Source organism: Larus michahellis, unplaced genomic scaffold (assembly GCF_964199755.1).
Source record: "Larus michahellis unplaced genomic scaffold, bLarMic1.1 SCAFFOLD_101, whole genome shotgun sequence".
Lineage (NCBI taxonomy): Eukaryota > Metazoa > Chordata > Aves > Charadriiformes > Laridae > Larus > Larus michahellis.
Genome location: NW_027436039.1, coordinates 196147 through 268235, shown reverse-complemented (window position 1 = coordinate 268235; position 72089 = coordinate 196147).

The window sequence follows — 72089 nt, the reverse complement described above, 5'->3', positions numbered from 1 at the left end:
ACGTGGAGAAGGCACCCACACTGAAAGTGCCTGGAGGGAACATTGGGGCTTCTTCTCAGTGTCTCTGACATAGGGTTTCACTGTCCCGGGAAAGTCTCTGCTAACACGCTGCAGAGCGCTGTGCCCAATATACAGAAACGTCTTGCGGTATCTCCTACAGGGAAAGTGCCAGCAGGGAATTGCGGAGCTTGTTCTCAGTGTCTCTGAGAATTGCTCTGATTATCTGTGTGACCTCTTTGCTAAGACTCTCCAGAGAGCCGTCCTCAAAACCAACACACATCTTGACATATCTCCCACATTGATCGCAGTGTCTCCAGAAACGGCATTCAAGGAGCCAGGACCTTTTCTCCCTACACTGTCCATTGAGTTGTCCTCAAAACCAATATACATCCTGCTATATCTCCCACATGGAAAGTGCCAGGAGGGAGAAGTGGGAATTATGTTTAGACTTTCTCGGAACTGCTTCAAATCAACTAGATATCTTTGTGCTGTAAATCTCCCAACAGCCAAACGCAAAAGCAGCAAACATCTCGCTGTATGTCCCACATCCAAAGTGCCAAGAGAGAGCTTGCTCTCCCTGTCTTTGAGTACTGTTTTCACTGTCCCGGTTACCTCTTTGCTAACATTCTCTTCAGAGCTGCAGTGAAACCAGGAACCACGTGGAGAAGGCAGCCACACTGAAAGTGCCTGGAGGGAACATTGGGGCTTCTTCTCAGTGTCTCTGCCATAGGGTTTCACTGTCCCGGGAAAGTCTCTGCTAACACCGTGCAGAGCGCTGTGCCCAATATACAGAAACGTCTTGCGGTATCTCCTACAGGGAAAGTGCCAGGAGGGAATTGCGGAGCTTGTTCTCAGTGTCTCTGAGAATTGCTCTGATTATCTGTGTGACCTCTTTGCTAAGACTCTCCAGAGAGCCGTCCTCAAAACCAACACACATCTTGACATATCTCCCACATTGATCGCAGTGTCTCCAGAAACGGCATTCAAGGAGCCAGGACCTTTTCTCCCTACACTGTCCATTGAGTTGTCCTCAAAACCAATATACATCCTGCTATATCTCCCACATGGAAAGTGCCAGGAGGGAGAAGTGGGGATTATGTTTAGACTTTCTCGGAACTGCTTCAAATCAACTAGATATCTTTGTGCTGTAAATCTCCCAACAGCCAAACGCAAAAGCAGCAAACATCTCGCTGTATGTCCCACATCCAAAGTGCCAAGAGAGAGCTTGCTCTCCCTGTCTTTGAGTACTGTTTTCACTGTCCCGGTTACCTCTTTGCTAACATTCTCTTCAGAGCTGCAGTGAAACCAGGAACCACGTGGAGAAGGCAGCCACACTGGAAGTGCCTGGAGGGAACATTGGGGCTTCTTCTCAGTGTCTCTGCCATAGGGTTTCACTGTCCCGGGAAAGTCTCTGCTAACACCGTGCAGAGCGCTGTGCCCAATATACAGAAACGTCTTGCGGTATCTCCTACAGGGAAAGTGCCAGGAGGGAATTGCGGAGCTTGTTCTCAGTGTCTCTGAGAATTGCTCTGATTATCTGTGTGACCTCTTTGCTAAGACTCTCCAGAGAGCCGTCCTCAAAACCAACACACATCTTGACATATCTCCCACATTGATCGCAGTGTCTCCAGAAACGGCATTCAAGGAGCCAGGACCTTTTCTCCCTACACTGTCCATTGAGTTGTCCTCAAAACCAATATACATCCTGCTATATCTCCCACATGGAAAGTGCCAGGAGGGAGAAGTGGGGATTATGTTTAGACTTTCTCGGAACTGCTTCAAATCAACTAGATATCTTTGTGCTGTAAATCTCCCAACAGCCAAACGCAAAAGCAGCAAACATCTCGCTGTATGTCCCACATCCAAAGTGCCAAGAGAGAGCTTGCTCTCCCTGTCTTTGAGTACTGTTTTCACTGTCCCGGTTACCTCTTTGCTAACATTCTCTTCAGAGCTGCAGTGAAACCAGGAACCACGTGGAGAAGGCACCCACACTGAAAGTGCCTGGAGGGAACATTGGGGCTTCTTCTCAGTGTCTCTGCCATAGGGTTTCACTGTCCCGGGAAAGTCTCTGCTAACACGCTGCAGAGCGCTGTGCCCAATATACAGAAACGTCTTGCGGTATCTCCTACAGGGAAAGTGCCAGGAGGGAATTGCGGAGCTTGTTCTCAGTGTCTCTGAGAATTGCTCTGATTATCTGTGTGACCTCTTTGCTAAGACTCTCCAGAGAGCCGTCCTCAAAACCAACACACATCTTGACATATCTCCCACATTGATCGCAGTGTCTCCAGAAACGGCATTCAAGGAGCCAGGACCTTTTCTCCCTACACTGTCCATTGAGTTGTCCTCAAAACCAATATACATCCTGCTATATCTCCCACATGGAAAGTGCCAGGAGGGAGAAGTGGGGATTATGTTTAGACTTTCTCGGAACTGCTTCAAATCAACTAGATATCTTTGTGCTGTAAATCTCCCAACAGCCAAACGCAAAAGCAGCAAACATCTCGCTGTATGTCCCACATCCAAAGTGCCAAGAGAGAGCTTGCTCTCCCTGTCTTTGAGTACTGTTTTCACTGTCCCGGTTACCTCTTTGCTAACATTCTCTTCAGAGCTGCAGTGAAACCAGGAACCACGTGGAGAAGGCAGCCACACTGAAAGTGCCTGGAGGGAACATTGGGGCTTCTTCTCAGTGTCTCTGCCATAGGGTTTCACTGTCCCGGGAAAGTCTCTGCTAACACGCTGCAGAGCGCTGTGCCCAATATACAGAAACGTCTTGCGGTATCTCCTACAGGGAAAGTGCCAGGAGGGAATTGCGGAGCTTGTTCTCAGTGTCTCTGAGAATTGCTCTGATTATCTGTGTGACCTCTTTGCTAAGACTCTCCAGAGAGCCGTCCTCAAAACCAACACACATCTTGACATATCTCCCACATTGATCGCAGTGTCTCCAGAAACGGCATTCAAGGAGCCAGGACCTTTTCTCCCTACACTGTCCATTGAGTTGTCCTCAAAACCAATATACATCCTGCTATATCTCCCACATGGAAAGTGCCAGGAGGGAGAAGTGGGGATTATGTTTAGACTTTCTCGGAACTGCTTCAAATCAACTAGATATCTTTGTGCTGTAAATCTCCCAACAGCCAAACGCAAAAGCAGCAAACATCTCGCTGTATGTCCCACATCCAAAGTGCCAAGAGAGAGCTTGCTCTCCCTGTCTTTGAGTACTGTTTTCACTGTCCCGGTTACCTCTTTGCTAACATTCTCTTCAGAGCTGCAGTGAAACCAGGAACCACGTGGAGAAGGCACCCACACTGAAAGTGCCTGGAGGGAACATTGGGGCTTCTTCTCAGTGTCTCTGCCATAGGGTTTCACTGTCCCGGGAAAGTCTCTGCTAACACGCTGCAGAGCGCTGTGCCCAATGTACAGAAACGTCTTGCGGTATCTCCTACAGGGAAAGTGCCAGGAGGGAATTGCGGAGCTTGTTCTCAGTGTCTCTGAGAATTGCTCTGATTATCTGTGTGACCTCTTTGCTAAGACTCTCCAGAGAGCCGTCCTCAAAACCAACACACATCTTGACATATCTCCCACATTGATCGCAGTGTCTCCAGAAACGGCATTCAAGGAGCCAGGACCTTTTCTCCCTACACTGTCCATTGAGTTGTCCTCAAAACCAATATACATCCTGCTATATCTCCCACATGGAAAGTGCCAGGAGGGAGAAGTGGGGATTATGTTTAGACTTTCTCGGAACTGCTTCAAATCAACTAGATATCTTTGTGCTGTAAATCTCCCAACAGCCAAACGCAAAAGCAGCAAACATCTCGCTGTATGTCCCACATCCAAAGTGCCAAGAGAGAGCTTGCTCTCCCTGTCTTTGAGTACTGTTTTCACTGTCCCGGTTACCTCTTTGCTAACATTCTCTTCAGAGCTGCAGTGAAACCAGGAACCACGTGGAGAAGGCACCCACACTGAAAGTGCCTGGAGGGAACATTGGGGCTTCTTCTCAGTGTCTCTGCCATAGGGTTTCACTGTCCCGGGAAAGTCTCTGCTAACACCGTGCAGAGCGCTGTGCCCAATATACAGAAACGTCTTGCGGTATCTCCTACAGGGAAAGTGCCAGGAGGGAATTGCGGAGCTTGTTCTCAGTGTCTCTGAGAATTGCTCTGATTATCTGTGTGACCTCTTTGCTAAGACTCTCCAGAGAGCCGTCCTCAAAACCAACACACATCTTGACATATCTCCCACATTGATCGCAGTGTCTCCAGAAACGGCATTCAAGGAGCCAGGACCTTTTCTCCCTACACTGTCCATTGAGTTGTCCTCAAAACCAATATACATCCTGCTATATCTCCCACATGGAAAGTGCCAGGAGGGAGAAGTGGGGATTATGTTTAGACTTTCTCGGAACTGCTTCAAATCAACTAGATATCTTTGTGCTGTAAATCTCCCAACAGCCAAACGCAAAAGCAGCAAACATCTCGCTGTATGTCCCACATCCAAAGTGCCAAGAGAGAGCTTGCTCTCCCTCTCTTTGAGTACTGTTTTCACTGTCCCGGTTACCTCTTTGCTAACATTCTCTTCAGAGCTGCAGTGAAACCAGGAACCACGTGGAGAAGGCACCCACACTGAAAGTGCCTGGAGGGAACATTGGGGCTTCTTCTCAGTGTCTCTGACATAGGGTTTCACTGTCCCGGGAAAGTCTCTGCTAACACCGTGCAGAGCGCTGTGCCCAATATACAGAAACGTCTTGCGGTATCTCCTACAGGGAAAGTGCCAGCAGGGAATTGCGGAGCTTGTTCTCAGTGTCTCTGAGAATTGCTCTGATTATCTGTGTGACCTCTTTGCTAAGACTCTCCAGAGAGCCGTCCTCAAAACCAACACACATCTTGACATATCTCCCACATTGATCGCAGTGTCTCCAGAAACGGCATTCAAGGAGCCAGGACCTTTTCTCCCTACACTGTCCATTGAGTTGTCCTCAAAACCAATATACATCCTGCTATATCTCCCACATGGAAAGTGCCAGGAGGGAGAAGTGGGAATTATGTTTAGACTTTCTCGGAACTGCTTCAAATCAACTAGATATCTTTGTGCTGTAAATCTCCCAACAGCCAAACGCAAAAGCAGCAAACATCTCGCTGTATGTCCCACATCCAAAGTGCCAAGAGAGAGCTTGCTCTCCCTGTCTTTGAGTACTGTTTTCACTGTCCCGGTTACCTCTTTGCTAACATTCTCTTCAGAGCTGCAGTGAAACCAGGAACCACGTGGAGAAGGCAGCCACACTGAAAGTGCCTGGAGGGAACATTGGGGCTTCTTCTCAGTGTCTCTGACATAGGGTTTCACTGTCCCGGGAAAGTCTCTGCTAACACCGTGCAGAGCGCTGTGCCCAATATACAGAAACGTCTTGCGGTATCTCCTACAGGGAAAGTGCCAGGAGGGAATTGCGGAGCTTGTTCTCAGTGTCTCTGAGAATTGCTCTGATTATCTGTGTGACCTCTTTGCTAAGACTCTCCAGAGAGCCGTCCTCAAAACCAACACACATCTTGACATATCTCCCACATTGATCGCAGTGTCTCCAGAAACGGCATTCAAGGAGCCAGGACCTTTTCTCCCTACACTGTCCATTGAGTTGTCCTCAAAACCAATATACATCCTGCTATATCTCCCACATGGAAAGTGCCAGGAGGGAGAAGTGGGGATTATGTTTAGACTTTCTCGGAACTGCTTCAAATCAACTAGATATCTTTGTGCTGTAAATCTCCCAACAGCCAAACGCAAAAGCAGCAAACATCTCGCTGTATGTCCCACATCCAAAGTGCCAAGAGAGAGCTTGCTCTCCCTGTCTTTGAGTACTGTTTTCACTGTCCCGGTTACCTCTTTGCTAACATTCTCTTCAGAGCTGCAGTGAAACCAGGAACCACGTGGAGAAGGCAGCCACACTGGAAGTGCCTGGAGGGAACATTGGGGCTTCTTCTCAGTGTCTCTGCCATAGGGTTTCACTGTCCCGGGAAAGTCTCTGCTAACACCGTGCAGAGCGCTGTGCCCAATATACAGAAACGTCTTGCGGTATCTCCTACAGGGAAAGTGCCAGGAGGGAATTGCGGAGCTTGTTCTCAGTGTCTCTGAGAATTGCTCTGATTATCTGTGTGACCTCTTTGCTAAGACTCTCCAGAGAGCCGTCCTCAAAACCAACACACATCTTGACATATCTCCCACATTGATCGCAGTGTCTCCAGAAACGGCATTCAAGGAGCCAGGACCTTTTCTCCCTACACTGTCCATTGAGTTGTCCTCAAAACCAATATACATCCTGCTATATCTCCCACATGGAAAGTGCCAGGAGGGAGAAGTGGGGATTATGTTTAGACTTTCTCGGAACTGCTTCAAATCAACTAGATATCTTTGTGCTGTAAATCTCCCAACAGCCAAACGCAAAAGCAGCAAACATCTCGCTGTATGTCCCACATCCAAAGTGCCAAGAGAGAGCTTGCTCTCCCTGTCTTTGAGTACTGTTTTCACTGTCCCGGTTACCTCTTTGCTAACATTCTCTTCAGAGCTGCAGTGAAACCAGGAACCACGTGGAGAAGGCAGCCACACTGGAAGTGCCTGGAGGGAACATTGGGGCTTCTTCTCAGTGTCTCTGACATAGGGTTTCACTGTCCCGGGAAAGTCTCTGCTAACACCGTGCAGAGCGCTGTGCCCAATATACAGAAACGTCTTGCGGTATCTCCTACAGGGAAAGTGCCAGGAGGGAATTGCGGAGCTTGTTCTCAGTGTCTCTGAGAATTGCTCTGATTATCTGTGTGACCTCTTTGCTAAGACTCTCCAGAGAGCCGTCCTCAAAACCAACACACATCTTGACATATCTCCCACATTGATCGCAGTGTCTCCAGAAACGGCATTCAAGGAGCCAGGACCTTTTCTCCCTACACTGTCCGTTGAGTTGTCCTCAAAACCAATATACATCCTGCTATATCTCCCACATGGAAAGTGCCAGGAGGGAGAAGTGGGGATTATGTTTAGACTTTCTCGGAACTGCTTCAAATCAACTAGATATCTTTGTGCTGTAAATCTCCCAACAGCCAAACGCAAAAGCAGCAAACATCTCGCTGTATGTCCCACATCCAAAGTGCCAAGAGAGAGCTTGCTCTCCCTGTCTTTGAGTACTGTTTTCACTGTCCCGGTTACCTCTTTGCTAACATTCTCTTCAGAGCTGCAGTGAAACCAGGAACCACGTGGAGAAAGCACCCACACTGAAAGTGCCTGGAGGGAACATTGGGGCTTCTTCTCAGTGTCTCTGACATAGGGTTTCACTGTCCCGGGAAAGTCTCTGCTAACACCGTGCAGAGCGCTGTGCCCAATATACAGAAACGTCTTGCGGTATCTCCTACAGGGAAAGTGCCAGGAGGGAATTGTGGAGCTTGTTCTCAGTGTCTCTGAGAATTGCTCTGATTATCTGTGTGACCTCTTTGCTAAGACTCTCCAGAGAGCCGTCCTCAAAACCAACACACATCTTGACATATCTCCCACATTGATCGCAGTGTCTCCAGAAACGGCATTCAAGGAGCCAGGACCTTTTCTCCCTACACTGTCCATTGAGTTGTCCTCAAAACCAATATACATCCTGCTATATCTCCCACATGGAAAGTGCCAGGAGGGAGAAGTGGGGATTATGTTTAGACTTTCTCGGAACTGCTTCAAATCAACTAGATATCTTTGTGCTGTAAATCTCCCAACAGCCAAACGCAAAAGCAGCAAACATCTCGCTGTATGTCCCACATCCAAAGTGCCAAGAGAGAGCTTGCTCTCCCTGTCTTTGAGTACTGTTTTCACTGTCCCGGTTACCTCTTTGCTAACATTCTCTTCAGAGCTGCAGTGAAACCAGGAACCACGTGGAGAAGGCACCCACACTGAAAGTGCCTGGAGGGAACATTGGGGCTTCTTCTCAGTGTCTCTGACATAGGGTTTCACTGTCCCGGGAAAGTCTCTGCTAACACCGTGCAGAGCGCTGTGCCCAATATACAGAAACGTCTTGCGGTATCTCCTACAGGGAAAGTGCCAGGAGGGAATTGCGGAGCTTGTTCTCAGTGTCTCTGAGAATTGCTCTGATTATCTGTGTGACCTCTTTGCTAAGACTCTCCAGAGAGCCGTCCTCAAAACCAACACACATCTTGACATATCTCCCACATTGATCGCAGTGTCTCCAGAAACGGCATTCAAGGAGCCAGGACCTTTTCTCCCTACACTGTCCATTGAGTTGTCCTCAAAACCAATATACATCCTGCTATATCTCCCACATGGAAAGTGCCAGGAGGGAGAAGTGGGGATTATGTTTAGACTTTCTCGGAACTGCTTCAAATCAACTAGATATCTTTGTGCTGTAAATCTCCCAACAGCCAAACGCAAAAGCAGCAAACATCTCGCTGTATGTCCCACATCCAAAGTGCCAAGAGAGAGCTTGCTCTCCCTGTCTTTGAGTACTGTTTTCACTGTCCCGGTTACCTCTTTGCTAACATTCTCTTCAGAGCTGCAGTGAAACCAGGAACCACGTGGAGAAGGCACCCACACTGAAAGTGCCTGGAGGGAACATTGGGGCTTCTTCTCAGTGTCTCTGCCATAGGGTTTCACTGTGCCGGGAAAGTCTCTGCTAACACCGTGCAGAGCGCTGTGCCCAATATACAGAAACGTCTTGCGGTATCTCCTACAGGGAAAGTGCCAGGAGGGAATTGCGGAGCTTGTTCTCAGTGTCTCTGAGAATTGCTCTGATTATCTGTGTGACCTCTTTGCTAAGACTCTCCAGAGAGCCGTCCTCAAAACCAACACACATCTTGACATATCTCCCACATTGATCGCAGTGTCTCCAGAAACGGCATTCAAGGAGCCAGGACCTTTTCTCCCTACACTGTCCATTGAATTGTCCTCAAAACCAATATACATCCTGCTATATCTCCCACATGGAAAGTGCCAGGAGGGAGAAGTGGGGATTATGTTTAGACTTTCTCGGAACTGCTTCAAATCAACTAGATATCTTTGTGCTGTAAATCTCCCAACAGCCAAACGCAAAAGCAGCAAACATCTCGCTGTATGTCCCACATCCAAAGTGCCAAGAGAGAGCTTGCTCTCCCTGTCTTTGAGTACTGTTTTCACTGTCCCGGTTACCTCTTTGCTAACATTCTCTTCAGAGCTGCAGTGAAACCAGGAACCACGTGGAGAAGGCACCCACACTGAAAGTGCCTGGAGGGAACATTGGGGCTTCTTCTCAGTGTCTCTGACATAGGGTTTCACTGTCCCGGGAAAGTCTCTGCTAACACCGTGCAGAGCGCTGTGCCCAATATACAGAAACGTCTTGCGGTATCTCCTACAGGGAAAGTGCCAGCAGGGAATTGCGGAGCTTGTTCTCAGTGTCTCTGAGAATTGCTCTGATTATCTGTGTGACCTCTTTGCTAAGACTCTCCAGAGAGCCGTCCTCAAAACCAACACACATCTTGACATATCTCCCACATTGATCGCAGTGTCTCCAGAAACGGCATTCAAGGAGACAGGACCTTTTCTCCCTACACTGTCCATTGAGTTGTCCTCAAAACCAATATACATCCTGCTATATCTCCCACATGGAAAGTGCCAGGAGGGAGAAGTGGGGATTATGTTTAGACTTTCTCAGAACTGCTTCAAATCAACTAGATATCTTTGTGCTGTAAATCTCCCAACAGCCAAACGCAAAAGCAGCAAACATCTCGCTGTATGTCCCACATCCAAAGTGCCAAGAGAGAGCTTGCTCTCCCTGTCTTTGAGTACTGTTTTCACTGTCCCGGTTACCTCTTTGCTAACATTCTCTTCAGAGCTGCAGTGAAACCAGGAACCACGTGGAGAAGGCACCCACACTGAAAGTGCCTGGAGGGAACATTGGGGCTTCTTCTCAGTGTCTCTGCCATAGGGTTTCACTGTCCCGGGAAAGTCTCTGCTAACACGCTGCAGAGCGCTGTGCCCAATGTACAGAAACGTCTTGCGGTATCTCCTACAGGGAAAGTGCCAGGAGGGAATTGCGGAGCTTGTTCTCAGTGTCTCTGAGAATTGCTCTGATTATCTGTGTGACCTCTTTGCTAAGACTCTCCAGAGAGCCGTCCTCAAAACCAACACACATCTTGACATATCTCCCACATTGATCGCAGTGTCTCCAGAAACGGCATTCAAGGAGCCAGGACCTTTTCTCCCTACACTGTCCATTGAGTTGTCCTCAAAACCAATATACATCCTGCTATATCTCCCACATGGAAAGTGCCAGGAGGGAGAAGTGGGGATTATGTTTAGACTTTCTCGGAACTGCTTCAAATCAACTAGATATCTTTGTGCTGTAAATCTCCCAACAGCCAAACGCAAAAGCAGCAAACATCTCGCTGTATGTCCCACATCCAAAGTGCCAAGAGAGAGCTTGCTCTCCCTGTCTTTGAGTACTGTTTTCACTGTCCCGGTTACCTCTTTGCTAACATTCTCTTCAGAGCTGCAGTGAAACCAGGAACCACGTGGAGAAGGCACCCACACTGAAAGTGCCTGGAGGGAACATTGGGGCTTCTTCTCAGTGTCTCTGACATAGGGTTTCACTGTCCCGGGAAAGTCTCTGCTAACACCGTGCAGAGCGCTGTGCCCAATATACAGAAACGTCTTGCGGTATCTCCTACAGGGAAAGTGCCAGGAGGGAATTGCGGAGCTTGTTCTCAGTGTCTCTGAGAATTGCTCTGATTATCTGTGTGACCTCTTTGCTAAGACTCTCCAGAGAGCCGTCCTCAAAACCAACACACATCTTGACATATCTCCCACATTGATCGCAGTGTCTCCAGAAACGGCATTCAAGGAGCCAGGACCTTTTCTCCCTACACTGTCCATTGAGTTGTCCTCAAAACCAATATACATCCTGCTATATCTCCCACATGGAAAGTGCCAGGAGGGAGAAGTGGGGATTATGTTTAGACTTTCTCGGAACTGCTTCAAATCAACTAGATATCTTTGTGCTGTAAATCTCCCAACAGCCAAACGCAAAAGCAGCAAACATCTCGCTGTATGTCCCACATCCAAAGTGCCAAGAGAGAGCTTGCTCTCCCTGTCTTTGAGTACTGTTTTCACTGTCCCGGTTACCTCTTTGCTAACATTCTCTTCAGAGCTGCAGTGAAACCAGGAACCACGTGGAGAAGGCACCCACACTGAAAGTGCCTGGAGGGAACATTGGGGCTTCTTCTCAGTGTCTCTGACATAGGGTTTCACTGTGCCGGGAAAGTCTCTGCTAACACCGTGCAGAGCGCTGTGCCCAATATACAGAAACGTCTTGCGGTATCTCCTACAGGGAAAGTGCCAGCAGGGAATTGCGGAGCTTGTTCTCAGTGTCTCTGAGAATTGCTCTGATTATCTGTGTGACCTCTTTGCTAAGACTCTCCAGAGAGCCGTCCTCAAAACCAACACACATCTTGACATATCTCCCACATTGATCGCAGTGTCTCCAGAAACGGCATTCAAGGAGCCAGGACCTTTTCTCCCTACACTGTCCATTGAGTTGTCCTCAAAACCAATATACATCCTGCTATATCTCCCACATGGAAAGTGCCAGGAGGGAGAAGTGGGGATTATGTTTAGACTTTCTCGGAACTGCTTCAAATCAACTAGATATCTTTGTGCTGTAAATCTCCCAACAGCCAAACGCAAAAGCAGCAAACATCTCGCTGTATGTCCCACATCCAAAGTGCCAAGAGAGAGCTTGCTCTCCCTGTCTTTGAGTACTGTTTTCACTGTCCCGGTTACCTCTTTGCTAACATTCTCTTCAGAGCTGCAGTGAAACCAGGAACCACGTGGAGAAGGCAGCCACACTGAAAGTGCCTGGAGGGAACATTGGGGCTTCTTCTCAGTGTCTCTGACATAGGGTTTCACTGTGCCGGGAAAGTCTCTGCTAACACCGTGCAGAGCGCTGTGCCCAATATACAGAAACGTCTTGCGGTATCTCCTACAGGGAAAGTGCCAGGAGGGAATTGCGGAGCTTGTTCTCAGTGTCTCTGAGAATTGCTCTGATTATCTGTGTGACCTCTTTGCTAAGACTCTCCAGAGAGCCGTCCTCAAAACCAACACACATCTTGACATATCTCCCACATTGATCGCAGTGTCTCCAGAAACGGCATTCAAGGAGCCAGGACCTTTTCTCCCTACACTGTCCATTGAGTTGTCCTCAAAACCAATATACAGCCTGCTATATCTCCCACATGGAAAGTGCCAGGAGGGAGAAGTGGGGATTATGTTTAGACTTTCTCGGAACTGCTTCAAATCAACTAGATATCTTTGTGCTGTAAATCTCCCAACAGCCAAACGCAAAAGCAGCAAACATCTCGCTGTATGTCCCACATCCAAAGTGCCAAGAGAGAGCTTGCTCTCCCTGTCTTTGAGTACTGTTTTCACTGTCCCGGTTACCTCTTTGCTAACATTCTCTTCAGAGCTGCAGTGAAACCAGGAACCACGTGGAGAAGGCACCCACACTGAAAGTGCCTGGAGGGAACATTGGGGCTTCTTCTCAGTGTCTCTGACATAGGGTTTCACTGTCCCGGGAAAGTCTCTGCTAACACCGTGCAGAGCGCTGTGCCCAATATACAGAAACGTCTTGCGGTATCTCCTACAGGGAAAGTGCCAGGAGGGAATTGCGGAGCTTGTTCTCAGTGTCTCTGAGAATTGCTCTGATTATCTGTGTGACCTCTTTGCTAAGACTCTCCAGAGAGCCGTCCTCAAAACCAACACACATCTTGACATATCTCCCACATTGATCGCAGTGTCTCCAGAAACGGCATTCAAGGAGCCAGGACCTTTTCTCCCTACACTGTCCATTGAGTTGTCCTCAAAACCAATATACATCCTGCTATATCTCCCACATGGAAAGTGCCAGGAGGGAGAAGTGGGGATTATGTTTAGACTTTCTCGGAACTGCTTCAAATCAACTAGATATCTTTGTGCTGTAAATCTCCCAACAGCCAAACGCAAAAGCAGCAAACATCTCGCTGTATGTCCCACATCCAAAGTGCCAAGAGAGAGCTTGCTCTCCCTGTCTTTGAGTACTGTTTTCACTGTCCCGGTTACCTCTTTGCTAACATTCTCTTCAGAGCTGCAGTGAAACCAGGAACCACGTGGAGAAGGCACCCACACTGAAAGTGCCTGGAGGGAACATTGGGGCTTCTTCTCAGTGTCTCTGCCATAGGGTTTCACTGTGCCGGGAAAGTCTCTGCTAACACCGTGCAGAGCGCTGTGCCCAATATACAGAAACGTCTTGCGGTATCTCCTACAGGGAAAGTGCCAGCAGGGAATTGCGGAGCTTGTTCTCAGTGTCTCTGAGAATTGCTCTGATTATCTGTGTGACCTCTTTGCTAAGACTCTCCAGAGAGCCGTCCTCAAAACCAACACACATCTTGACATATCTCCCACATTGATCGCAGTGTCTCCAGAAACGGCATTCAAGGAGCCAGGACCTTTTCTCCCTACACTGTCCATTGAATTGTCCTCAAAACCAATATACATCCTGCTATATCTCCCACATGGAAAGTGCCAGGAGGGAGAAGTGGGGATTATGTTTAGACTTTCTCGGAACTGCTTCAAATCAACTAGATATCTTTGTGCTGTAAATCTCCCAACAGCCAAACGCAAAAGCAGCAAACATCTCGCTGTATGTCCCACATCCAAAGTGCCAAGAGAGAGCTTGCTCTCCCTGTCTTTGAGTACTGTTTTCACTGTCCCGGTTACCTCTTTGCTAACATTCTCTTCAGAGCTGCAGTGAAACCAGGAACCACGTGGAGAAGGCACCCACACTGAAAGTGCCTGGAGGGAACATTGGGACTTCTTCTCAGTGTCTCTGCCATAGGGTTTCACTGTGCCGGGAAAGTCTCTGCTAACACCGTGCAGAGCGCTGTGCCCAATATACAGAAACGTCTTGCGGTATCTCCTACAGGGAAAGTGCCAGGAGGGAATTGCGGAGCTTGTTCTCAGTGTCTCTGAGAATTGCTCTGATTATCTGTGTGACCTCTTTGCTAAGACTCTCCAGAGAGCCGTCCTCAAAACCAACACACATCTTGACATATCTCCCACATTGATCGCAGTGTCTCCAGAAACGGCATTCAAGGAGACAGGACCTTTTCTCCCTACACTGTCCATTGAGTTGTCCTCAAAACCAATATACATCCTGCTATATCTCCCACATGGAAAGTGCCAGGAGGGAGAAGTGGGGATTATGTTTAGACTTTCTCGGAACTGCTTCAAATCAACTAGATATCTTTGTGCTGTAAATCTCCCAACAGCCAAACGCAAAAGCAGCAAACATCTCGCTGTATGTCCCACATCCAAAGTGCCAAGAGAGAGCTTGCTCTCCCTGTCTTTGAGTACTGTTTTCACTGTCCCGGTTACCTCTTTGCTAACATTCTCTTCAGAGCTGCAGTGAAACCAGGAACCACGTGGAGAAGGCACCCACACTGAAAGTGCCTGGAGGGAACATTGGGGCTTCTTCTCAGTGTCTCTGCCATAGGGTTTCACTGTCCCGGGAAAGTCTCTGCTAACACCGTGCAGAGCGCTGTGCCCAATATACAGAAACGTCTTGCGGTATCTCCTACAGGGAAAGTGCCAGGAGGGAATTGTGGAGCTTGTTCTCAGTGTCTCTGAGAATTGCTCTGATTATCTGTGTGACCTCTTTGCTAAGACTCTCCAGAGAGCCGTCCTCAAAACCAACACACATCTTGACATATCTCCCACATTGATCGCAGTGTCTCCAGAAACGGCATTCAAGGAGCCAGGACCTTTTCTCCCTACACTGTCCATTGAGTTGTCCTCAAAACCAATATACATCCTGCTATATCTCCCACATGGAAAGTGCCAGGAGGGAGAAGTGGGGATTATGTTTAGACTTTCTCGGAACTGCTTCAAATCAACTAGATATCTTTGTGCTGTAAATCTCCCAACAGCCAAACGCAAAAGCAGCAAACATCTCGCTGTATGTCCCACATCCAAAGTGCCAAGAGAGAGCTTGCTCTCCCTGTCTTTGAGTACTGTTTTCACTGTCCCGGTTACCTCTTTGCTAACATTCTCTTCAGAGCTGCAGTGAAACCAGGAACCACGTGGAGAAGGCACCCACACTGAAAGTGCCTGGAGGGAACATTGGGGCTTCTTCTCAGTGTCTCTGACATAGGGTTTCACTGTCCCGGGAAAGTCTCTGCTAACACCGTGCAGAGCGCTGTGCCCAATATACAGAAACGTCTTGCGGTATCTCCTACAGGGAAAGTGCCAGGAGGGAATTGCGGAGCTTGTTCTCAGTGTCTCTGAGAATTGCTCTGATTATCTGTGTGACCTCTTTGCTAAGACTCTCCAGAGAGCCGTCCTCAAAACCAACACACATCTTGACATATCTCCCACATTGATCGCAGTGTCTCCAGAAACGGCATTCAAGGAGCCAGGACCTTTTCTCCCTACACTGTCCATTGAGTTGTCCTCAAAACCAATATACATCCTGCTATATCTCCCACATGGAAAGTGCCAGGAGGGAGAAGTGGGGATTATGTTTAGACTTTCTCGGAACTGCTTCAAATCAACTAGATATCTTTGTGCTGTAAATCTCCCAACAGCCAAACGCAAAAGCAGCAAACATCTCGCTGTATGTCCCACATCCAAAGTGCCAAGAGAGAGCTTGCTCTCCCTGTCTTTGAGTACTGTTTTCACTGTCCCGGTTACCTCTTTGCTAACATTCTCTTCAGAGCTGCAGTGAAACCAGGAACCACGTGGAGAAGGCACCCACACTGAAAGTGCCTGGAGGGAACATTGGGGCTTCTTCTCAGTGTCTCTGCCATAGGGTTTCACTGTGCCGGGAAAGTCTCTGCTAACACCGTGCAGAGCGCTGTGCCCAATATACAGAAACGTCTTGCGGTATCTCCTACAGGGAAAGTGCCAGCAGGGAATTGCGGAGCTTGTTCTCAGTGTCTCTGAGAATTGCTCTGATTATCTGTGTGACCTCTTTGCTAAGACTCTCCAGAGAGCCGTCCTCAAAACCAACACACATCTTGACATATCTCCCACATTGATCGCAGTGTCTCCAGAAACGGCATTCAAGGAGCCAGGACCTTTTCTCCCTACACTGTCCATTGAATTGTCCTCAAAACCAATATACATCCTGCTATATCTCCCACATGGAAAGTGCCAGGAGGGAGAAGTGGGGATTATGTTTAGACTTTCTCGGAACTGCTTCAAATCAACTAGATATCTTTGTGCTGTAAATCTCCCAACAGCCAAACGCAAAAGCAGCAAACATCTCGCTGTATGTCCCACATCCAAAGTGCCAAGAGAGAGCTTGCTCTCCCTGTCTTTGAGTACTGTTTTCACTGTCCCGGTTACCTCTTTGCTAACATTCTCTTCAGAGCTGCAGTGAAACCAGGAACCACGTGGAGAAGGCACCCACACTGAAAGTGCCTGGAGGGAACATTGGGACTTCTTCTCAGTGTCTCTGCCATAGGGTTTCACTGTGCCGGGAAAGTCTCTGCTAACACCGTGCAGAGCGCTGTGCCCAATATACAGAAACGTCTTGCGGTATCTCCTACAGGGAAAGTGCCAGCAGGGAATTGCGGAGCTTGTTCTCAGTGTCTCTGAGAATTGCTCTGATTATCTGTGTGACCTCTTTGCTAAGACTCTCCAGAGAGCCGTCCTCAAAACCAACACACATCTTGACATATCTCCCACATTGATCGCAGTGTCTCCAGAAACGGCATTCAAGGAGCCAGGACCTTTTCTCCCTACACTGTCCATTGAGTTGTCCTCAAAACCAATATACATCCTGCTATATCTCCCACATGGAAAGTGCCAGGAGGGAGAAGTGGGGATTATGTTTAGACTTTCTCAGAACTGCTTCAAATCAACTAGATATCTTTGTGCTGTAAATCTCCCAACAGCCAAACGCAAAAGCAGCAAACATCTCGCTGTATGTCCCACATCCAAAGTGCCAAGAGAGAGCTTGCTCTCCCTGTCTTTGAGTACTGTTTTCACTGTCCCGGTTACCTCTTTGCTAACATTCTCTTCAGAGCTGCAGTGAAACCAGGAACCACGTGGAGAAGGCACCCACACTGAAAGTGCCTGGAGGGAACATTGGGGCTTCTTCTCAGTGTCTCTGACATAGGGTTTCACTGTCCCGGGAAAGTCTCTGCTAACACCGTGCAGAGCGCTGTGCCCAATATACAGAAACGTCTTGTGGTATCTCCTACAGGGAAAGTGCCAGGAGGGAATTGCGGAGCTTGTTCTCAGTGTCTCTGAGAATTGCTCTGATTATCTGTGTGACCTCTTTGCTAAGACTCTCCAGAGAGCCGTCCTCAAAACCAACACACATCTTGACATATCTCCCACATTGATCGCAGTGTCTCCAGAAACGGCATTCAAGGAGCCAGGACCTTTTCTCCCTACACTGTCCATTGAGTTGTCCTCAAAACCAATATACATCCTGCTATATCTCCCACATGGAAAGTGCCAGGAGGGAGAAGTGGGGATTATGTTTAGACTTTCTCGGAACTGCTTCAAATCAACTAGATATCTTTGTGCTGTAAATCTCCCAACAGCCAAACGCAAAAGCAGCAAACATCTCGCTGTATGTCCCACATCCAAAGTGCCAAGAGAGAGCTTGCTCTCCCTGTCTTTGAGTACTGTTTTCACTGTCCCGGTTACCTCTTTGCTAACATTCTCTTCAGAGCTGCAGTGAAACCAGGAACCACGTGGAGAAGGCAGCCACACTGAAAGTGCCTGGAGGGAACATTGGGGCTTCTTCTCAGTGTCTCTGCCATAGGGTTTCACTGTCCCGGGAAAGTCTCTGCTAACACCGTGCAGAGCGCTGTGCCCAATATACAGAAACGTCTTGCGGTATCTCCTACAGGGAAAGAGCCAGGAGGGAATTGCGGAGCTTGTTCTCAGTGTCTCTGAGAATTGCTCTGATTATCTGTGTGACCTCTTTGCTAAGACTCTCCAGAGAGCCGTCCTCAAAACCAACACACATCTTGACATATCTCCCACATTGATCGCAGTGTCTCCAGAAACGGCATTCAAGGAGCCAGGACCTTTTCTCCCTACACTGTCCATTGAGTTGTCCTCAAAACCAATATACATCCTGCTATATCTCCCACATGGAAAGTGCCAGGAGGGAGAAGTGGGGATTATGTTTAGACTTTCTCGGAACTGCTTCAAATCAACTAGATATCTTTGTGCTGTAAATCTCCCAACAGCCAAACGCAAAAGCAGCAAACATCTCGCTGTATGTCCCACATCCAAAGTGCCAAGAGAGAGCTTGCTCTCCCTGTCTTTGAGTACTGTTTTCACTGTCCCGGTTACCTCTTTGCTAACATTCTCTTCAGAGCTGCAGTGCAACCAGGAACCACGTGGAGAAAGCACCCACACTGAAAGTGCCTGGAGGGAACATTGGGGCTTCTTCTCAGTGTCTCTGCCATAGGGTTTCACTGTCCCGGGAAAGTCTCTGCTAACACCGTGCAGAGCGCTGTGCCCAATATACAGAAACGTCTTGCGGTATCTCCTACAGGGAAAGAGCCAGGAGGGAATTGCGGAGCTTGTTCTCAGTGTCTCTGAGAATTGCTCTGATTATCTGTGTGACCTCTTTGCTAAGACTCTCCAGAGAGCCGTCCTCAAAACAAACACACATCTTGACATATCTCCCACATTGATCGCAGTGTCTCCAGAAACGGCATTCAAGGAGCCAGGACCTTTTCTCCCTACACTGTCCATTGAGTTGTCCTCAAAACCAATATACATCCTGCTATATCTCCCACATGGAAAGTGCCAGGAGGGAGAAGTGGGGATTATGTTTAGACTTTCTCAGAACTGCTTCAAATCAACTAGATATCTTTGTGCTGTAAATCTCCCAACAGCCAAACGCAAAAGCAGCAAACATCTCGCTGTATGTCCCACATCCAAAGTGCCAAGAGAGAGCTTGCTCTCCCTGTCTTTGAGTACTGTTTTCACTGTCCCGGTTACCTCTTTGCTAACATTCTCTTCAGAGCTGCAGTGAAACCAGGAACCACGTGGAGAAGGCACCCACACTGAAAGTGCCTGGAGGGAACATTGGGGCTTCTTCTCAGTGTCTCTGACATAGGGTTTCACTGTCCCGGGAAAGTCTCTGCTAACACCGTGCAGAGCGCTGTGCCCAATATACAGAAACGTCTTGTGGTATCTCCTACAGGGAAAGTGCCAGGAGGGAATTGCGGAGCTTGTTCTCAGTGTCTCTGAGAATTGCTCTGATTATCTGTGTGACCTCTTTGCTAAGACTCTCCAGAGAGCCGTCCTCAAAACCAACACACATCTTGACATATCTCCCACATTGATCGCAGTGTCTCCAGAAACGGCATTCAAGGAGCCAGGACCTTTTCTCCCTACACTGTCCATTGAGTTGTCCTCAAAACCAATATACATCCTGCTATATCTCCCACATGGAAAGTGCCAGGAGGGAGAAGTGGGGATTATGTTTAGACTTTCTCGGAACTGCTTCAAATCGACTAGATATCTTTGTGCTGTAAATCTCCCAACAGCCAAACGCAAAAGCAGCAAACATCTCGCTGTATGTCCCACATCCAAAGTGCCAAGAGAGAGCTTGCTCTCCCTGTCTTTGAGTACTGTTTTCACTGTCCCGGTTACCTCTTTGCTAACATTCTCTTCAGAGCTGCAGTGAAACCAGGAACCACGTGGAGAAGGCAGCCACACTGAAAGTGCCTGGAGGGAACATTGGGGCTTCTTCTCAGTGTCTCTGACATAGGGTTTCACTGTCCCGGGAAAGTCTCTGCTAACACCGTGCAGAGCGCTGTGCCCAATATACAGAAACGTCTTGCGGTATCTCCTACAGGGAAAGTGCCAGGAGGGAATTGCGGAGCTTGTTCTCAGTGTCTCTGAGAATTGCTCTGATTATCTGTGTGACCTCTTTGCTAAGACTCTCCAGAGAGCCGTCCTCAAAACCAACACACATCTTGACATATCTCCCACATTGATCGCAGTGTCTCCAGAAACGGCATTCAAGGAGCCAGGACCTTTTCTCCCTACACTGTCCATTGAGTTGTCCTCAAAACCAATATACATCCTGCTATATCTCCCACATGGAAAGTGCCAGGAGGGAGAAGTGGGGATTATGTTTAGACTTTCTCAGAACTGCTTCAAATCAACTAGATATCTTTGTGCTGTAAATCTCCCAACAGCCAAACGCAAAAGCAGCAAACATCTCGCTGTATGTCCCACATCCAAAGTGCCAAGAGAGAGCTTGCTCTCCCTGTCTTTGAGTACTGTTTTCACTGTCCCGGTTACCTCTTTGCTAACATTCTCTTCAGAGCTGCAGTGAAACCAGGAACCACGTGGAGAAGGCACCCACACTGAAAGTGCCTGGAGGGAACATTGGGGCTTCTTCTCAGTGTCTCTGACATAGGGTTTCACTGTCCCGGGAAAGTCTCTGCTAACACCGTGCAGAGCGCTGTGCCCAATATACAGAAACGTCTTGTGGTATCTCCTACAGGGAAAGTGCCAGGAGGGAATTGCGGAGCTTGTTCTCAGTGTCTCTGAGAATTGCTCTGATTATCTGTGTGACCTCTTTGCTAAGACTCTCCAGAGAGCCGTCCTCAAAACCAACACACATCTTGACATATCTCCCACATTGATCGCAGTGTCTCCAGAAACGGCATTCAAGGAGCCAGGACCTTTTCTCCCTACACTGTCCATTGAGTTGTCCTCAAAACCAATATACATCCTGCTATATCTCCCACATGGAAAGTGCCAGGAGGGAGAAGTGGGGATTATGTTTAGACTTTCTCGGAACTGCTTCAAATCAACTAGATATCTTTGTGCTGTAAATCTCCCAACAGCCAAACGCAAAAGCAGCAAACATCTCGCTGTATGTCCCACATCCAAAGTGCCAAGAGAGAGCTTGCTCTCCCTGTCTTTGAGTACTGTTTTCACTGTCCCGGTTACCTCTTTGCTAACATTCTCTTCAGAGCTGCAGTGAAACCAGGAACCACGTGGAGAAGGCAGCCACACTGAAAGTGCCTGGAGGGAACATTGGGGCTTCTTCTCAGTGTCTCTGCCATAGGGTTTCACTGTCCCGGGAAAGTCTCTGCTAACACCGTGCAGAGCGCTGTGCCCAATATACAGAAACGTCTTGCGGTATCTCCTACAGGGAAAGAGCCAGGAGGGAATTGCGGAGCTTGTTCTCAGTGTCTCTGAGAATTGCTCTGATTATCTGTGTGACCTCTTTGCTAAGACTCTCCAGAGAGCCGTCCTCAAAACCAACACACATCTTGACATATCTCCCACATTGATCGCAGTGTCTCCAGAAACGGCATTCAAGGAGCCAGGACCTTTTCTCCCTACACTGTCCATTGAGTTGTCCTCAAAACCAATATACATCCTGCTATATCTCCCACATGGAAAGTGCCAGGAGGGAGAAGTGGGGATTATGTTTAGACTTTCTCGGAACTGCTTCAAATCAACTAGATATCTTTGTGCTGTAAATCTCCCAACAGCCAAACGCAAAAGCAGCAAACATCTCGCTGTATGTCCCACATCCAAAGTGCCAAGAGAGAGCTTGCTCTCCCTGTCTTTGAGTACTGTTTTCACTGTCCCGGTTACCTCTTTGCTAACATTCTCTTCAGAGCTGCAGTGCAACCAGGAACCACGTGGAGAAAGCACCCACACTGAAAGTGCCTGGAGGGAACATTGGGGCTTCTTCTCAGTGTCTCTGCCATAGGGTTTCACTGTCCCGGGAAAGTCTCTGCTAACACCGTGCAGAGCGCTGTGCCCAATATACAGAAACGTCTTGCGGTATCTCCTACAGGGAAAGAGCCAGGAGGGAATTGCGGAGCTTGTTCTCAGTGTCTCTGAGAATTGCTCTGATTATCTGTGTGACCTCTTTGCTAAGACTCTCCAGAGAGCCGTCCTCAAAACAAACACACATCTTGACATATCTCCCACATTGATCGCAGTGTCTCCAGAAACGGCATTCAAGGAGCCAGGACCTTTTCTCCCTACACTGTCCATTGAGTTGTCCTCAAAACCAATATACATCCTGCTATATCTCCCACATGGAAAGTGCCAGGAGGGAGAAGTGGGGATTATGTTTAGACTTTCTCAGAACTGCTTCAAATCAACTAGATATCTTTGTGCTGTAAATCTCCCAACAGCCAAACGCAAAAGCAGCAAACATCTCGCTGTATGTCCCACATCCAAAGTGCCAAGAGAGAGCTTGCTCTCCCTGTCTTTGAGTACTGTTTTCACTGTCCCGGTTACCTCTTTGCTAACATTCTCTTCAGAGCTGCAGTGAAACCAGGAACCACGTGGAGAAGGCACCCACACTGAAAGTGCCTGGAGGGAACATTGGGGCTTCTTCTCAGTGTCTCTGACATAGGGTTTCACTGTCCCGGGAAAGTCTCTGCTAACACCGTGCAGAGCGCTGTGCCCAATATACAGAAACGTCTTGTGGTATCTCCTACAGGGAAAGTGCCAGGAGGGAATTGCGGAGCTTGTTCTCAGTGTCTCTGAGAATTGCTCTGATTATCTGTGTGACCTCTTTGCTAAGACTCTCCAGAGAGCCGTCCTCAAAACCAACACACATCTTGACATATCTCCCACATTGATCGCAGTGTCTCCAGAAACGGCATTCAAGGAGCCAGGACCTTTTCTCCCTACACTGTCCATTGAGTTGTCCTCAAAACCAATATACATCCTGCTATATCTCCCACATGGAAAGTGCCAGGAGGGAGAAGTGGGGATTATGTTTAGACTTTCTCGGAACTGCTTCAAATCGACTAGATATCTTTGTGCTGTAAATCTCCCAACAGCCAAACGCAAAAGCAGCAAACATCTCGCTGTATGTCCCACATCCAAAGTGCCAAGAGAGAGCTTGCTCTCCCTGTCTTTGAGTACTGTTTTCACTGTCCCGGTTACCTCTTTGCTAACATTCTCTTCAGAGCTGCAGTGAAACCAGGAACCACGTGGAGAAGGCAGCCACACTGAAAGTGCCTGGAGGGAACATTGGGGCTTCTTCTCAGTGTCTCTGACATAGGGTTTCACTGTCCCGGGAAAGTCTCTGCTAACACCGTGCAGAGCGCTGTGCCCAATATACAGAAACGTCTTGCGGTATCTCCTACAGGGAAAGTGCCAGGAGGGAATTGCGGAGCTTGTTCTCAGTGTCTCTGAGAATTGCTCTGATTATCTGTGTGACCTCTTTGCTAAGACTCTCCAGAGAGCCGTCCTCAAAACCAACACACATCTTGACATATCTCCCACATTGATCGCAGTGTCTCCAGAAACGGCATTCAAGGAGCCAGGACCTTTTCTCCCTACACTGTCCATTGAGTTGTCCTCAAAACCAATATACATCCTGCTATATCTCCCACATGGAAAGTGCCAGGAGGGAGAAGTGGGGATTATGTTTAGACTTTCTCAGAACTGCTTCAAATCAACTAGATATCTTTGTGCTGTAAATCTCCCAACAGCCAAACGCAAAAGCAGCAAACATCTCGCTGTATGTCCCACATCCAAAGTGCCAAGAGAGAGCTTGCTCTCCCTGTCTTTGAGTACTGTTTTCACTGTCCCGGTTACCTCTTTGCTAACATTCTCTTCAGAGCTGCAGTGAAACCAGGAACCACGTGGAGAAGGCACCCACACTGAAAGTGCCTGGAGGGAACATTGGGGCTTCTTCTCAGTGTCTCTGACATAGGGTTTCACTGTCCCGGGAAAGTCTCTGCTAACACCGTGCAGAGCGCTGTGCCCAATATACAGAAACGTCTTGTGGTATCTCCTACAGGGAAAGTGCCAGGAGGGAATTGCGGAGCTTGTTCTCAGTGTCTCTGAGAATTGCTCTGATTATCTGTGTGACCTCTTTGCTAAGACTCTCCAGAGAGCCGTCCTCAAAACCAACACACATCTTGACATATCTCCCACATTGATCGCAGTGTCTCCAGAAACGGCATTCAAGGAGCCAGGACCTTTTCTCCCTACACTGTCCATTGAGTTGTCCTCAAAACCAATATACATCCTGCTATATCTCCCACATGGAAAGTGCCAGGAGGGAGAAGTGGGGATTATGTTTAGACTTTCTCGGAACTGCTTCAAATCAACTAGATATCTTTGTGCTGTAAATCTCCCAACAGCCAAACGCAAAAGCAGCAAACATCTCGCTGTATGTCCCACATCCAAAGTGCCAAGAGAGAGCTTGCTCTCCCTGTCTTTGAGTACTGTTTTCACTGTCCCGGTTACCTCTTTGCTAACATTCTCTTCAGAGCTGCAGTGAAACCAGGAACCACGTGGAGAAAGCACCCACACTGAAAGTGCCTGGAGGGAACATTGGGGCTTCTTCTCAGTGTCTCTGCCATAGGGTTTCACTGTCCCGGGAAAGTCTCTGCTAACACCGTGCAGAGCTCTGTGCCCAATATACAGAAACGTCTTGCGGTATCTCCTACAGGGAAAGTGCCAGGAGGGAATTGCGGAGCTTGTTCTCAGTGTCTCTGAGAATTGCTCTGATTATCTGTGTGACCTCTTTGCTAAGACTCTCCAGAGAGCCGTCCTCAAAACAAACACACATCTTGACATATCTCCCACATTGATCGCAGTGTCTCCAGAAACGGCATTCAAGGAGCCAGGACCTTTTCTCCCTACACTGTCCATTGAGTTGTCCTCAAAACCAATATACATCCTGCTATATCTCCCACATGGAAAGTGCCAGGAGGGAGAAGTGGGGATTATGTTTAGACTTTCTCGGAACTGCTTCAAATCAACTAGATATCTTTGTGCTGTAAATCTCCCAACAGCCAAACGCAAAAGCAGCAAACATCTCGCTGTATGTCCCACATCCAAAGTGCCAAGAGAGAGCTTGCTCTCCCTGTCTTTGAGTACTGTTTTCACTGTCCCGGTTACCTCTTTGCTAACATTCTCTTCAGAGCTGCAGTGAAACCAGGAACCACGTGGAGAAGGCACCCACACTGAAAGTGCCTGGAGGGAACATTGGGGCTTCTTCTCAGTGTCTCTGCCATAGGGTTTCACTGTCCCGGGAAAGTCTCTGCTAACACCGTGCAGAGCGCTGTGCCCAATATACAGAAACGTCTTGCGGTATCTCCTACAGGGAAAGTGCCAGGAGGGAATTGCGGAGCTTGTTCTCAGTGTCTCTGAGAATTGCTCTGATTATCTGTGTGACCTCTTTGCTAAGACTCTCCAGAGAGCCGTCCTCAAAACCAACACACATCTTGACATATCTCCCACATTGATCGCAGTGTCTCCAGAAACGGCATTCAAGGAGCCAGGACCTTTTCTCCCTACACTGTCCATTGAGTTGTCCTCAAAACCAATATACATCCTGCTATATCTCCCACATGGAAAGTGCCAGGAGGGAGAAGTGGGGATTATGTTTAGACTTTCTCGGAACTGCTTCAAATCAACTAGATATCTTTGTGCTGTAAATCTCCCAACAGCCAAACGCAAAAGCAGCAAACATCTCGCTGTATGTCCCACATCCAAAGTGCCAAGAGAGAGCTTGCTCTCCCTGTCTTTGAGTACTGTTTTCACTGTCCCGGTTACCTCTTTGCTAACATTCTCTTCAGAGCTGCAGTGAAACCAGGAACCACGTGGAGAAGGCACCCACACTGAAAGTGCCTGGAGGGAACATTGGGGCTTCTTCTCAGTGTCTCTGACATAGGGTTTCACTGTCCCGGGAAAGTCTCTGCTAACACCCTGCAGAGCGCTGTGCCCAATATACAGAAACGTCTTGCGGTATCTCCTACAGGGAAAGTGCCAGGAGGGAATTGCGGAGCTTGTTCTCAGTGTCTCTGAGAATTGCTCTGATTATCTGTGTGACCTCTTTGCTAAGACTCTCCAGAGAGCCGTCCTCAAAACAAACACACATCTTGACATATCTCCCACATTGATCGCAGTGTCTCCAGAAACGGCATTCAAGGAGCCAGGACCTTTTCTCCCTACACTGTCCATTGAGTTGTCCTCAAAACCAATATACATCCTGCTATATCTCCCACATGGAAAGTGCCAGGAGGGAGAAGTGGGGATTATGTTTAGACTTTCTCGGAACTGCTTCAAATCAACTAGATATCTTTGTGCTGTAAATCTCCCAACAGCCAAACGCAAAAGCAGCAAACATCTCGCTGTATGTCCCACATCCAAAGTGCCAAGAGAGAGCTTGCTCTCCCTGTCTTTGAGTACTGTTTTCACTGTCCCGGTTACCTCTTTGCTAACATTCTCTTCAGAGCCGCAGTGAAACCAGGAACCACGTGGAGAAGGCAGCCACACTGAAAGTGCCTGGAGGGAACATTGGGGCTTCTTCTCAGTGTCTCTGACATAGGGTTTCACTGTCCCGGGAAAGTCTCTGCTAACACCGTGCAGAGCGCTGTGCCCAATATACAGAAACGTCTTGCGGTATCTCCTACAGGGAAAGTGCCAGGAGGGAATTGCGGAGCTTGTTCTCAGTGTCTCTGAGAATTGCTCTGATTATCTGTGTGACCTCTTTGCTAAGACTCTCCAGAGAGCCGTCCTCAAAACCAACACACATCTTGACATATCTCCCACATTGATCGCAGTGTCTCCAGAAACGGCATTCAAGGAGCCAGGAGGTTTTCTCCCTACACTGTCCATTGAGTTGTCCTCAAAACCAATATACATCCTGCTATATCTCCCACATGGAAAGTGCCAGGAGGGAGAAGTGGGGATTATGTTTAGACTTTCTCGGAACTGCTTCAAATCAACTAGATATCTTTGTGCTGTAAATCTCCCAACAGCCAAACGCAAAAGCAGCAAACATCTCGCTGTATGTCCCACATCCAAAGTGCCAAGAGAGAGCTTGCTCTCCCTGTCTTCGAGTACTGTTTTCACTGTCCCGGTTACCTCTTTGCTAACATTCTCTTCAGAGCTGCAGTGAAACCAGGAACCACGTGGAGAAGGCACCCACACTGAAAGTGCCTGGAGGGAACATTGGGGCTTCTTCTCAGTGTCTCTGCCATAGGGTTTCACTGTCCCGGGAAAGTCTCTGCTAACACCGTGCAGAGCGCTGTGCCCAATATACAGAAACGTCTTGCGGTATCTCCTACAGGGAAAGTGCCAGGAGGGAATTGCAGAGCTTGTTCTCAGTGTCTCTGAGAATTGCTCTGATTATCTGTGTGACCTCTTTGCTAAGACTCTCCAGAGAGCCGTCCTCAAAACCAACACACATCTTGACATATCTCCCACATTGATCGCAGTGTCTCCAGAAACGGCATTCAAGGAGCCAGGACCTTTTCTCCCTACACTGTCCATTGAGTTGTCCTCAAAACCAATATACATCCTGCTATATCTCCCACATGGAAAGTGCCAGGAGGGAGAAGTGGGGATTATGTTTAGACTTTCTCGGAACTGCTTCAAATCAACTAGATATCTTTGTGCTGTAAATCTCCCAACAGCCAAACGCAAAAGCAGCAAACATCTCGCTGTATGTCCCACATCCAAAGTGCCAAGAGAGAGCTTGCTCTCCCTGTCTTCGAGTACTGTTTTCACTGTCCCGGTTACCTCTTTGCTAACATTCTCTTCAGAGCTGCAGTGAAACCAGGAACCACGTGGAGAAAGCACCCACACTGAAAGTGCCTGGAGGGAACATTGGGGCTTCTTCTCAGTGTCTCTGCCATAGGGTTTCACTGTCCCGGGAAGTCTCTGCTAACACCGTGCAGAGCGCTGTGCCCAATATACAGAAACGTCTTGCGGTATCTCCTACAGGGAAAGTGCCAGGAGGGAATTGCGGAGCTTGTTCTCAGTGTCTCTGAGAATTGCTCTGATTATCTGTGTGACCTCTTTGCTAAGACTCTCCAGAGAGCCGTCCTCAAAACCAACACACATCTTGACATATCTCCCACATTGATCGCAGTGTCTCCAGAAATGGCATTCAAGGAGCCAGGACCTTTTCTCCCTACACTGTCCATTGAGTTGTCCTCAAAACCAATATACATCCTGCTATATCTCCCACATGGAAAGTGCCAGGAGGGAGAAGTGGGGATTATGTTTAGACTTTCTCGGAACTGCTTCAAATCAACTAGATATCTTTGTGCTGTAAATCTCCCAACAGCCAAACGCAAAAGCAGCAAACATCTCGCTGTATGTCCCACATCCAAAGTGCCAAGAGAGAGCTTGCTCTCCCTGTCTTTGAGTACTGTTTTCACTGTCCCGGTTACCTCTTTGCTAACATTCTCTTCAGAGCTGCAGTGAAACCAGGAACCACGTGGAGAAAGCACCCACACTGAAAGTGCCTGGAGGGAACATTGGGGCTTCTTCTCAGTGTCTCTGCCATAGGGTTTCACTGTCCCGGGAAAGTCTCTGCTAACACGCTGCAGAGCGCTGTGCCCAATATACAGAAACGTCTTGCGGTATCTCCTACAGGGAAAGTGCCAGGAGGGAATTGCGGAGCTTGTTCTCAGTGTCTCTGAGAATTGCTCTGATTATCTGTGTGACCTCTTTGCTAAGACTCTCCAGAGAGCCGTCCTCAAAACAAACACACATCTTGACATATCTCCCACATTGATCGCAGTGTCTCCAGAAACGGCATTCAAGGAGCCAGGACCTTTTCTCCCTACACTGTCCATTGAGTTGTCCTCAAAACCAATATACATCCTGCTATATCTCCCACATGGAAAGTGCCAGGAGGGAGAAGTGGGGATTATGTTTAGACTTTCTCGGAACTGCTTCAAATCAACTAGATATCTTTGTGCTGTAAATCTCCCAACAGCCAAACGCAAAAGCAGCAAACATCTCGCTGTATGTCCCACATCCAAAGTGCCAAGAGAGAGCTTGCTCTCCCTGTCTTTGAGTACTGTTTTCACTGTCCCGGTTACCTCTTTGCTAACATTCTCTTCAGAGCTGCAGTGAAACCAGGAACCACGTGGAGAAGGCACCCACACTGAAAGTGCCTGGAGGGAACATTGGGGCTTCTTCTCAGTGTCTCTGACATAGGGTTTCACTGTCCCGGGAAGTCTCTGCTAACACGCTGCAGAGCGCTGTGCCCAATATACAGAAACGTCTTGCGGTATCTCCTACAGGGAAAGTGCCAGGAGGGAATTGCGGAGCTTGTTCTCAGTGTCTCTGAGAATTGCTCTGATTATCTGTGTGACCTCTTTGCTAAGACTCTCCAGAGAGCCGTCCTCAAAACAAACACACATCTTGACATATCTCCCACATTGATCGCAGTGTCTCCAGAAACGGCATTCAAGGAGCCAGGACCTTTTCTCCCTACACTGTCCATTGAGTTGTCCTCAAAACCAATATACATCCTGCTATATCTCCCACATGGAAAGTGCCAGGAGGGAGAAGTGGGGATTATGTTTAGACTTTCTCGGAACTGCTTCAAATCAACTAGATATCTTTGTGCTGTAAATCTCCCAACAGCCAAACGCAAAAGCAGCAAACATCTCGCTGTATGTCCCACATCCAAAGTGCCAAGCGAGAGCTTGCTCTCCCTGTCTTTGAGTACTGTTTTCACTGTCCCGGTTACCTCTTTGCTAACATTCTCTTCAGAGCTGCAGTGAAACCAGGAACCACGTGGAGAAGGCACCCACACTGAAAGTGCCTGGAGGGAACATTGGGGCTTCTTCTCAGTGTCTCTGACATAGGGTTTCACTGTCCCGGGAAAGTCTCTGCTAACACCGTGCAGAGCGCTGTGCCCAATATACAGAAACGTCTTGCGGTATCTCCTACAGGGAAAGTGCCAGGAGGGAATTGCGGAGCTTGTTCTCAGTGTCTCTGAGAATTGCTCTGATTATCTGTGTGACCTCTTTGCTAAGACTCTCCAGAGAGCCGTCCTCAAAACCAACACACATCTTGACATATCTCCCACATTGATCGCAGTGTCTCCAGAAACGGCATTCAAGGAGCCAGGACCTTTTCTCCCTACACTGTCCATTGAGTTGTCCTCAAAACCAATATACATCCTGCTATATCTCCCACATGGAAAGTGCCAGGAGGGAGAAGTGGGGATTATGTTTAGACTTTCTCGGAACTGCTTCAAATCAACTAGATATCTTTGTGCTGTAAATCTCCCAACAGCCAAACGCAAAAGCAGCAAACATCTCGCTGTATGTCCCACATCCAAAGTGCCAAGCGAGAGCTTGCTCTCCCTGTCTTTGAGTACTGTTTTCACTGTCCCGGTTACCTCTTTGCTAACATTCTCTTCAGAGCTGCAGTGAAACCAGGAACCACGTGGAGAAGGCACCCACACTGAAAGTGCCTGGAGGGAACATTGGGGCTTCTTCTCAGTGTCTCTGACATAGGGTTTCACTGTCCCGGGAAAGTCTCTGCTAACACCGTGCAGAGCGCTGTGCCCAATATACAGAAACGTCTTGCGGTATCTCCTACAGGGAAAGTGCCAGGAGGGAATTGCGGAGCTTGTTCTCAGTGTCTCTGAGAATTGCTCTGATTATCTGTGTGACCTCTTTGCTAAGACTCTCCAGAGAGCCGTCCTCAAAACAAACACACATCTTGACATATCTCCCACATTGATCGCAGTGTCTCCAGAAACGGCATTCAAGGAGCCAGGACCTTTTCTCCCTACACTGTCCATTGAGTTGTCCTCAAAACCAATATACATCCTGCTATATCTCCCACATGGAAAGTGCCAGGAGGGAGAAGTGGGGATTATGTTTAGACTTTCTCGGAACTGCTTCAAATCAACTAGATATCTTTGTGCTGTAAATCTCCCAACAGCCAAACGCAAAAGCAGCAAACATCTCGCTGTATGTCCCACATCCAAAGTGCCAAGAGAGAGCTTGCTCTCCCTGTCTTTGAGTACTGTTTTCACTGTCCCGGTTACCTCTTTGCTAACATTCTCTTCAGAGCTGCAGTGAAACCAGGAACCACGTGGAGAAGGCACCCACACTGAAAGTGCCTGGAGGGAACATTGGGGCTTCTTCTCAGTGTCTCTGCCATAGGGTTTCACTGTCCCGGGAAAGTCTCTGCTAACACCGTGCAGAGCGCTGTGCCCAATATACAGAAACGTCTTGCGGTATCTCCTACAGGGAAAGTGCCAGGAGGGAATTGCGGAGCTTGTTCTCAGTGTCTCTGAGAATTGCTCTGATTATCTGTGTGACCTCTTTGCTAAGACTCTCCAGAGAGCCGTCCTCAAAACAAACACACATCTTGACATATCTCCCACATTGATCGCAGTGTCTCCAGAAACGGCATTCAAGGAGCCAGGACCTTTTCTCCCTACACTGTCCATTGAGTTGTCCTCAAAACCAATATACATCCTGCTATATCTCCCACATGGAAAGTGCCAGGAGGGAGAAGTGGGGATTATGTTTAGACTTTCTCGGAACTGCTTCAAATCAACTAGATATCTTTGTGCTGTAAATCTCCCAACAGCCAAACGCAAAAGCAGCAAACATCTCGCTGTATGTCCCACATCCAAAGTGCCAAGAGAGAGCTTGCTCTCCCTGTCTTTGAGTACTGTTTTCACTGTCCCGGTTACCTCTTTGCTAACATTCTCTTCAGAGCTGCAGTGAAACCAGGAACCACGTGGAGAAGGCACCCACACTGAAAGTGCCTGGAGGGAACATTGGGGCTTCTTCTCAGTGTCTCTGCCATAGGGTTTCAATGTCCCGGGAAGTCTCTGCTAACACCGTGCAGAGCGCTGTGCCCAATATACAGAAACGTCTTGCGGTATCTCCTACAGGGAAAGTGCCAGGAGGGAATTGCGGAGCTTGTTCTCAGTGTCTCTGAGAATTGCTCTGATTATCTGTGTGACCTCTTTGCTAAGACTCTCCAGAGAGCCGTCCTCAAAACAAACACACATCTTGACATATCTCCCACATTGATCGCAGTGTCTCCAGAAACGGCATTCAAGGAGCCAGGACCTTTTCTCCCTACACTGTCCATTGAGTTGTCCTCAAAACCAATATACATCCTGCTATATCTCCCACATGGAAAGTGCCAGGAGGGAGAAGTGGGGATTATGTTTAGACTTTCTCGGAACTGCTTCAAATCAACTAGATATCTTTGTGCTGTAAATCTCCCAACAGCCAAACGCAAAAGCAGCAAACATCTCGCTGTATGTCCCACATCCAAAGTGCCAAGAGAGAGCTTGCTCTCCCTGTCTTTGAGTACTGTTTTCACTGTCCCGGTTACCTCTTTGCTAACATTCTCTTCAGAGCTGCAGTGAAACCAGGAACCACGTGGAGAAGGCACCCACACTGAAAGTGCCTGGAGGGAACATTGGGGCTTCTTCTCAGTGTCTCTGACATAGGGTTTCACTGTCCCGGGAAAGTCTCTGCTAACACCCTGCAGAGCGCTGTGCCCAATATACAGAAACGTCTTGCGGTATCTCCTACAGGGAAAGTGCCAGGAGGGAATTGCGGAGCTTGTTCTCAGTGTCTCTGAGAATTGCTCTGATTATCTGTGTGACCTCTTTGCTAAGACTCTCCAGAGAGCCGTCCTCAAAACAAACACACATCTTGACATATCTCCCACATTGATCGCAGTGTCTCCAGAAACGGCATTCAAGGAGCCAGGAGGTTTTCTCCCTACACTGTCCATTGAGTTGTCCTCAAAACCAATATACATCCTGCTATATCTCCCACATGGAAAGTGCCAGGAGGGAGAAGTGGGGATTATGTTTAGACTTTCTCGGAACTGCTTCAAATCAACTAGATATCTTTGTGCTGTAAATCTCCCAACAGCCAAACGCAAAAGCAGCAAACATCTCGCTGTATGTCCCACATCCAAAGTGCCAAGAGAGAGCTTGCTCTCCCTGTCTTTGAGTACTGTTTTCACTGTCCCGGTTACCTCTTTGCTAACATTCTCTTCAGAGCTGCAGTGAAACCAGGAACCACGTGGAGAAGGCACCCACACTGAAAGTGCCTGGAGGGAACATTGGGGCTTCTTCTCAGTGTCTCTGCCATAGGGTTTCACTGTCCCGGGAAAGTCTCTGCTAACACCGTGCAGAGCGCTGTGCCCAATATACAGAAACGTCTTGCGGTATCTCCTACAGGGAAAGTGCCAGGAGGGAATTGCGGAGCTTGTTCTCAGTGTCTCTGAGAATTGCTCTGATTATCTGTGTGACCTCTTTGCTAAGACTCTCCAGAGAGCCGTCCTCAAAACCAACACACATCTTGACATATCTCCCACATTGATCGCAGTGTCTCCAGAAACGGCATTCAAGGAGCCAGGACCTTTTCTCCCTACACTGTCCATTGAGTTGTCCTCAAAACCAATATACATCCTGCTATATCTCCCACATGGAAAGTGCCAGGAGGGAGAAGTGGGGATTATGTTTAGACTTTCTCGGAACTGCTTCAAATCAACTAGATATCTTTGTGCTGTAAATCTCCCAACAGCCAAACGCAAAAGCAGCAAACATCTCGCTGTATGTCCCACATCCAAAGTGCCAAGAGAGAGCTTGCTCTCCCTGTCTTTGAGTACTGTTTTCACTGTCCCGGTTACCTCTTTGCTAACATTCTCTTCAGAGCTGCAGTGAAACCAGGAACCACGTGGAGAAGGCACCCACACTGAAAGTGCCTGGAGGGAACATTGGGGCTTCTTCTCAGTGTCTCTGACATAGGGTTTCACTGTCCCGGGAAAGTCTCTGCTAACACCCTGCAGAGCGCTGTGCCCAATATACAGAAACGTCTTGCGGTATCTCCTACAGGGAAAGTGCCAGGAGGGAATTGCGGAGCTTGTTCTCAGTGTCTCTGAGAATTGCTCTGATTATCTGTGTGACCTCTTTGCTAAGACTCTCCAGAGAGCCGTCCTCAAAACCAACACACATCTTGACATATCTCCCACATTGATCGCAGTGTCTCCAGAAACGGCATTCAAGGAGCCAGGACCTTTTCTCCCTACACTGTCCATTGAGTTGTCCTCAAAACCAATATACATCCTGCTATATCTCCCACATGGAAAGTGCCAGGAGGGAGAAGTGGGGATTATGTTTAGACTTTCTCGGAACTGCTTCAAATCAACTAGATATCTTTGTGCTGTAAATCTCCCAACAGCCAAACGCAAAAGCAGCAAACATCTCGCTGTATGTCCCACATCCAAAGTGCCAAGAGAGAGCTTGCTCTCCCTGTCTTTGAGTACTGTTTTCACTGTCCCGGTTACCTCTTTGCTAACATTCTCTTCAGAGCTGCAGTGAAACCAGGAACCACGTGGAGAAGGCACCCACACTGAAAGTGCCTGGAGGGAACATTGGGGCTTCTTCTCAGTGTCTCTGCCATAGGGTTTCACTGTGCCGGGAAAGTCTCTGCTAACACCGTGCAGAGCGCTGTGCCCAATATACAGAAACGTCTTGCGGTATCTCCTACAGGGAAAGTGCCAGGAGGGAATTGCGGAGCTTGTTCTCAGTGTCTCTGAGAATTGCTCTGATTATCTGTGTGACCTCTTTGCTAAGACTCTCCAGAGAGCCGTCCTCAAAACAAACACACATCTTGACATATCTCCCACATTGATCGCAGTGTCTCCAGAAACGGCATTCAAGGAGCCAGGAGGTTTTCTCCCTACACTGTCCATTGAGTTGTCCTCAAAACCAATATACATCCTGCTATATCTCCCACATGGAAAGTACCAGGAGGGAGAAGTGGGGATTATGTTTAGACTTTCTCGGAACTGCTTCAAATCAACTAGATATCTTTGTGCTGTAAATCTCCCAACAGCCAAACGCAAAAGCAGCAAACATCTCGCTGTATGTCCCACATCCAAAGTGCCAAGAGAGAGCTTGCTCTCCCTGTCTTTGAGTACTGTTTTCACTGTCCCGGTTACCTCTTTGCTAACATTCTCTTCAGAGCTGCAGTGAAACCAGGAACCACGTGGAGAAGGCACCCACACTGAAAGTGCCTGGAGGGAACATTGGGGCTTCTTCTCAGTGTCTCTGACATAGGGTTTCACTGTCCCGGGAAAGTCTCTGCTAACACCGTGCAGAGCGCTGTGCCCAATATACAGAAACGTCTTGCGGTATCTCCTACAGGGAAAGTGCCAGGAGGGAATTGCGGAGCTTGTTCTCAGTGTCTCTGAGAATTGCTCTGCTTATCTGTGTGACCTCTTTGCTAAGACTCTCCAGAGAGCCGTCCTCAAAACAAACACACATCTTGACATATCTCCCACATTGATCGCAGTGTCTCCAGAAACGGCATTCAAGGAGCCAGGAGGTTTTCTCCCTACACTGTCCATTGAGTTGTCCTCAAAACCAATATACATCCTGCTATATCTCCCACATGGAAAGTGCCAGGAGGGAGAAGTGGGGATTATGTTTAGACTTTCTCGGAACTGCTTCAAATCAACTAGATATCTTTGTGCTGTAAATCTCCCAACAGCCAAACGCAAAAGCAGCAAACATCTCGCTGTATGTCCCACATCCAAAGTGCCAAGAGAGAGCTTGCTCTCCCTGTCTTTGAGTACTGTTTTCACTGTCCCGGTTACCTCTTTGCTAACATTCTCTTCAGAGCCGCAGTGAAACCAGGAACCACGTGGAGAAGGCACCCACACTGAAAGTGCCTGGAGGGAACATTGGGGCTTCTTCTCAGTGTCTCTGCCATAGGGTTTCACTGTCCCGGGAAAGTCTCTGCTAACACCGTGCAGAGCGCTGTGCCCAATATACAGAAACGTCTTGCGGTATCTCCTACAGGGAAAGTGCCAGGAGGGAATTGTGGAGCTTGTTCTCAGTGTCTCTGAGAATTGCTCTGATTATCTGTGTGACCTCTTTGCTAAGACTCTCCAGAGAGCCGTCCTCAAAACCAACACACAACTTGACATATCTCCCACATTGATCGCAGTGTCTCCAGAAACGGCATTCAAGGAGCCAGGACCTTTTCTCCCTACACTGTCCATTGAGTTGTCCTCAAAACCAATATACATCCTGCTATATCTCCCACATGGAAAGTGCCAGGAGGGAGAAGTGGGGATTATGTTTAGACTTTCTCGGAACTGCTTCAAATCAACTAGATATCTTTGTGCTGTAAATCTCCCAACAGCCAAACGCAAAAGCAGCAAACATCTCGCTGTATGTCCCACATCCAAAGTGCCAAGAGAGAGCTTGCTCTCCCTGTCTTTGAGTACTGTTTTCACTGTCCCGGTTACCTCTTTGCTAACATTCTCTTCAGAGCCGCAGTGAAACCAGGAACCACGTGGAGAAGGCACCCACACTGAAAGTGCCTGGAGGGAACATTGGGGCTTCTTCTCAGTGTCTCTGCCATAGGGTTTCACTGTGCCGGGAAAGTCTCTGCTAACACCCTGCAGAGCGCTGTGCCCAATATACAGAAACGTCTTGCGGTATCTCCTACAGGGAAAGTGTCAGGAGGGAATTGCGGAGCTTGTTCTCAGTGTCTCTGAGAATTGCTCTGATTATCTGTGTGACCTCTTTGCTAAGACTCTCCAGAGAGCCGTCCTCAAAACAAACACACATCTTGACATATCTCCCACATTGATCGCAGTGTCTCCAGAAACGGCATTCAAGGAGCCAGGAGGTTTTCTCCCTACACTGTCCATTGAGTTGTCCTCAAAACCAATATACATCCTGCTATATCTCCCACATGGAAAGTGCCAGGAGGGAGAAGTGGGGATTATGTTTAGACTTTCTCGGAACTGCTTCAAATCAACTAGATATCTTTGTGCTGTAAATCTCCCAACAGCCAAACGCAAAAGCAGCAAACATCTCGCTGTATGTCCCACATCCAAAGTGCCAAGAGAGAGCTTGCTCTCCCTGTCTTTGAGTACTGTTTTCACTGTCCCGGTTACCTCTTTGCTAACATTCTCTTCAGAGCTGCAGTGAAACCAGGAACCACGTGGAGAAGGCACCCACACTGAAAGTGCCTGGAGGGAACATTGGGGCTTCTTCTCAGTGTCTCTGACATAGGGTTTCACTGTCCCGGGAAAGTCTCTGCTAACACCGTGCAGAGCGCTGTGCCCAATATACAGAAACGTCTTGCGGTATCTCCTACAGGGAAAGTGCCAGGAGGGAATTGCGGAGCTTGTTCTCAGTGTCTCTGAGAATTGCTCTGATTATCTGTGTGACCTCTTTGCTAAGACTCTCCAGAGAGCCGTCCTCAAAACCAACACACATCTTGACATATCTCCCACATTGATCGCAGTGTCTCCAGAAACGGCATTCAAGGAGCCAGGACCTTTTCTCCCTACACTGTCCATTGAGTTGTCCTCAAAACCAATATACATCCTGCTATATCTCCCACATGGAAAGTGCCAGGAGGGAGAAGTGGGGATTATGTTTAGACTTTCTCGGAACTGCTTCAAATCAACTAGATATCTTTGTGCTGTAAATCTCCCAACAGCCAAACGCAAAAGCAGCAAACATCTCGCTGTATGTCCCACATCCAAAGTGCCAAGAGAGAGCTTGCTCTCCCTGTCTTCGAGTACTGTTTTCACTGTCCCGGTTACCTCTTTGCTAACATTCTCTTCAGAGCTGCAGTGAAACCAGGAACCACGTGGAGAAAGCACCCACACTGAAAGTGCCTGGAGGGAACATTGGGGCTTCTTCTCAGTGTCTCTGCCATAGGGTTTCACTGTCCCGGGAAGTCTCTGCTAACACCGTGCAGAGCGCTGTGCCCAATATACAGAAACGTCTTGCGGTATCTCCTACAGGGAAAGTGCCAGGAGGGAATTGCGGAGCTTGTTCTCAGTGTCTCTGAGAATTGCTCTGATTATCTGTGTGACCTCTTTGCTAAGACTCTCCAGAGAGCCGTCCTCAAAACAAACACACATCTTGACATATCTCCCACATTGATCGCAGTGTCTCCAGAAACGGCATTCAAGGAGCCAGGACCTTTTCTCCCTACACTGTCCATTGAGTTGTCCTCAAAACCAATATACATCCTGCTATATCTCCCACATGGAAAGTGCCAGGAGGGAGAAGTGGGGATTATGTTTAGACTTTCTCGGAACTGCTTCAAATCAACTAGATATCTTTGTGCTGTAAATCTCCCAACAGCCAAACGCAAAAGCAGCAAACATCTCGCTGTATGTCCCACATCCAAAGTGCCAAGAGAGAGCTTGCTCTCCCTGTCTTCGAGTACTGTTTTCACTGTCCCGGTTACCTCTTTGCTAACATTCTCTTCAGAGCTGCAGTGAAACCAGGAACCACGTGGAGAAGGCACCCACACTGAAAGTGCCTGGAGGGAACATTGGGGCTTCTTCTCAGTGTCTCTGCCATAGGGTTTCACTGTGCCGGGAAAGTCTCTGCTAACACCGTGCAGAGCGCTGTGCCCAATATACAGAAACGTCTTGCGGTATCTCCTACAGGGAAAGTGCCAGGAGGGAATTGCGGAGCTTGTTCTCAGTGTCTCTGAGAATTGCTCTGATTATCTGTGTGACCTCTTTGCTAAGACTCTCCAGAGAGCCGTCCTCAAAACCAACACACATCTTGACATATCTCCCACATTGATCGCAGTGTCTCCAGAAACGGCATTCAAGGAGCCAGGAGGTTTTCTCCCTACACTGTCCATTGAGTTGTCCTCAAAACCAATATACATCCTGCTATATCTCCCACATGGAAAGTGCCAGGAGGGAGAAGTGGCGATTATGTTTAGACTTTCTCGGAACTGCTTCAAATCAACTAGATATCTTTGTGCTGTAAATCTCCCAACAGCCAAACGCAAAAGCAGCAAACATCTCGCTGTATGTCCCACATCCAAAGTGCCAAGAGAGAGCTTGCTCTCCCTGTCTTTGAGTACTGTTTTCACTGTCCCGGTTACCTCTTTGCTAACATTCTCTTCAGAGCTGCAGTGAAACCAGGAACCACGTGGAGAAGGCACCCACACTGAAAGTGCCTGGAGGGAACATTGGGGCTTCTTCTCAGTGTCTCTGACATAGGGTTTCACTGTCCCGGGAAAGTCTCTGCTAACACCCTGCAGAGCGCTGTGCCCAATATACAGAAACGTCTTGCGGTATCTCCTACAGGGAAAGTGCCAGGAGGGAATTGCGGAGCTTGTTCTCAGTGTCTCTGAGAATTGCTCTGATTATCTGTGTGACCTCTTTGCTAAGACTCTCCAGAGAGCCGTCCTCAAAACCAACACACATCTTGACATATCTCCCACATTGATCGCAGTGTCTCCAGAAACGGCATTCAAGGAGCCAGGACCTTTTCTCCCTACACTGTCCATTGAGTTGTCCTCAAAACCAATATACATCCTGCTATATCTCCCACATGGAAAGTGCCAGGAGGGAGAAGTGGGGATTATGTTTAGACTTTCTCGGAACTGCTTCAAATCAACTAGATATCTTTGTGCTGTAAATCTCCCAACAGCCAAACGCAAAAGCAGCAAACATCTCGCTGTATGTCCCACATCCAAAGTGCCAAGAGAGAGCTTGCTCTCCCTGTCTTCGAGTACTGTTTTCACTGTCCCGGTTACCTCTTTGCTAACATTCTCTTCAGAGCTGCAGTGAAACCAGGAACCACGTGGAGAAAGCACCCACACTGAAAGTGCCTGGAGGGAACACTGGGGCTTCTTCTCAGTGTCTCTGCCATAGGGTTTCACTGTCCCGGGAAGTCTCTGCTAACACTGTGCAGAGCGCTGTGCCCAATATACAGAAACGTCTTGCGGTATCTCCTACAGGGAAAGTGCCAGCAGGGAATTGCGGAGCTTGTTCTCAGTGTCTCTGAGAATTGCTCTGATTATCTGTGTGACCTCTTTGCTAAGACTCTCCAGAGAGCCGTCCTCAAAACCAACACACATCTTGACATATCTCCCACATTGATCGCAGTGTCTCCAGAAACGGCATTCAAGGAGCCAGGACCTTTTCTCCCTACACTGTCCATTGAGTTGTCCTCAAAACCAATATACATCCTGCTATATCTCCCACATGGAAAGTGCCAGGAGGGAGAAGTGGGGATTATGTTTAGACTTTCTCGGAACTGCTTCAAATCAACTAGATATCTTTGTGCTGTAAATCTCCCAACAGCCAAACGCAAAAGCAGCAAACATCTCGCTGTATGTCCCACATCCAAAGTGCCAAGAGAGAGCTTGCTCTCCCTGTCTTTGAGTACTGTTTTCACTGTCCCGGTTACCTCTTTGCTAACATTCTCTTCAGAGCTGCAGTGAAACCAGGAACCACGTGGAGAAGGCACCCACACTGAAAGTGCCTGGAGGGAACATTGGGGCTTCTTCTCAGTGTCTCTGACATAGGGTTTCACTGTCCCGGGAAAGTCTCTGCTAACACCCTGCAGAGCGCTGTGCCCAATATACAGAAACGTCTTGCGGTATCTCCTACAGGGAAAGTGCCAGGAGGGAATTGCGGAGCTTGTTCTCAGTGTCTCTGAGAATTGCTCTGATTATCTGTGTGACCTCTTTGCTAAGACTCTCCAGAGAGCCGTCCTCAAAACCAACACACATCTTGACATATCTCCCACATTGATCGCAGTGTCTCCAGAAACGGCATTCAAGGAGCCAGGAACTTTTCTCCCTACACTGTCCATTGAGTTGTCCTCAAAACCAATATACATCCTGCTATATCTCCCACATGGAAAGTGCCAGGAGGGAGAAGTGGGGATTATGTTTAGACTTTCTCGGAACTGCTTCAAATCAACTAGATATCTTTGTGCTGTAAATCTCCCAACAGCCAAACGCAAAAGCAGCAAACATCTCGCTGTATGTCCCACATCCAAAGTGCCAAGAGAGAGCTTGCTCTCCCTGTCTTCGAGTACTGTTTTCACTGTCCCGGTTACCTCTTTGCTAACATTCTCTTCAGAGCTGCAGTGAAACCAGGAACCACGTGGAGAAAGCACCCACACTGAAAGTGCCTGGAGGGAACACTGGGGCTTCTTCTCAGTGTCTCTGCCATAGGGTTTCACTGTCCCGGGAAGTCTCTGCTAACACTGTGCAGAGCGCTGTGCCCAATATACAGAAACGTCTTGCGGTATCTCCTACAGGGAAAGTGCCAGGAGGGAATTGCGGAGCTTGTTCTCAGTGTCTCTGAGAATTGCTCTGATTATCTGTGTGACCTCTTTGCTAAGACTCTCCAGAGAGCCGTCCTCAAAACAAACACACATCTTGACATATCTCCCACATTGATCGCAGTGTCTCCAGAAACGGCATTCAAGGAGCCAGGACCTTTTCTCCCTACACTGTCCATTGAGTTGTCCTCAAAACCAATATACATCCTGCTATATCTCCCACATGGAAAGTGCCAGGAGGGAGAAGTGGGGATTATGTTTAGACTTTCTCGGAACTGCTTCAAATCAACTAGATATCTTTGTGCTGTAAATCTCCCAACAGCCAAACGCAAAAGCAGCAAACATCTCGCTGTATGTCCCACATCCAAAGTGCCAAGAGAGAGCTTGCTCTCCCTGTCTTCGAGTACTGTTTTCACTGTCCCGGTTACCTCTTTGCTAACATTCTCTTCAGAGCTGCAGTGAAACCAGGAACCACGTGGAGAAAGCACCCACACTGAAAGTGCCTGGAGGGAACATTGGGGCTTCTTCTCAGTGTCTCTGCCATAGGGTTTCACTGTCCCGGGAAGTCTCTGCTAACACTGTGCAGAGCGCTGTGCCCAATATACAGAAACGTCTTGCGGTATCTCCTACAGGGAAAGTGCCAGGAGGGAATTGCAGAGCTTGTTCTCAGTGTCTCTGAGAATTGCTCTGATTATCTGTGTGACCTCTTTGCTAAGACTCTCCAGAGAGCCGTCCTCAAAACAAACACACATCTTGACATATCTCCCACATTGATCGCAGTGTCTCCAGAAACGGCATTCAAGGAGCCAGGACCTTTTCTCCCTACACTGTCCATTGAGTTGTCCTCAAAACCAATATACATCCTGCTATATCTCCCACATGGAAAGTGCCAGGAGGGAGAAGTGGGGATTATGTTTAGACTTTCTCGGAACTGCTTCAAATCAACTAGATATCTTTGTGCTGTAAATCTCCCAACAGCCAAACGCAAAAGCAGCAAACATCTCGCTGTATGTCCCACATCCAAAGTGCCAAGAGAGAGCTTGCTCTCCCTGTCTTTGAGTACTGTTTTCACTGTCCCGGTTACCTCTTTGCTAACATTCTCTTCAGAGCCGCAGTGAAACCAGGAACCACGTGGAGAAGGCACCCACACTGAAAGTGCCTGGAGGGAACATTGGGGCTTCTTCTCAGTGTCTCTGCCATAGGGTTTCACTGTCCCGGGAAAGTCTCTGCTAACACCGTGCAGAGCGCTGTGCCCAATATACAGAAACGTCTTGCGGTATCTCCTACAGGGAAAGTGCCAGGAGGGAATTGCGGAGCTTGTTCTCAGTGTCTCTGAGAATTGCTCTGATTATCTGTGTGACCTCTTTGCTAAGACTCTCCAGAGAGCCGTCCTCAAAACCAACACACATCTTGACATATCTCCCACATTGATCGCAGTGTCTCCAGAAACGGCATTCAAGGAGCCAGGACCTTTTCTCCCTACACTGTCCATTGAGTTGTCCTCAAAACCAATATACATCCTGCTATATCTCCCACATGGAAAGTGCCAGGAGGGAGAAGTGGGGATTATGTTTAGACTTTCTCGGAACTGCTTCAAATCAACTAGATATCTTTGTGCTGTAAATCTCCCAACAGCCAAACGCAAAAGCAGCAAACATCTCGCTGTATGTCCCACATCCAAAGTGCCAAGAGAGAGCTTGCTCTCCCTGTCTTTGAGTACTGTTTTCACTGTCCCGGTTACCTCTTTGCTAACATTCTCTTCAGAGCCGCAGTGAAACCAGGAACCACGTGGAGAAGGCACCCACACTGAAAGTGCCTGGAGGGAACATTGGGGCTTCTTCTCAGTGTCTCTGCCATAGGGTTTCACTGTGCCGGGAAAGTCTCTGCTAACACCCTGCAGAGCGCTGTGCCCAATATACAGAAACGTCTTGCGGTATCTCCTACAGGGAAAGTGCCAGGAGGGAATTGCGGAGCTTGTTCTCAGTGTCTCTGAGAATTGCTCTGATTATCTGTGTGACCTCTTTGCTAAGACTCTCCAGAGAGCCGTCCTCAAAACCAACACACATCTTGACATATCTCCCACATTGATCGCAGTGTCTCCAGAAACGGCATTCAAGGAGCCAGGACCTTTTCTCCCTACACTGTCCATTGAGTTGTCCTCAAAACCAATATACATCCTGCTATATCTCCCACATGGAAAGTGCCAGGAGGGAGAAGTGGGGATTATGTTTAGACTTTCTCGGAACTGCTTCAAATCAACTAGATATCTTTGTGCTGTAAATCTCCCAACAGCCAAACGCAAAAGCAGCAAACATCTCGCTGTATGTCCCACATCCAAAGTGCCAAGAGAGAGCTTGCTCTCCCTGTCTTTGAGTACTGTTTTCACTGTCCCGGTTACCTCTTTGCTAACATTCTCTTCAGAGCCGCAGTGAAACCAGGAACCACGTGGAGAAGGCACCCACACTGAAAGTGCCTGGAGGGAACATTGGGGCTTCTTCTCAGTGTCTCTGACATAGGGTTTCACTGTGCCGGGAAAGTCTCTGCTAACACCCTGCAGAGCGCTGTGCCCAATATACAGAAACGTCTTGCGGTATCTCCTACAGGGAAAGTGTCAGGAGGGAATTGCGGAGCTTGTTCTCAGTGTCTCTGAGAATTGCTCTGATTATCTGTGTGACCTCTTTGCTAAGACTCTCCAGAGAGCCGTCCTCAAAACAAACACACATCTTGACATATCTCCCACATTGATCGCAGTGTCTCCAGAAACGGCATTCAAGGAGCCAGGAGGTTTTCTCCCTACACTGTCCATTGAGTTGTCCTCAAAACCAATATACATCCTGCTATATCTCCCACATGGAAAGTGCCAGGAGGGAGAAGTGGGGATTATGTTTAGACTTTCTCGGAACTGCTTCAAATCAACTAGATATCTTTGTGCTGTAAATCTCCCAACAGCCAAACGCAAAAGCAGCAAACATCTCGCTGTATGTCCCACATCCAAAGTGCCAAGAGAGAGCTTGCTCTCCCTGTCTTTGAGTACTGTTTTCACTGTCCCGGTTACCTCTTTGCTAACATTCTCTTCAGAGCTGCAGTGAAACCAGGAACCACGTGGAGAAGGCACCCACACTGAAAGTGCCTGGAGGGAACATTGGGGCTTCTTCTCAGTGTCTCTGACATAGGGTTTCACTGTCCCGGGAAAGTCTCTGCTAACACCGTGCAGAGCGCTGTGCCCAATATACAGAAACGTCTTGCGGTATCTCCTACAGGGAAAGTGCCAGGAGGGAATTGCGGAGCTTGTTCTCAGTGTCTCTGAGAATTGCTCTGATTATCTGTGTGACCTCTTTGCTAAGACTCTCCAGAGAGCCGTCCTCAAAACCAACACACATCTTGACATATCTCCCACATTGATCGCAGTGTCTCCAGAAACGGCATTCAAGGAGCCAGGACCTTTTCTCCCTACACTGTCCATTGAGTTGTCCTCAAAACCAATATACATCCTGCTATATCTCCCACATGGAAAGTGCCAGGAGGGAGAAGTGGGGATTATGTTTAGACTTTCTCGGAACTGCTTCAAATCAACTAGATATCTTTGTGCTGTAAATCTCCCAACAGCCAAACGCAAAAGCAGCAAACATCTCGCTGTATGTCCCACATCCAAAGTGCCAAGAGAGAGCTTGCTCTCCCTGTCTTCGAGTACTGTTTTCACTGTCCCGGTTACCTCTTTGCTAACATTCTCTTCAGAGCTGCAGTGAAACCAGGAACCACGTGGAGAAAGCACCCACACTGAAAGTGCCTGGAGGGAACATTGGGGCTTCTTCTCAGTGTCTCTGCCATAGGGTTTCACTGTCCCGGGAAAGTCTCTGCTAACACCGTGCAGAGCGCTGTGCCCAATATACAGAAACGTCTTGCGGTATCTCCTACAGGGAAAGTGCCAGGAGGGAATTGCGGAGCTTGTTCTCAGTGTCTCTGAGAATTGCTCTGATTATCTGTGTGACCTCTTTGCTAAGACTCTCCAGAGAGCCGTCCTCAAAACAAACACACATCTTGACATATCTCCCACATTGATCGCAGTGTCTCCAGAAACGGCATTCAAGGAGCCAGGACCTTTTCTCCCTACACTGTCCATTGAGTTGTCCTCAAAACCAATATACATCCTGCTATATCTCCCACATGGAAAGTGCCAGGAGGGAGAAGTGGGGATTATGTTTAGACTTTCTCGGAACTGCTTCAAATCAACTAGATATCTTTGTGCTGTAAATCTCCCAACAGCCAAACGCAAAAGCAGCAAACATCTCGCTGTATGTCCCACATCCAAAGTGCCAAGAGAGAGCTTGCTCTCCCTGTCTTCGAGTACTGTTTTCACTGTCCCGGTTACCTCTTTGCTAACATTCTCTTCAGAGCTGCAGTGAAACCAGGAACCACGTGGAGAAGGCACCCACACTGAAAGTGCCTGGAGGGAACATTGGGGCTTCTTCTCAGTGTCTCTGCCATAGGGTTTCACTGTGCCGGGAAAGTCTCTGCTAACACCGTGCAGAGCGCTGTGCCCAATATACAGAAACGTCTTGCGGTATCTCCTACAGGGAAAGTGCCAGGAGGGAATTGCGGAGCTTGTTCTCAGTGTCTCTGAGAATTGCTCTGATTATCTGTGTGACCTCTTTGCTAAGACTCTCCAGAGAGCCGTCCTCAAAACCAACACACATCTTGACATATCTCCCACATTGATCGCAGTGTCTCCAGAAACGGCATTCAAGGAGCCAGGAGGTTTTCTCCCTACACTGTCCATTGAGTTGTCCTCAAAACCAATATACATCCTGCTATATCTCCCACATGGAAAGTGCCAGGAGGGAGAAGTGGGGATTATGTTTAGACTTTCTCGGAACTGCTTCAAATCAACTAGATATCTTTGTGCTGTAAATCTCCCAACAGCCAAACGCAAAAGCAGCAAACATCTCGCTGTATGTCCCACATCCAAAGTGCCAAGAGAGAGCTTGCTCTCCCTGTCTTTGAGTACTGTTTTCACTGTCCCGGTTACCTCTTTGCTAACATTCTCTTCAGAGCTGCAGTGAAACCAGGAACCACGTGGAGAAGGCACCCACACTGAAAGTGCCTGGAGGGAACATTGGGGCTTCTTCTCAGTGTCTCTGACATAGGGTTTCACTGTCCCGGGAAAGTCTCTGCTAACACCCTGCAGAGCGCTGTGCCCAATATACAGAAACGTCTTGCGGTATCTCCTACAGGGAAAGTGCCAGGAGGGAATTGCGGAGCTTGTTCTCAGTGTCTCTGAGAATTGCTCTGATTATCTGTGTGACCTCTTTGCTAAGACTCTCCAGAGAGCCGTCCTCAAAACCAACACACATCTTGACATATCTCCCACATTGATCGCAGTGTCTCCAGAAACGGCATTCAAGGAGCCAGGACCTTTTCTCCCTACACTGTCCATTGAGTTGTCCTCAAAACCAATATACATCCTGCTATATCTCCCACATGGAAAGTGCCAGGAGGGAGAAGTGGGGATTATGTTTAGACTTTCTCGGAACTGCTTCAAATCAACTAGATATCTTTGTGCTGTAAATCTCCCAACAGCCAAACGCAAAAGCAGCAAACATCTCGCTGTATGTCCCACATCCAAAGTGCCAAGAGAGAGCTTGCTCTCCCTGTCTTCGAGTACTGTTTTCACTGTCCCGGTTACCTCTTTGCTAACATTCTCTTCAGAGCTGCAGTGAAACCAGGAACCACGTGGAGAAAGCACCCACACTGAAAGTGCCTGGAGGGAACATTGGGGCTTCTTCTCAGTGTCTCTGCCATAGGGTTTCACTGTCCCGGGAAGTCTCTGCTAACACTGTGCAGAGCGCTGTGCCCAATATACAGAAACGTCTTGCGGTATCTCCTACAGGGAAAGTGCCAGGAGGGAATTGCGGAGCTTGTTCTCAGTGTCTCTGAGAATTGCTCTGATTATCTGTGTGACCTCTTTGCTAAGACTCTCCAGAGAGCCGTCCTCAAAACAAACACACATCTTGACATATCTCCCACATTGATCGCAGTGTCTCCAGAAACGGCATTCAAGGAGCCAGGACCTTTTCTCCCTACACTGTCCATTGAGTTGTCCTCAAAACCAATATACATCCTGCTATATCTCCCACATGGAAAGTGCCAGGAGGGAGAAGTGGGGATTATGTTTAGACTTTCTCGGAACTGCTTCAAATCAACTAGATATCTTTGTGCTGTAAATCTCCCAACAGCCAAACGCAAAAGCAGCAAACATCTCGCTGTATGTCCCACATCCAAAGTGCCAAGAGAGAGCTTGCTCTCCCTGTCTTCGAGTACTGTTTTCACTGTCCCGGTTACCTCTTTGCTAACATTCTCTTCAGAGCTGCAGTGAAACCAGGAACCACGTGGAGAAAGCACCCACACTGAAAGTGCCTGGAGGGAACATTGGGGCTTCTTCTCAGTGTCTCTGCCATAGGGTTTCACTGTCCCGGGAAGTCTATGCTAACACTGTGCAGAGCGCTGTGCCCAATATACAGAAACGTCTTGCGGTATCTCCTACAGGGAAAGTGCCAGGAGGGAATTGCAGAGCTTGTTCTCAGTGTCTCTGAGAATTGCTCTGATTATCTGTGTGACCTCTTTGCTAAGACTCTCCAGAGAGCCGTCCTCAAAACAAACACACATCTTGACATATCTCCCACATTGATCGCAGTGTCTCCAGAAACGGCATTCAAGGAGCCAGGACCTTTTCTCCCTACACTGTCCATTGAGTTGTCCTCAAAACCAATATACATCCTGCTATATCTCCCACATGGAAAGTGCCAGGAGGGAGAAGTGGGGATTATGTTTAGACTTTCTCGGAACTGCTTCAAATCAACTAGATATCTTTGTGCTGTAAATCTCCCAACAGCCAAACGCAAAAGCAGCAAACATCTCGCTGTATGTCCCACATCCAAAGTGCCAAGAGAGAGCTTGCTCTCCCTGTCTTTGAGTACTGTTTTCACTGTCCCGGTTACCTCTTTGCTAACATTCTCTTCAGAGCCGCAGTGAAACCAGGAACCACGTGGAGAAGGCACCCACACTGAAAGTGCCTGGAGGGAACATTGGGGCTTCTTCTCAGTGTCTCTGCCATAGGGTTTCACTGTCCCGGGAAAGTCTCTGCTAACACCGTGCAGAGCGCTGTGCCCAATATACAGAAACGTCTTGCGGTATCTCCTACAGGGAAAGTGCCAGGAGGGAATTGCGGAGCTTGTTCTCAGTGTCTCTGAGAATTGCTCTGATTATCTGTGTGACCTCTTTGCTAAGACTCTCCAGAGAGCCGTCCTCAAAACAAACACACATCTTGACATATCTCCCACATTGATCGCAGTGTCTCCAGAAACGGCATTCAAGGAGCCAGGACCTTTTCTCCCTACACTGTCCATTGAGTTGTCCTCAAAACCAATATACATCCTGCTATATCTCCCACATGGAAAGTGCCAGGAGGGAGAAGTGGGGATTATGTTTAGACTTTCTCGGAACTGCTTCAAATCAACTAGATATCTTTGTGCTGTAAATCTCCCAACAGCCAAACGCAAAAGCAGCAAACATCTCGCTGTATGTCCCACATCCAAAGTGCCAAGAGAGAGCTTGCTCTCCCTGTCTTCGAGTACTGTTTTCACTGTCCCGGTTACCTCTTTGCTAACATTCTCTTCAGAGCTGCAGTGAAACCAGGAACCACGTGGAGAAGGCACCCACACTGAAAGTGCCTGGAGGGAACATTGGGGCTTCTTCTCAGTGTCTCTGCCATAGGGTTTCACTGTGCCGGGAAAGTCTCTGCTAACACCCTGCAGAGCGCTGTGCCCAATATACAGAAACGTCTTGCGGTATCTCCTACAGGGAAAGTGCCAGGAGGGAATTGCGGAGCTTGTTCTCAGTGTCTCTGAGAATTGCTCTGATTATCTGTGTGACCTCTTTGCTAAGACTCTCCAGAGAGCCGTCCTCAAAACCAACACACATCTTGACATATCTCCCACATTGATCGCAGTGTCTCCAGAAACGGCATTCAAGGAGCCAGGAGGTTTTCTCCCTACACTGTCCATTGAGTTGTCCTCAAAACCAATATACATCCTGCTATATCTCCCACATGGAAAGTGCCAGGAGGGAGAAGTGGGGATTATGTTTAGACTTTCTCGGAACTGCTTCAAATCAACTAGATATCTTTGTGCTGTAAATCTCCCAACAGCCAAACGCAAAAGCAGCAAACATCTCGCTGTATGTCCCACATCCAAAGTGCCAAGAGAGAGCTTGCTCTCCCTGTCTTTGAGTACTGTTTTCACTGTCCCGGTTACCTCTTTGCTAACATTCTCTTCAGAGCTGCAGTGAAACCAGGAACCACGTGGAGAAGGCACCCACACTGAAAGTGCCTGGAGGGAACATTGGGGCTTCTTCTCAGTGTCTCTGACATAGGGTTTCACTGTCCCGGGAAAGTCTCTGCTAACACCCTGCAGAGCGCTGTGCCCAATATACAGAAACGTCTTGCGGTATCTCCTACAGGGAAAGTGCCAGGAGGGAATTGCGGAGCTTGTTCTCAGTGTCTCTGAGAATTGCTCTGATTATCTGTGTGACCTCTTTGCTAAGACTCTCCAGAGAGCCGTCCTCAAAACCAACACACATCTTGACATATCTCCCACATTGATCGCAGTGTCTCCAGAAACGGCATTCAAGGAGCCAGGACCTTTTCTCCCTACACTGTCCATTGAGTTGTCCTCAAAACCAATATACATCCTGCTATATCTCCCACATGGAAAGTGCCAGGAGGGAGAAGTGGGGATTATGTTTAGACTTTCTCGGAACTGCTTCAAATCAACTAGATATCTTTGTGCTGTAAATCTCCCAACAGCCAAACGCAAAAGCAGCAAACATCTCGCTGTATGTCCCACATCCAAAGTGCCAAGAGAGAGCTTGCTCTCCCTGTCTTCGAGTACTGTTTTCACTGTCCCGGTTACCTCTTTGCTAACATTCTCTTCAGAGCTGCAGTGAAACCAGGAACCACGTGGAGAAAGCACCCACACTGAAAGTGCCTGGAGGGAACATTGGGGCTTCTTCTCAGTGTCTCTGCCATAGGGTTTCACTGTCCCGGGAAGTCTCTGCTAACACTGTGCAGAGCGCTGTGCCCAATATACAGAAACGTCTTGCGGTATCTCCTACAGGGAAAGTGCCAGGAGGGAATTGCGGAGCTTGTTCTCAGTGTCTCTGAGAATTGCTCTGATTATCTGTGTGACCTCTTTGCTAAGACTCTCCAGAGAGCCGTCCTCAAAACAAACACACATCTTGACATATCTCCCACATTGATCGCAGTGTCTCCAGAAACGGCATTCAAGGAGCCAGGACCTTTTCTCCCTACACTGTCCATTGAGTTGTCCTCAAAACCAATATACATCCTGCTATATCTCCCACATGGAAAGTGCCAGGAGGGAGAAGTGGGGATTATGTTTAGACTTTCTCGGAACTGCTTCAAATCAACTAGATATCTTTGTGCTGTAAATCTCCCAACAGCCAAACGCAAAAGCAGCAAACATCTCGCTGTATGTCCCACATCCAAAGTGCCAAGAGAGAGCTTGCTCTCCCTGTCTTCGAGTACTGTTTTCACTGTCCCGGTTACCTCTTTGCTAACATTCTCTTCAGAGCTGCAGTGAAACCAGGAACCACGTGGAGAAAGCACCCACACTGAAAGTGCCTGGAGGGAACATTGGGGCTTCTTCTCAGTGTCTCTGCCATAGGGTTTCACTGTCCCGGGAAGTCTCTGCTAACACTGTGCAGAGCGCTGTGCCCAATATACAGAAACGTCTTGCGGTATCTCCTACAGGGAAAGTGCCAGGAGGGAATTGCAGAGCTTGTTCTCAGTGTCTCTGAGAATTGCTCTGATTATCTGTGTGACCTCTTTGCTAAGACTCTCCAGAGAGCCGTCCTCAAAACAAACACACATCTTGACATATCTCCCACATTGATCGCAGTGTCTCCAGAAACGGCATTCAAGGAGCCAGGACCTTTTCTCCCTACACTGTCCATTGAGTTGTCCTCAAAACCAATATACATCCTGCTATATCTCCCACATGGAAAGTGCCAGGAGGGAGAAGTGGGGATTATGTTTAGACTTTCTCGGAACTGCTTCAAATCAACTAGATATCTTTGTGCTGTAAATCTCCCAACAGCCAAACGCAAAAGCAGCAAACATCTCGCTGTATGTCCCACATCCAAAGTGCCAAGAGAGAGCTTGCTCTCCCTGTCTTTGAGTACTGTTTTCACTGTCCCGGTTACCTCTTTGCTAACATTCTCTTCAGAGCCGCAGTGAAACCAGGAACCACGTGGAGAAGGCACCCACACTGAAAGTGCCTGGAGGGAACATTGGGGCTTCTTCTCAGTGTCTCTGACATAGGGTTTCACTGTGCCGGGAAAGTCTCTGCTAACACCCTGCAGAGCGCTGTGCCCAATATACAGAAACGTCTTGCGGTATCTCCTACAGGGAAAGTGTCAGGAGGGAATTGCGGAGCTTGTTCTCAGTGTCTCTGAGAATTGCTCTGATTATCTGTGTGACCTCTTTGCTAAGACTCTCCAGAGAGCCGTCCTCAAAACAAACACACATCTTGACATATCTCCCACATTGATCGCAGTGTCTCCAGAAACGGCATTCAAGGAGCCAGGAGGTTTTCTCCCTACACTGTCCATTGAGTTGTCCTCAAAACCAATATACATCCTGCTATATCTCCCACATGGAAAGTGCCAGGAGGGAGAAGTGGGGATTATGTTTAGACTTTCTCGGAACTGCTTCAAATCAACTAGATATCTTTGTGCTGTAAATCTCCCAACAGCCAAACGCAAAAGCAGCAAACATCTCGCTGTATGTCCCACATCCAAAGTGCCAAGAGAGAGCTTGCTCTCCCTGTCTTTGAGTACTGTTTTCACTGTCCCGGTTACCTCTTTGCTAACATTCTCTTCAGAGCTGCAGTGAAACCAGGAACCACGTGGAGAAGGCACCCACACTGAAAGTGCCTGGAGGGAACATTGGGGCTTCTTCTCAGTGTCTCTGACATAGGGTTTCACTGTCCCGGGAAAGTCTCTGCTAACACCGTGCAGAGCGCTGTGCCCAATATACAGAAACGTCTTGCGGTATCTCCTACAGGGAAAGTGCCAGGAGGGAATTGCGGAGCTTGTTCTCAGTGTCTCTGAGAATTGCTCTGATTATCTGTGTGACCTCTTTGCTAAGACTCTCCAGAGAGCCGTCCTCAAAACAAACACACATCTTGACATATCTCCCACATTGATCGCAGTGTCTCCAGAAACGGCATTCAAGGAGCCAGGACCTTTTCTCCCTACACTGTCCATTGAGTTGTCCTCAAAACCAATATACATCCTGCTATATCTCCCACATGGAAAGTGCCAGGAGGGAGAAGTGGGGATTATGTTTAGACTTTCTCGGAACTGCTTCAAATCAACTAGATATCTTTGTGCTGTAAATCTCCCAACAGCCAAACGCAAAAGCAGCAAACATCTCGCTGTATGTCCCACATCCAAAGTGCCAAGAGAGAGCTTGCTCTCCCTGTCTTTGAGTACTGTTTTCACTGTCCCGGTTACCTCTTTGCTAACATTCTCTTCAGAGCCGCAGTGAAACCAGGAACCACGTGGAGAAGGCACCCACACTGAAAGTGCCTGGAGGGAACATTGGGGCTTCTTCTCAGTGTCTCTGACATAGGGTTTCACTGTGCCGGGAAAGTCTCTGCTAACACCCTGCAGAGCGCTGTGCCCAATATACAGAAACGTCTTGCGGTATCTCCTACAGGGAAAGTGCCAGGAGGGAATTGCGGAGCTTGTTCTCAGTGTCTCTGAGAATTGCTCTGATTATCTGTGTGACCTCTTTGCTAAGACTCTCCAGAGAGCCGTCCTCAAAACAAACACACATCTTGACATATCTCCCACATTGATCGCAGTGTCTCCAGAAACGGCATTCAAGGAGCCAGGAGGTTTTCTCCCTACACTGTCCATTGAGTTGTCCTCAAAACCAATATACATCCTGCTATATCTCCCACATGGAAAGTGCCAGGAGGGAGAAGTGGGGATTATGTTTAGACTTTCTCGGAACTGCTTCAAATCAACTAGATATCTTTGTGCTGTAAATCTCCCAACAGCCAAACGCAAAAGCAGCAAACATCTCGCTGTATGTCCCACATCCAAAGTGCCAAGAGAGAGCTTGCTCTCCCTGTCTTTGAGTACTGTTTTCACTGTCCCGGTTACCTCTTTGCTAACATTCTCTTCAGAGCTGCAGTGAAACCAGGAACCACGTGGAGAAGGCACCCACACTGAAAGTGCCTGGAGGGAACATTGGGGCTTCTTCTCAGTGTCTCTGACATAGGGTTTCACTGTCCCGGGAAAGTCTCTGCTAACACCGTGCAGAGCGCTGTGCCCAATATACAGAAACGTCTTGCGGTATCTCCTACAGGGAAAGTGCCAGGAGGGAATTGCGGAGCTTGTTCTCAGTGTCTCTGAGAATTGCTCTGATTATCTGTGTGACCTCTTTGCTAAGACTCTCCAGAGAGCCGTCCTCAAAACAAACACACATCTTGACATATCTCCCACATTGATCGCAGTGTCTCCAGAAACGGCATTCAAGGAGCCAGGACCTTTTCTCCCTACACTGTCCATTGAGTTGTCCTCAAAACCAATATACATCCTGCTATATCTCCCACATGGAAAGTGCCAGGAGGGAGAAGTGGGGATTATGTTTAGACTTTCTCGGAACTGCTTCAAATCAACTAGATATCTTTGTGCTGTAAATCTCCCAACAGCCAAACGCAAAAGCAGCAAACATCTCGCTGTATGTCCCACATCCAAAGTGCCAAGAGAGAGCTTGCTCTCCCTGTCTTTGAGTACTGTTTTCACTGTCCCGGTTACCTCTTTGCTAACATTCTCTTCAGAGCCGCAGTGAAACCAGGAACCACGTGGAGAAGGCACCCACACTGAAAGTGCCTGGAGGGAACATTGGGGCTTCTTCTCAGTGTCTCTGACATAGGGTTTCACTGTGCCGGGAAAGTCTCTGCTAACACCCTGCAGAGCGCTGTGCCCAATATACAGAAACGTCTTGCGGTATCTCCTACAGGGAAAGTGCCAGGAGGGAATTGCGGAGCTTGTTCTCAGTGTCTCTGAGAATTGCTCTGATTATCTGTGTGACCTCTTTGCTAAGACTCTCCAGAGAGCCGTCCTCAAAACCAACACACATCTTGACATATCTCCCACATTGATCGCAGTGTCTCCAGAAACGGCATTCAAGGAGCCAGGAGGTTTTCTCCCTACACTGTCCATTGAGTTGTCCTCAAAACCAATATACATCCTGCTATATCTCCCACATGGAAAGTGCCAGGAGGGAGAAGTGGGGATTATGTTTAGACTTTCTCGGAACTGCTTCAAATCAACTAGATATCTTTGTGCTGTAAATCTCCCAACAGCCAAACGCAAAAGCAGCAAACATCTCGCTGTATGTCCCACATCCAAAGTGCCAAGAGAGAGCTTGCTCTCCCTGTCTTTGAGTACTGTTTTCACTGTCCCGGTTACCTCTTTGCTAACATTCTCTTCAGAGCTGCAGTGAAACCAGGAACCACGTGGAGAAGGCACCCACACTGAAAGTGCCTGGAGGGAACATTGGGGCTTCTTCTCAGTGTCTCTGACATAGGGTTTCACTGTCCCGGGAAAGTCTCTGCTAACACCGTGCAGAGCGCTGTGCCCAATATACAGAAACGTCTTGCGGTATCTCCTACAGGGAAAGTGCCAGGAGGGAATTGCGGAGCTTGTTCTCAGTGTCTCTGAGAATTGCTCTGATTATCTGTGTGACCTCTTTGCTAAGACTCTCCAGAGAGCCGTCCTCAAAACCAACACACATCTTGACATATCTCCCACATTGATCGCAGTGTCTCCAGAAACGGCATTCAAGGAGCCAGGACCTTTTCTCCCTACACTGTCCATTGAGTTGTCCTCAAAACCAATATACATCCTGCTATATCTCCCACATGGAAAGTGCCAGGAGGGAGAAGTGGGGATTATGTTTAGACTTTCTCGGAACTGCTTCAAATCAACTAGATATCTTTGTGCTGTAAATCTCCCAACAGCCAAACGCAAAAGCAGCAAACATCTCGCTGTATGTCCCACATCCAAAGTGCCAAGAGAGAGCTTGCTCTCCCTGTCTTTGAGTACTGTTTTCACTGTCCCGGTTACCTCTTTGCTAACATTCTCTTCAGAGCTGCAGTGAAACCAGGAACCACGTGGAGAAAGCACCCACACTGAAAGTGCCTGGAGGGAACATTGGGGCTTCTTCTCAGTGTCTCTGCCATAGGGTTTCACTGTCCCGGGAAGTCTCTGCTAACACCGTGCAGAGCGCTGTGCCCAATATACAGAAACGTCTTGCGGTATCTCCTACAGGGAAAGTGCCAGGAGGGAATTGCGGAGCTTGTTCTCAGTGTCTCTGAGAATTGCTCTGATTATCTGTGTGACCTCTTTGCTAAGACTCTCCAGAGAGCCGTCCTCAAAACAAACACACATCTTGACATATCTCCCACATTGATCGCAGTGTCTCCAGAAACGGCATTCAAGGAGCCAGGACCTTTTCTCCCTACACTGTCCATTGAGTTGTCCTCAAAACCAATATACATCCTGCTATATCTCCCACATGGAAAGTGCCAGGAGGGAGAAGTGGGGATTATGTTTAGACTTTCTCGGAACTGCTTCAAATCAACTAGATATCTTTGTGCTGTAAATCTCCCAACAGCCAAACGCAAAAGCAGCAAACATCTCGCTGTATGTCCCACATCCAAAGTGCCAAGAGAGAGCTTGCTCTCCCTGTCTTCGAGTACTGTTTTCACTGTCCCGGTTACCTCTTTGCTAACATTCTCTTCAGAGCTGCAGTGAAACCAGGAACCACGTGGAGAAGGCACCCAAACTGAAAGTGCCTGGAGGGAACATTGGGGCTTCTTCTCAGTGTCTCTGCCATAGGGTTTCACTGTGCCGGGAAAGTCTCTGCTAACACCGTGCAGAGCGCTGTGCCCAATATACAGAAACGTCTTGCGGTATCTCCTACAGGGAAAGTGCCAGGAGGGAATTGCGGAGCTTGTTCTCAGTGTCTCTGAGAATTGCTCTGATTATCTGTGTGACCTCTTTGCTAAGACTCTCCAGAGAGCCGTCCTCAAAACCAACACACATCTTGACATATCTCCCACATTGATCGCAGTGTCTCCAGAAACGGCATTCAAGGAGCCAGGAGGTTTTCTCCCTACACTGTCCATTGAGTTGTCCTCAAAACCAATATACATCCTGCTATATCTCCCACATGGAAAGTGCCAGGAGGGAGAAGTGGGGATTATGTTTAGACTTTCTCGGAACTGCTTCAAATCAACTAGATATCTTTGTGCTGTAAATCTCCCAACAGCCAAACGCAAAAGCAGCAAACATCTCGCTGTATGTCCCACATCCAAAGTGCCAAGAGAGAGCTTGCTCTCCCTGTCTTTGAGTACTGTTTTCACTGTCCCGGTTACCTCTTTGCTAACATTCTCTTCAGAGCTGCAGTGAAACCAGGAACCACGTGGAGAAGGCAGCCACACTGAAAGTGCCTGGAGGGAACATTGGGGCTTCTTCTCAGTGTCTCTGACATAGGGTTTCACTGTCCCGGGAAAGTCTCTGCTAACACCCTGCAGAGCGCTGTGCCCAATATACAGAAACGTCTTGCGGTATCTCCTACAGGGAAAGTGCCAGGAGGGAATTGCGGAGCTTGTTCTCAGTGTCTCTGAGAATTGCTCTGATTATCTGTGTGACCTCTTTGCTAAGACTCTCCAGAGAGCCGTCCTCAAAACCAACACACATCTTGACATATCTCCCACATTGATCGCAGTGTCTCCAGAAACGGCATTCAAGGAGCCAGGACCTTTTCTCCCTACACTGTCCATTGAGTTGTCCTCAAAACCAATATACAGCCTGCTATATCTCCCACATGGAAAGTGCCAGGAGGGAGAAGTGGGGATTATGTTTAGACTTTCTCGGAACTGCTTCAAATCAACTAGATATCTTTGTGCTGTAAATCTCCCAACAGCCAAACGCAAAAGCAGCAAACATCTCGCTGTATGTCCCACATCCAAAGTGCCAAGAGAGAGCTTGCTCTCCCTGTCTTCGAGTACTGTTTTCACTGTCCCGGTTACCTCTTTGCTAACATTCTCTTCAGAGCTGCAGTGAAACCAGGAACCACGTGGAGAAAGCACCCACACTGAAAGTGCCTGGAGGGAACATTGGGGCTTCTTCTCAGTGTCTCTGCCATAGGGTTTCACTGTCCCGGGAAGTCTCTGCTAACACTGTGCAGAGCGCTGTGCCCAATATACAGAAACGTCTTGCGGTATCTCCTACAGGGAAAGTGCCAGGAGGGAATTGCGGAGCTTGTTCTCAGTGTCTCTGAGAATTGCTCTGATTATCTGTGTGACCTCTTTGCTAAGACTCTCCAGAGAGCCGTCCTCAAAACAAACACACATCTTGACATATCTCCCACATTGATCGCAGTGTCTCCAGAAACGGCATTCAAGGAGCCAGGACCTTTTCTCCCTACACTGTCCATTGAGTTGTCCTCAAAACCAATATACATCCTGCTATATCTCCCACATGGAAAGTGCCAGGAGGGAGAAGTGGGGATTATGTTTAGACTTTCTCGGAACTGCTTCAAATCAACTAGATATCTTTGTGCTGTAAATCTCCCAACAGCCAAACGCAAAAGCAGCAAACATCTCGCTGTATGTCCCACATCCAAAGTGCCAAGAGAGAGCTTGCTCTCCCTGTCTTTGAGTACTGTTTTCACTGTCCCGGTTACCTCTTTGCTAACATTCTCTTCAGAGCCGCAGTGAAACCAGGAACCACGTGGAGAAAGCACCCACACTGAAAGTGCCTGGAGGGAACATTGGGGCTTCTTCTCAGTGTCTCTGCCATAGGGTTTCACTGTCCCGGGAAAGTCTCTGCTAACACCGTGCAGAGCGCTGTGCCCAATATACAGAAACGTCTTGCGGTATCTCCTACAGGGAAAGTGCCAGGAGGGAATTGCGGAGCTTGTTCTCAGTGTCTCTGAGAATTGCTCTGATTATCTGTGTGACCTCTTTGCTAAGACTCTCCAGAGAGCCGTCCTCAAAACCAACACACATCTTGACATATCTCCCACATTGATCGCAGTGTCTCCAGAAACGGCATTCAAGGAGCCAGGAGGTTTTCTCCCTACACTGTCCATTGAGTTGTCCTCAAAACCAATATACATCCTGCTATATCTCCCACATGGAAAGTGCCAGGAGGGAGAAGTGGGGATTATGTTTAGACTTTCTCGGAACTGCTTCAAATCAACTAGATATCTTTGTGCTGTAAATCTCCCAACAGCCAAACGCAAAAGCAGCAAACATCTCGCTGTATGTCCCACATCCAAAGTGCCAAGAGAGAGCTTGCTCTCCCTGTCTTTGAGTACTGTTTTCACTGTCCCGGTTACCTCTTTGCTAACATTCTCTTCAGAGCTGCAGTGAAACCAGGAACCACGTGGAGAAGGCACCCACACTGAAAGTGCCTGGAGGGAACATTGGGGCTTCTTCTCAGTGTCTCTGACATAGGGTTTCACTGTCCCGGGAAAGTCTCTGCTAACACCGTGCAGAGCGCTGTGCCCAATATACAGAAACGTCTTGCGGTATCTCCTACAGGGAAAGTGCCAGGAGGGAATTGCGGAGCTTGTTCTCAGTGTCTCTGAGAATTGCTCTGATTATCTGTGTGACCTCTTTGCTAAGACTCTCCAGAGAGCCGTCCTCAAAACCAACACACATCTTGACATATCTCCCACATTGATCGCAGTGTCTCCAGAAACGGCATTCAAGGAGCCAGGAACTTTTCTCCCTACACTGTCCATTGAGTTGTCCTCAAAACCAATATACATCCTGCTATATCTCCCACATGGAAAGTGCCAGGAGGGAGAAGTGGGGATTATGTTTAGACTTTCTCGGAACTGCTTCAAATCAACTAGATATCTTTGTGCTGTAAATCTCCCAACAGCCAAACGCAAAAGCAGCAAACATCTCGCTGTATGTCCCACATCCAAAGTGCCAAGAGAGAGCTTGCTCTCCCTGTCTTCGAGTACTGTTTTCACTGTCCCGGTTACCTCTTTGCTAACATTCTCTTCAGAGCTGCAGTGAAACCAGGAACCACGTGGAGAAAGCACCCACACTGAAAGTGCCTGGAGGGAACATTGGGGCTTCTTCTCAGTGTCTCTGCCATAGGGTTTCACTGTCCCGGGAAGTCTCTGCTAACACTGTGCAGAGCGCTGTGCCCAATATACAGAAACGTCTTGCGGTATCTCCTACAGGGAAAGTGCCAGGAGGGAATTGCGGAGCTTGTTCTCAGTGTCTCTGAGAATTGCTCTGATTATCTGTGTGACCTCTTTGCTAAGACTCTCCAGAGAGCCGTCCTCAAAACAAACACACATCTTGACATATCTCCCACATTGATCGCAGTGTCTCCAGAAACGGCATTCAAGGAGCCAGGAGGTTTTCTCCCTACACTGTCCATTGAGTTGTCCTCAAAACCAATATACATCCTGCTATATCTCCCACATGGAAAGTGCCAGGAGGGAGAAGTGGGGATTATGTTTAGACTTTCTCGGAACTGCTTCAAATCAACTAGATATCTTTGTGCTGTAAATCTCCCAACAGCCAAACGCAAAAGCAGCAAACATCTCGCTGTATGTCCCACATCCAAAGTGCCAAGAGAGAGCTTGCTCTCCCTGTCTTTGAGTACTGTTTTCACTGTCCCGGTTACCTCTTTGCTAACATTCTCTTCAGAGCTGCAGTGAAACCAGGAACCACGTGGAGAAGGCACCCACACTGAAAGTGCCTGGAGGGAACATTGGGGCTTCTTCTCAGTGTCTCTGCCATAGGGTTTCACTGTCCCGGGAAAGTCTCTGCTAACACCCTGCAGAGCGCTGTGCCCAATATACAGAAACGTCTTGCGGTATCTCCTACAGGGAAAGTGCCAGGAGGGAATTGCGGAGCTTGTTCTCAGTGTCTCTGAGAATTGCTCTGATTATCTGTGTGACCTCTTTGCTAAGACTCTCCAGAGAGCCGTCCTCAAAACAAACACACATCTTGACATATCTCCCACATTGATCGCAGTGTCTCCAGAAACGGCATTCAAGGAGCCAGGACCTTTTCTCCCTACACTGTCCATTGAGTTGTCCTCAAAACCAATATACATCCTGCTATATCTCCCACATGGAAAGTGCCAGGAGGGAGAAGTGGGGATTATGTTTAGACTTTCTCGGAACTGCTTCAAATCAACTAGATATCTTTGTGCTGTAAATCTCCCAACAGCCAAACGCAAAAGCAGCAAACATCTCGCTGTATGTCCCACATCCAAAGTGCCAAGAGAGAGCTTGCTCTCCCTGTCTTTGAGTACTGTTTTCACTGTCCCGGTTACCTCTTTGCTAACATTCTCTTCAGAGCTGCAGTGAAACCAGGAACCACGTGGAGAAAGCACCCACACTGAAAGTGCCTGGAGGGAACATTGGGGCTTCTTCTCAGTGTCTCTGCCATAGGGTTTCACTGTCCCGGGAAGTCTCTGCTAACACTGTGCAGAGCGCTGTGCCCAATATACAGAAACGTCTTGCGGTATCTCCTACAGGGAAAGTGCCAGGAGGGAATTGCGGAGCTTGTTCTCAGTGTCTCTGAGAATTGCTCTGATTATCTGTGTGACCTCTTTGCTAAGACTCTCCAGAGAGCCGTCCTCAAAACAAACACACATCTTGACATATCTCCCACATTGATCGCAGTGTCTCCAGAAACGGCATTCAAGGAGCCAGGACCTTTTCTCCCTACACTGTCCATTGAGTTGTCCTCAAAACCAATATACATCCTGCTATATCTCCCACATGGAAAGTGCCAGGAGGGAGAAGTGGGGATTATGTTTAGACTTTCTCGGAACTGCTTCAAATCAACTAGATATCTTTGTGCTGTAAATCTCCCAACAGCCAAACGCAAAAGCAGCAAACATCTCGCTGTATGTCCCACATCCAAAGTGCCAAGAGAGAGCTTGCTCTCCCTGTCTTTGAGTACTGTTTTCACTGTCCCGGTTACCTCTTTGCTAACATTCTCTTCAGAGCCGCAGTGAAACCAGGAACCACGTGGAGAAAGCACCCACACTGAAAGTGCCTGGAGGGAACATTGGGGCTTCTTCTCAGTGTCTCTGACATAGGGTTTCACTGTCCCGGGAAAGTCTCTGCTAACACCATGCAGAGCGCTGTGCCCAATATAGAGAAACGTCTTGCGGTATCTCCTACAGGGAAAGTGCCAGGAGGGAATTGCGGAGCTTGTTCTCAGTGTCTCTGAGAATTGCTCTGATTATCTGTGTGACCTCTTTGCTAAGACTCTCCAGAGAGCCGTCCTCAAAACCAACACACATCTTGACATATCTCCCACATTGATCGCAGTGTCTCCAGAAACGGCATTCAAGGAGCCAGGAGGTTTTCTCCCTACACTGTCCATTGAGTTGTCCTCAAAACCAATATACATCCTGCTATATCTCCCACATGGAAAGTGCCAGGAGGGAGAAGTGGGGATTATGTTTAGACTTTCTCGGAACTGCTTCAAATCAACTAGATATCTTTGTGCTGTAAATCTCCCAACAGCCAAACGCAAAAGCAGCAAACATCTCGCTGTATGTCCCACATCCAAAGTGCCAAGAGAGAGCTTGCTCTCCCTGTCTTTGAGTACTGTTTTCACTGTCCCGGTTACCTCTTTGCTAACATTCTCTTCAGAGCTGCAGTGAAACCAGGAACCACGTGGAGAAGGCACCCACACTGAAAGTGCCTGGAGGGAACATTGGGGCTTCTTCTCAGTGTCTCTGACATAGGGTTTCACTGTCCCGGGAAAGTCTCTGCTAACACCCTGCAGAGCGCTGTGCCCAATATACAGAAACGTCTTGCGGTATCTCCTACAGGGAAAGTGCCAGGAGGGAATTGCGGAGCTTGTTCTCAGTGTCTCTGAGAATTGCTCTGATTATCTGTGTGACCTCTTTGCTAAGACTCTCCAGAGAGCCGTCCTCAAAACCAACACACATCTTGACATATCTCCCACATTGATCGCAGTGTCTCCAGAAACGGCATTCAAGGAGCCAGGAGGTTTTCTCCCTACACTGTCCATTGAGTTGTCCTCAAAACCAATATACATCCTGCTATATCTCCCACATGGAAAGTGCCAGGAGGGAGAAGTGGGGATTATGTTTAGACTTTCTCGGAACTGCTTCAAATCAACTAGATATCTTTGTGCTGTAAATCTCCCAACAGCCAAACGCAAAAGCAGCAAACATCTCGCTGTATGTCCCACATCCAAAGTGCCAAGAGAGAGCTTGCTCTCCCTGTCTTCGAGTACTGTTTTCACTGTCCCGGTTACCTCTTTGCTAACATTCTCTTCAGAGCTGCAGTGAAACCAGGAACCACGTGGAGAAGGCACCCACACTGAAAGTGCCTGGAGGGAACATTGGGGCTTCTTCTCAGTGTCTCTGCCATAGGGTTTCACTGTCCCGGGAAAGTCTCTGCTAACACCGTGCAGAGCGCTGTGCCCAATATACAGAAACGTCTTGCGGTATCTCCTACAGGGAAAGTGCCAGGAGGGAATTGCGGAGCTTGTTCTCAGTGTCTCTGAGAATTGCTCTGATTATCTGTGTGACCTCTTTGCTAAGACTCTCCAGAGAGCCGTCCTCAAAACAAACACACATCTTGACATATCTCCCACATTGATCGCAGTGTCTCCAGAAACGGCATTCAAGGAGCCAGGACCTTTTCTCCCTACACTGTCCATTGAGTTGTCCTCAAAACCAATATACATCCTGCTATATCTCCCACATGGAAAGTGCCAGGAGGGAGAAGTGGGGATTATGTTTAGACTTTCTCAGAACTGCTTCAAATCAACTAGATATCTTTGTGCTGTAAATCTCCCAACAGCCAAACGCAAAAGCAGCAAACATCTCGCTGTATGTCCCACATCCAAAGTGCCAAGAGAGAGCTTGCTCTCCCTGTCTTTGAGTACTGTTTTCACTGTCCCGGTTACCTCTTTGCTAACATTCTCTTCAGAGCTGCAGTGAAACCAGGAACCACGTGGAGAAGGCACCCACACTGAAAGTGCCTGGAGGGAACATTGGGGCTTCTTCTCAGTGTCTCTGACATAGGGTTTCACTGTCCCGGGAAAGTCTCTGCTAACACCGTGCAGAGCGCTGTGCCCAATATACAGAAACGTCTTGCGGTATCTCCTACAGGGAAAGTGCCAGGAGGGAATTGCGGAGCTTGTTCTCAGTGTCTCTGAGAATTGCTCTGATTATCTGTGTGACCTCTTTGCTAAGACTCTCCAGAGAGCCGTCCTCAAAACAAACACACATCTTGACATATCTCCCACATTGATCGCAGTGTCTCCAGAAACGGCATTCAAGGAGCCAGGAGGTTTTCTCCCTACACTGTCCATTGAGTTGTCCTCAAAACCAATATACATCCTGCTATATCTCCCACATGGAAAGTGCCAGGAGGGAGAAGTGGGGATTATGTTTAGACTTTCTCGGAACTGCTTCAAATCAACTAGATATCTTTGTGCTGTAAATCTCCCAACAGCCAAACGCAAAAGCAGCAAACATCTCGCTGTATGTCCCACATCCAAAGTGCCAAGAGAGAGCTTGCTCTCCCTGTCTTCGAGTACTGTTTTCACTGTCCCGGTTACCTCTTTGCTAACATTCTCTTCAGAGCTGCAGTGAAACCAGGAACCACGTGGAGAAGGCACCCACACTGAAAGTGCCTGGAGGGAACATTGGGGCTTCTTCTCAGTGTCTCTGCCATAGGGTTTCACTGTCCCGGGAAAGTCTCTGCTAACACCGTGCAGAGCGCTGTGCCCAATATACAGAAACGTCTTGCGGTATCTCCTACAGGGAAAGTGCCAGGAGGGAATTGCGGAGCTTGTTCTCAGTGTCTCTGAGAATTGCTCTGATTATCTGTGTGACCTCTTTGCTAAGACTCTCCAGAGAGCCGTCCTCAAAACAAACACACATCTTGACATATCTCCCACATTGATCGCAGTGTCTCCAGAAACGGCATTCAAGGAGCCAGGACCTTTTCTCCCTACACTGTCCATTGAGTTGTCCTCAAAACCAATATACATCCTGCTATATCTCCCACATGGAAAGTGCCAGGAGGGAGAAGTGGGGATTATGTTTAGACTTTCTCAGAACTGCTTCAAATCAACTAGATATCTTTGTGCTGTAAATCTCCCAACAGCCAAACGCAAAAGCAGCAAACATCTCGCTGTATGTCCCACATCCAAAGTGCCAAGAGAGAGCTTGCTCTCCCTGTCTTTGAGTACTGTTTTCACTGTCCCGGTTACCTCTTTGCTAACATTCTCTTCAGAGCTGCAGTGAAACCAGGAACCACGTGGAGAAGGCACCCACACTGAAAGTGCCTGGAGGGAACATTGGGGCTTCTTCTCAGTGTCTCTGACATAGGGTTTCACTGTCCCGGGAAAGTCTCTGCTAACACCGTGCAGAGCGCTGTGCCCAATATACAGAAACGTCTTGCGGTATCTCCTACAGGGAAAGTGCCAGGAGGGAATTGCGGAGCTTGTTCTCAGTGTCTCTGAGAATTGCTCTGATTATCTGTGTGACCTCTTTGCTAAGACTCTCCAGAGAGCCGTCCTCAAAACAAACACACATCTTGACATATCTCCCACATTGATCGCAGTGTCTCCAGAAACGGCATTCAAGGAGCCAGGACCTTTTCTCCCTACACTGTCCATTGAGTTGTCCTCAAAACCAATATACATCCTGCTATATCTCCCACATGGAAAGTGCCAGGAGGGAGAAGTGGGGATTATGTTTAGACTTTCTCGGAACTGCTTCAAATCAACTAGATATCTTTGTGCTGTAAATCTCCCAACAGCCAAACGCAAAAGCAGCAAACATCTCGCTGTATGTCCCACATCCAAAGTGCCAAGAGAGAGCTTGCTCTCCCTGTCTTTGAGTACTGTTTTCACTGTCCCGGTTACCTCTTTGCTAACATTCTCTTCAGAGCTGCAGTGAAACCAGGAACCACGTGGAGAAGGCACCCACACTGAAAGTGCCTGGAGGGAACATTGGGGCTTCTTCTCAGTGTCTCTGCCATAGGGTTTCACTGTGCCGGGAAAGTCTCTGCTAACACCCTGCAGAGCGCTGTGCCCAATATACAGAAACGTCTTGCGGTATCTCCTACAGGGAAAGTGCCAGGAGGGAATTGCGGAGCTTGTTCTCAGTGTCTCTGAGAATTGCTCTGATTATCTGTGTGACCTCTTTGCTAAGACTCTCCAGAGAGCCGTCCTCAAAACAAACACACATCTTGACATATCTCCCACATTGATCGCAGTGTCTCCAGAAACGGCATTCAAGGAGCCAGGACCTTTTCTCCCTACACTGTCCATTGAGTTGTCCTCAAAACCAATATACATCCTGCTATATCTCCCACATGGAAAGTGCCAGGAGGGAGAAGTGGGGATTATGTTTAGACTTTCTCGGAACTGCTTCAAATCAACTAGATATCTTTGTGCTGTAAATCTCCCAACAGCCAAACGCAAAAGCAGCAAACATCTCGCTGTATGTCCCACATCCAAAGTGCCAAGAGAGAGCTTGCTCTCCCTGTCTTTGAGTACTGTTTTCACTGTCCCGGTTACCTCTTTGCTAACATTCTCTTCAGAGCTGCAGTGAAACCAGGAACCACGTGGAGAAGGCACCCACACTGAAAGTGCCTGGAGGGAACATTGGGGCTTCTTCTCAGTGTCTCTGACATAGGGTTTCACTGTCCCGGGAAAGTCTCTGCTAACACGCTGCAGAGCGCTGTGCCCAATATACAGAAACGTCTTGCGGTATCTCCTACAGGGAAAGTGCCAGGAGGGAATTGCGGAGCTTGTTCTCAGTGTCTCTGAGAATTGCTCTGATTATCTGTGTGACCTCTTTGCTAAGACTCTCCAGAGAGCCGTCCTCAAAACAAACACACATCTTGACATATCTCCCACATTGATCGCAGTGTCTCCAGAAACGGCATTCAAGGAGCCAGGAGGTTTTCTCCCTACACTGTCCATTGAGTTGTCCTCAAAACCAATATACATCCTGCTATATCTCCCACATGGAAAGTGCCAGGAGGGAGAAGTGGGGATTATGTTTAGACTTTCTCGGAACTGCTTCAAATCAACTAGATATCTTTGTGCTGTAAATCTCCCAACAGCCAAACGCAAAAGCAGCAAACATCTCGCTGTATGTCCCACATCCAAAGTGCCAAGAGAGAGCTTGCTCTCCCTGTCTTTGAGTACTGTTTTCACTGTCCCGGTTACCTCTTTGCTAACATTCTCTTCAGAGCTGCAGTGAAACCAGGAACCACGTGGAGAAGGCACCCACACTGAAAGTGCCTGGAGGGAACATTGGGGCTTCTTCTCAGTGTCTCTGACATAGGGTTTCACTGTCCCGGGAAAGTCTCTGCTAACACCGTGCAGAGCGCTGTGCCCAATATACAGAAACGTCTTGCGGTATCTCCTACAGGGAAAGTGCCAGGAGGGAATTGCGGAGCTTGTTCTCAGTGTCTCTGAGAATTGCTCTGATTATCTGTGTGACCTCTTTGCTAAGACTCTCCAGAGAGCCGTCCTCAAAACCAACACACATCTTGACATATCTCCCACATTGATCGCAGTGTCTCCAGAAACGGCATTCAAGGAGCCAGGACCTTTTCTCCCTACACTGTCCATTGAGTTGTCCTCAAAACCAATATACATCCTGCTATATCTCCCACATGGAAAGTGCCAGGAGGGAGAAGTGGGGATTATGTTTAGACTTTCTCGGAACTGCTTCAAATCAACTAGATATCTTTGTGCTGTAAATCTCCCAACAGCCAAACGCAAAAGCAGCAAACATCTCGCTGTATGTCCCACATCCAAAGTGCCAAGAGAGAGCTTGCTCTCCCTGTCTTCGAGTACTGTTTTCACTGTCCCGGTTACCTCTTTGCTAACATTCTCTTCAGAGCTGCAGTGAAACCAGGAACCACGTGGAGAAAGCACCCACACTGAAAGTGCCTGGAGGGAACATTGGGGCTTCTTCTCAGTGTCTCTGCCATAGGGTTTCACTGTCCCGGGAAGTCTCTGCTAACACCGTGCAGAGCGCTGTGCCCAATATAGAGAAACGTCTTGCGGTATCTCCTACAGGGAAAGTGCCAGGAGGGAATTGCGGAGCTTGTTCTCAGTGTCTCTGAGAATTGCTCTGATTATCTGCGTGACCTCTTTGCTAAGACTCTCCAGAGAGCCGTCCTCAAAACCAACACACATCTTGACATATCTCCCACATTGATCGCAGTGTCTCCAGAAACGGCATTCAAGGAGCCAGGACCTTTTCTCCCTACACTGTCCATTGAGTTGTCCTCAAAACCAATATACATCCTGCTATATCTCCCACATGGAAAGTGCCAGGAGGGAGAAGTGGGGATTATGTTTAGACTTTCTCGGAACTGCTTCAAATCAACTAGATATCTTTGTGCTGTAAATCTCCCAACAGCCAAACGCAAAAGCAGCAAACATCTCGCTGTATGTCCCACATCCAAAGTGCCAAGAGAGAGCTTGCTCTCCCTGTCTTTGAGTACTGTTTTCACTGTCCCGGTTACCTCTTGGCTAACATTCTCTTCAGAGCTGCAGTGAAACCAGGAACCACGTGGAGAAGGCAGCCACACTGAAAGTGCCTGGAGGGAACATTGGGGCTTCTTCTCAGTGTCTCTGACATAGGGTTTCACTGTCCCGGGAAAGTCTCTGCTAACACCCTGCAGAGCGCTGTGCCCAATATACAGAAACGTCTTGCGGTATCTCCTACAGGGAAAGTGCCAGGAGGGAATTGCGGAGCTTGTTCTCAGTGTCTCTGAGAATTGCTCTGATTATCTGTGTGACCTCTTTGCTAAGACTCTCCAGAGAGCCGTCCTCAAAACAAACACACATCTTGACATATCTCCCACATTGATCGCAGTGTCTCCAGAAACGGCATTCAAGGAGCCAGGACCTTTTCTCCCTACACTGTCCATTGAGTTGTCCTCAAAACCAATATACATCCTGCTATATCTCCCACATGGAAAGTGCCAGGAGGGAGAAGTGGGGATTATGTTTAGACTTTCTCGGAACTGCTTCAAATCAACTAGATATCTTTGTGCTGTAAATCTCCCAACAGCCAAACGCAAAAGCAGCAAACATCTCGCTGTATGTCCCACATCCAAAGTGCCAAGAGAGAGCTTGCTCTCCCTGTCTTTGAGTACTGTTTTCACTGTCCCGGTTACCTCTTTGCTAACATTCTCTTCAGAGCTGCAGTGAAACCAGGAACCACGTGGAGAAGGCACCCACACTGAAAGTGCCTGGAGGGAACATTGGGGCTTCTTCTCAGTGTCTCTGACATAGGGTTTCACTGTCCCGGGAAAGTCTCTGCTAACACCGTGCAGAGCGCTGTGCCCAATATACAGAAACGTCTTGCGGTATCTCCTACAGGGAAAGTGCCAGGAGGGAATTGCGGAGCTTGTTCTCAGTGTCTCTGAGAATTGCTCTGATTATCTGTGTGACCTCTTTGCTAAGACTCTCCAGAGAGCCGTCCTCAAAACAAACACACATCTTGACATATCTCCCACATTGATCGCAGTGTCTCCAGAAACGGCATTCAAGGAGCCAGGAGGTTTTCTCCCTACACTGTCCATTGAGTTGTCCTCAAAACCAATATACATCCTGCTATATCTCCCACATGGAAAGTGCCAGGAGGGAGAAGTGGGGATTATGTTTAGACTTTCTCGGAACTGCTTCAAATCAACTAGATATCTTTGTGCTGTAAATCTCCCAACAGCCAAACGCAAAAGCAGCAAACATCTCGCTGTATGTCCCACATCCAAAGTGCCAAGAGAGAGCTTGCTCTCCCTGTCTTTGAGTACTGTTTTCACTGTCCCGGTTACCTCTTTGCTAACATTCTCTTCAGAGCTGCAGTGAAACCAGGAACCACGTGGAGAAGGCACCCACACTGAAAGTGCCTGGAGGGAACATTGGGGCTTCTTCTCAGTGTCTCTGACATAGGGTTTCACTGTCCCGGGAAAGTCTCTGCTAACACCGTGCAGAGCGCTGTGCCCAATATACAGAAACGTCTTGCGGTATCTCCTACAGGGAAAGTGCCAGGAGGGAATTGCGGAGCTTGTTCTCAGTGTCTCTGAGAATTGCTCTGATTATCTGTGTGACCTCTTTGCTAAGACTCTCCAGAGAGCCGTCCTCAAAACCAACACACATCTTGACATATCTCCCACATTGATCGCAGTGTCTCCAGAAACGGCATTCAAGGAGCCAGGACCTTTTCTCCCTACACTGTCCATTGAGTTGTCCTCAAAACCAATATACATCCTGCTATATCTCCCACATGGAAAGTGCCAGGAGGGAGAAGTGGGGATTATGTTTAGACTTTCTCGGAACTGCTTCAAATCAACTAGATATCTTTGTGCTGTAAATCTCCCAACAGCCAAACGCAAAAGCAGCAAACATCTCGCTGTATGTCCCACATCCAAAGTGCCAAGAGAGAGCTTGCTCTCCCTGTCTTCGAGTACTGTTTTCACTGTCCCGGTTACCTCTTTGCTAACATTCTCTTCAGAGCTGCAGTGAAACCAGGAACCACGTGGAGAAAGCACCCACACTGAAAGTGCCTGGAGGGAACATTGGGGCTTCTTCTCAGTGTCTCTGCCATAGGGTTTCACTGTCCCGGGAAGTCTCTGCTAACACCGTGCAGAGCGCTGTGCCCAATATAGAGAAACGTCTTGCGGTATCTCCTACAGGGAAAGTGCCAGGAGGGAATTGCGGAGCTTGTTCTCAGTGTCTCTGAGAATTGCTCTGATTATCTGCGTGACCTCTTTGCTAAGACTCTCCAGAGAGCCGTCCTCAAAACCAACACACATCTTGACATATCTCCCACATTGATCGCAGTGTCTCCAGAAACGGCATTCAAGGAGCCAGGACCTTTTCTCCCTACACTGTCCATTGAGTTGTCCTCAAAACCAATATACATCCTGCTATATCTCCCACATGGAAAGTGCCAGGAGGGAGAAGTGGGGATTATGTTTAGACTTTCTCGGAACTGCTTCAAATCAACTAGATATCTTTGTGCTGTAAATCTCCCAACAGCCAAACGCAAAAGCAGCAAACATCTCGCTGTATGTCCCACATCCAAAGTGCCAAGAGAGAGCTTGCTCTCCCTGTCTTTGAGTACTGTTTTCACTGTCCCGGTTACCTCTTGGCTAACATTCTCTTCAGAGCTGCAGTGAAACCAGGAACCACGTGGAGAAGGCAGCCACACTGAAAGTGCCTGGAGGGAACATTGGGGCTTCTTCTCAGTGTCTCTGACATAGGGTTTCACTGTCCCGGGAAAGTCTCTGCTAACACCGTGCAGAGCGCTGTGCCCAATATACAGAAACGTCTTGCGGTATCTCCTACAGGGAAAGTGTCAGGAGGGAATTGCGGAGCTTGTTCTCAGTGTCTCTGAGAATTGCTCTGATTATCTGTGTGACCTCTTTGCTAAGACTCTCCAGAGAGCCGTCCTCAAAACCAACACACATCTTGACATATCTCCCACATTGATCGCAGTGTCTCCAGAAACGGCATTCAAGGAGCCAGGACCTTTTCTCCCTACACTGTCCATTGAGTTGTCCTCAAAACCAATATACATCCTGCTATATCTCCCACATGGAAAGTGCCAGGAGGGAGAAGTGGGGATTATGTTTAGACTTTCTCGGAACTGCTTCAAATCAACTAGATATCTTTGTGCTGTAAATCTCCCAACAGCCAAACGCAAAAGCAGCAAACATCTCGCTGTATGTCCCACATCCAAAGTGCCAAGAGAGAGCTTGCTCTCCCTGTCTTTGAGTACTGTTTTCACTGTCCCGGTTACCTCTTTGCTAACATTCTCTTCAGAGCTGCAGTGAAACCAGGAACCACGTGGAGAAGGCACCCACACTGAAAGTGCCTGGAGGGAACATTGGGGCTTCTTCTCAGTGTCTCTGACATAGGGTTTCACTGTCCCGGGAAAGTCTCTGCTAACACCGTGCAGAGCGCTGTGCCCAATATACAGAAACGTCTTGCGGTATCTCCTACAGGGAAAGTGCCAGGAGGGAATTGCGGAGCTTGTTCTCAGTGTCTCTGAGAATTGCTCTGATTATCTGTGTGACCTCTTTGCTAAGACTCTCCAGAGAGCCGTCCTCAAAACAAACACACATCTTGACATATCTCCCACATTGATCGCAGTGTCTCCAGAAACGGCATTCAAGGAGCCAGGACCTTTTCTCCCTACACTGTCCATTGAGTTGTCCTCAAAACCAATATACATCCTGCTATATCTCCCACATGGAAAGTGCCAGGAGGGAGAAGTGGGGATTATGTTTAGACTTTCTCGGAACTGCTTCAAATCAACTAGATATCTTTGTGCTGTAAATCTCCCAACAGCCAAACGCAAAAGCAGCAAACATCTCGCTGTATGTCCCACATCCAAAGTGCCAAGAGAGAGCTTGCTCTCCCTGTCTTTGAGTACTGTTTTCACTGTCCCGGTTACCTCTTTGCTAACATTCTCTTCAGAGCTGCAGTGAAACCAGGAACCACGTGGAGAAGGCACCCACACTGAAAGTGCCTGGAGGGAACATTGGGGCTTCTTCTCAGTGTCTCTGCCATAGGGTTTCACTGTGCCGGGAAAGTCTCTGCTAACACCCTGCAGAGCGCTGTGCCCAATATACAGAAACGTCTTGCGGTATCTCCTACAGGGAAAGTGCCAGGAGGGAATTGCGGAGCTTGTTCTCAGTGTCTCTGAGAATTGCTCTGATTATCTGTGTGACCTCTTTGCTAAGACTCTCCAGAGAGCCGTCCTCAAAACAAACACACATCTTGACATATCTCCCACATTGATCGCAGTGTCTCCAGAAACGGCATTCAAGGAGCCAGGAGGTTTTCTCCCTACACTGTCCATTGAGTTGTCCTCAAAACCAATATACATCCTGCTATATCTCCCACATGGAAAGTGCCAGGAGGGAGAAGTGGGGATTATGTTTAGACTTTCTCGGAACTGCTTCAAATCAACTAGATATCTTTGTGCTGTA